This window comes from Neoarius graeffei, chromosome 2 (genome assembly GCF_027579695.1).
Source record: "Neoarius graeffei isolate fNeoGra1 chromosome 2, fNeoGra1.pri, whole genome shotgun sequence".
Lineage (NCBI taxonomy): Eukaryota > Metazoa > Chordata > Actinopteri > Siluriformes > Ariidae > Neoarius > Neoarius graeffei.
Window position 1 is genome coordinate 103,204,765 of NC_083570.1, and position 70,880 is coordinate 103,275,644.

The 70,880-nt window shown below is 41.0% G+C and overlaps 3 gene segments (V, D, J or C); all 3 read right to left on the reverse strand.

Annotated features, from left to right (window-relative positions):
• Positions 1–6,432: 6,432 nt before the first annotated feature.
• LOC132870422 (Ig kappa-b4 chain C region-like) lies at positions 6,433–19,357 on the reverse strand. The segment is given in 4 exon segments: positions 6,433–6,752; positions 7,571–7,655; positions 12,540–12,682; positions 19,318–19,357. Coding segments are annotated over 4 exon segments (588 nt in total).
• A 6,894-nt stretch (positions 19,358–26,251) lies between these two features.
• On the reverse strand, positions 26,252–38,448 carry LOC132870432 (Ig kappa-b4 chain C region-like). The segment is given in 3 exon segments: positions 26,252–26,571; positions 27,329–27,413; positions 38,275–38,448. Coding segments are annotated over 3 exon segments (579 nt in total).
• Positions 38,449–53,131: 14,683 nt separating this feature from the next.
• Positions 53,132–55,591, reverse strand: LOC132870439 (Ig kappa-b4 chain C region-like). The segment is given in 3 exon segments: positions 53,132–53,451; positions 54,216–54,300; positions 55,577–55,591. Coding segments are annotated over 3 exon segments (420 nt in total).
• Positions 55,592–70,880: the final 15,289 nt, after the last annotated feature.

A 70,880-nucleotide genomic window follows, 5' to 3' on the forward strand; every position in this document is an offset into this window, starting at 1 on the left:
GATGAGACCTCAGAGGAAGCAGGTCAGGAAGACAGTGCAGAAACAACATTTCGAAATACTGTATTTTTCACTGCCCTGGAGCAGATAATAAGTGACTCGGCCACTCAGTTCCAAACCATAGCAAATATTGTTGAAGAATTTGCAGCCACACATGAAGTTGGGCAGATAAGTGACAGTATTGTTTCTTCTCTGTGTTGGCCACTGATAATTAAGTGCGCAAGGGACCTCACACCTCAGTTTGAGAATGAAATCAGGCATCTTATTCAATATTTTCTGCTACTTTCCACTCTGACTGCACCTGTCTTTCTCTCCTAAATGCAATTTACAAATTGCAACTCCAGAGCATTTTTGGAGAGGGTTGCATTGCCCTTAGGATTTTTTGCACACTTCCATTTACTGTTGCTGGTAGAGAAAGGGTATTTAGTAAGCTGAAACTGATCAAGAGCTATCTGAGATCAACAATGGCTCAGGAGAGGCTGAATCATCTTGCAGTCTTTTCAATCAAAAGCAAGTTGGCTCTGCCACTTGACTTTAAAGACTTGATCAACGATTTTGCTACCAAGAAGGTTCAGTGTTTGTCTTTTGGAATTTGAATCCTTGGTGTTAAAAATATTCTCGCGCTTCTGTTTTCGATGCATCCATTTGCAGGCAGCATGGTATAACCAAATTGTTGATGTAAAATTTATGAGTGTGTTAAATAAATGTTCCCCTCTGTTGCACAACAAAGCACATAAGCCACTTTAAAAATGCATGTAGAGTATGTACAGTGGTTATCTAGCTCATTGTTGTTATTGTTCAAGTCTTTATTTAATAATTTATTTAATTTATATTTAATTTATTTAATCAGTTGATGAATGTTGAATTTTTCTTACTGGATTGTGGATTACTGTATTTCCATTTTTTTTTTGTTTTGTTTTTTCTATTAAATTGGAAAAGCCAAGAAAAAAAACCCCGAATCATGTAATTTTCTTCAATGAATTAAATAATTATTCATCAACCTAGAAATGTAACTGCATATAATGAGTCAGTACATGAAGGAGACATCAGGATGAATTTGGAAATCTGTTTGAGACACCAAGGCCAGCCTACACGAAGTTTATACTTATCTACGAGCTCCAGCCTGGGGAGGTCTCGAACTAAAGACTGACACTGAGGGGTGAAAAGTAATATCAGGGTATGGACCTTGTGCGTGTGACATCATGGTCACGTGATTATCTGTTTACACCGCCATATTGGGGATCACGCTTTCGCAAGTTTGATAGTGATACCCACTGTCGCGATGCCTTCTTCTCAAGTCTGCCTCTCGACTTATGCTGAATCCCTGGATATCACAGCAAAAAATTGTTATAGAGATAAGATTGCTGTCTTCGGGGTCGACCCATATATGATTAGTAAGAGTGAAACGAGATCTGCGCTTGATTGTTCAAGTAATGAGCTGCCAGACGTAAGTTACCCTGATGTATATCATTATCTAATCAACACGCCAGGGGGTTACAGTGGTCAGTCACGAAAAGCCTACAAGTCACTAGAAAATTACAGATATTTCTCCTCAGGATGGGTACAGAACGTGCTAGTTCATTATGCGGGAAAAGCGTTTTGTTATTTCTTCACAGGTGCATACCATACATTGACTTTTCAGAATAGATCTTATTTGCATATCGCTATTATCGAATCATGTAGCATGATACTGTTTTTTTAATTAGTAGTAGTACTAACCATTATGTATAGATATTACTAGATCTACTACTAGTTTTAGTAGTGGCAATGTAGAATGCCACGAGTCAAGGGTTTAGGAAACATAAAAATTGAAAATGCACAAGCGTATCATGTTTATTACAAAAATGTATATTATTTACACGTTATACTGAAACAGTTAACGTCACAGTAACTCAGACTCCTGCAGTGAGATCTGCTCTTCCAGGAGAAACAGTCACCATCAACTGTAGAACCAGTCAGGCAGTGTATTATCACAGCTCAAATGACCACTACTTACACTGGTATCAGCAGAAACCTGGAGAAGCTCCGAAACTCCTGATTAAATTTGTAAATCAGCTACAGTCAGGTTTTCCATCTCGTTTCAGTGGCAGTGGATCTGGATCTGATTTCACTCTGACCATCAGTGGAGTCCAGACTGAAGATGCAGGAGATTATTACTGTCAGAGTGTACATTCCATCTCTGGTTACTGGTTCACACAGTGTTATAGAGTCGTACAAAAACCTCCCTCAGTCAGATTGTAGAGAGACTGCACTGCTGCAGCTGGGAGAGACTGCAGGTGCTGAGTTGGAGGATGTGATACGACACAATGACCCTCTGTGGAGGAGAGGAACCACACCACACTAACTCACAACTCACATTAGAAATCTCTCAATAATCATCACACCACACTGCACACAGTCCATCACATCCACTACTGTAAGATCAATAGTTTCCCAGGTCTCTCAGTCGTGGTGTTACCTGTCACACCTGAAACATCTTTAGAAAGAAAAACACCTTTAGAGATAACAGATCCGAATCTGCACTGATGGCTGGTTGTGATATTGAATACGGGCTAAATCCAATTTTACTCCTCATCTCTGACTTGCTGTTACTATTATGAACCCATTACAGATGAGCCTTATGACACTCACTGTGTCTCATTATATAAGCATAAATAAGACATACTTATTAAAATACACAAAGACATCAAAGTTAAATCCAGTGATTAATGTCTGTAATTTTTCTTGCTGTTTGAGGAGCCATGTGTTTGATCAGTGTTCATGGTGTCCTGACATTGACTACCTCACAGGTTCCTAACCCTGGTTTACCCCTTGTCCACCCCAGGACCCCCTGTCTTGCACATTTCAGCACTTTCCCTGCTCCCAACACACCTCATTTAACATTTCCCCTAATTAAGAGTGCTTGCTGATTTGAGTGAGTCTGTTAGTGCAGGTAAAATAGTAAAATGTGCAGGACAGGGGACACTCCAGGGACAGGAAGCTGTGGACATTCAAATAAACACTAATTCCATACTGATAGGGGCGTCATTAGAGGGGGGAAGTTAGGTCTATTCTTCGGGCCAAGCACTCTCTAGGGGCCCTCAGAGGACAATGTTAATATTATTATGTGCAAGTTAATTTAATAAAAATATTTTTTTTAAATAATGTTGTCTCTTAAAATGAGCACATATAACAACCTTCTGGTTTGGTTTTCCATTTTCTGCAAAATTATTAGACTAGATAGTCTTTATATTTCACCCTGTCCATATTCATTACATGTTACAGTCTTGCGTAGGGAGAGCCAGAGCATGACACGACATTAGGTTTGTTGTTTTCAAATCAAGCACTAAAGTAAATTGCGCATGATATAAGAAGAATTGATGGTGAATCACCACTAGATTGAAACCATCATGAACATGTCGGGTTACTAGAAACCTTAAGAGAGGCAGCAAAAAGGTGAGAGAGAGAGAGAGAGAGAAATGACTGACAGTGAGACACCCAGTTTTCCTTGAAGAAAGGTAGCCGATATGTTTATTCACTCTTTTTCCTTTGGTGACTATTAACCTCACATGCTAATGTTAATGCTACAGAAGATTATTATTGTGGCTTAACCACTTTTTGGATGATCAAGCTAACAACTTAATTTCCAATGCAGTGTAGTTTTTCTTAAATATTTCATAGGTTACCTTTATTGCCACTGAAAATGAGATTGGTAATGAATGTAATTTTGTTCTGCAAAGAGCTCAGTGAATTTGACGGTCCACTATACAGCTAGTTAGACAAGACTATACATCTATACAGCTAACCCTAGACAAGATCGGTCCAGTTTTGGATGAAAAGCGGAATTCCAGACTGACCTATGTCAATGCACCCAACCCACTGAATGAAGCAACCATGAAAAAAGCTTGTGCCAATGCACAATGCATTCTCAGAGAGTCACAGAAGGAGTTCTGGGACAACGTTTGTGAAAATGTTCAGAGTTGCAATGACTGTGGTGACATCGTGGTGTCCATGCGGCCCTGAAGTTTGTTCTAGGGCCATCACCTCGACTGACTGTGCCTTTGAAAGACTCCAATGGTAACATCTTGTTGGAGAAACCTGTTCAACTCAAACGCTGGGTTGATCACTTCAGCTCTGTCTACAGCAACCCTGTACCTTTTGATGAATCCACGCTGGACTGCGTAGAACAACTCCCGGAACTGACCTAACTTGATGAAGATCCCACCTTGCAAGAAAATGGAGCACCCTAAAGGACATGAAAAGAGGCAAGGCACCTGGGAGTGATGGTATACCTCCAGATCTTCTTAAACCTGACCTCCCTGTCTTGAAAGAATACCTGCTCGACCTGCTGTTATCATGCTGGCATGAAGGCCACGTCCCACAGGATCTCAAAGACGCAAAGCTGGTGACCCTGTTTAAGAGCAAGGGGTTTAGATAAGTCTGTGACAACTATAGAGCCATTACTTTGCTCAGTCTGGTCGGTAAACTCTTTGCCCGTATAATTCTGAAGAGATTACAGGTTCTTGCAGACAGAATTTATCCTGAATCCCAGTGCAGCTTCTGAAGGCATTGATCCACCATCGACATGGTCTTCACTCTCCATCTGCTTCAGGAGAAATGCATTGAGCAAAACAAACCTTTACTTGCTGTTTTCATAGACCTAACCAAAGCCTTCGACTCGGTCAGCCGTGAAGGCCTGTATCTGGTACTACACAAGTTAGGCTGTCCACCTAAATTCCTAGCTATCATCAAAGCATTTCATGATGGAATGTCTGCTTGTGTAGATTTTGATGGTAACCTATCAGAAGCCTTCACAGTGAATTACAGAGTTAAACAGGAATGCGAGATGGCGCCAACGCTGTTTGGCATCTTCTTATCCACCCTGATACATATTGCTTTTCCAAACCCTGAAGGCATCGCCCTCAGCACCAGGAGCGATGGCAAACTTTTCAATCTTGCGTGCCTCAGGGCAAAGTCGAAAACCAGCACAGTCCCGATACGTGAACTAATGTTCGCTGACGATGCCATGTTTTGCTCTCTTATGTATAGATATTACTAGATCTAGTTTTAGTAATTGCAATGTAGAATGCCACGAGTCAAGGATTTAGGAAACATAAAAATTGAAAATGCACAAGCGTATCATGTTGATTACAAAAATGTATATTATTTACACGTTATACTGAAACAGTTAACGTTACAGGGGTAGAAGCCACTTGCCTGACACAAAATGTTGGGCACACAAGCTCGAGTGCTCGCTTGGTTCCCAGTCAACACGTTTAACGGCAGCAATCCACTTCTTCCTCCGCTCTTGATCAGCGGGGAACCGGTAAAATGATAAACCCTCCGTGCTTTTTCTGTTTGAGCACCCAACTGCCACACAACAAGCCATTCTGACTGAAAATTTTAATCAATCTCCAAAAATTTCCGCATGTGAAGTGATCTGCGGCTTGATACCCAATATGGCGGATAAACAAACTTGACCTCTGACCTATGATGTTGGTGGACAAGGTCCATAAACAAGGTCTGTGTCTTCTGTGATCAATTCAGTAGAGGTGTTCAGATCCAGTGGGTCATTACTGGTGTCTGACAAACTCAGATTTTGTTGAATGAATAACTCGCTAACAATAATAATTAATTAAAAGCACTAATAACACTTCCTCTGGATAAACTAAGGGAAGTTATTTATTTATTTATTTATTTATTTATTTTTGCAGGGGTGGGTGAGGGGGGTGTTTATTATATGTTTTAAGAGGGCCCAAAATTTCGAGCAGCGCCCCTGCATAGTAAATTGTAACATGTCTTTTAGTGTCGGAAATTCACTACAAAAGTAATACTGATGATTTTTGTAACAGAATATTGATTTGAGTTCAGTCTGAGTAACATCCAGGTTTACAGTTGTGATTAATACAGTAGGTGTAACAGCATTTCCATAACCATCACACCAGTCCCCAATTCACCAATGAGTGAAAGTAACATGAAGCATTCCACTTACTCTCTTTTAAACATTAACGCTTTATAATTTAATTCACATCCTCACTGTCGATACTTTCTCTTGAATATTATTATTATTACTATTATTATTATTATTATTATTATTATTATTTATAATGAATATATATAATATTAAGATTATATATATTACGGTCCATAACAGATACTGAGACAGGTGCTTTGGTGATTTGTTTATGATGTACATGAACAATAATGTGCAACAAAAGTGTTTCATGATTCAAAGGCTTTTATTAATAATTCAAAGCAGGACATTGCAGTGATACACACACTTAACACATATGTAAGTGATCATTAAGAAGAAGAGTTGAGTTAAACTGAGGAGTGTGTGAGCTCACATGTTAATAACACAAATGAAATGATGAAAGTGGGACATTTGAGCAGTAAAGGCCACATGTAACACACAGTGAAGCAGTAGAAGGTGAGCTGAGTAAAGTGTGTGTGAGCTCACAGCTCTGAGCACTGCTCTGTGTTCACTCTGCCCACCACAGTAGGTTGGTTGTCTTTGGAGGCCTCACAGGTCACCACCTTGTTCCTCCACTGCTCCGGGTGGAGGCTCAGCGTGCTGCTCCAGCTGTAGAGGCCGTCCGCGTGCAGAACGGCGGTGCTGCGGCTCTCCCCCGAGCTCCAGCTGCTCCCATCAACCTTCCAGCTCAGTGTCCAGTCCGAGGGGAAGCCCTTGTCGGCCACACACATGAGTGTGACCTTCTCCTGCTGCAGCTCCACACTGGAGGGAGGCAACACCGTCACACTGGGCTGAGTGACACCTACACACACACACACACACACACACACACACACACACACACACACACACAGAGTTGAGACAGGAATGGACAGCTGTCAGTCACTCAGGCTTCGTTTCAGCTCACTGTGTGTTTCACTTCCCTTTATATCTTACAGAGCAGAACTGAGTTCAGTGGAGCATCACAAACGTTTCACACTCAATTCAAACACTTTTACATCTTAGATCTATAATCATTTATATTACAGTTCTCCCTGGACAGGAAAATTTAATTATACTGAGTATTCAGGAATTAAAAACATTAAATTCATTTTATAAAATGAATAAGCCACATTTGAAATAGAGAATGTTTACCACTTAAGCAAATTCAGTTTTGGTTTCTACATTTAAATCTGTTCATAGACTCACAGTCTCTAAGATATTAAATGTCGTTAAAATCATTCAATAAAAAAAAAGTCACCTGTAATTTGCACAATGATATCGACTTTGCTTTTAGACTTAAATTATAATTAACCACAAGCGCTATAATCAAATACATTTAAACTTTAAATTATAATAAACAACCAGCAGTATAATAAAAAGACATTTTTCAAACTTCTAAAATAATGGAAATTTGAGAAACAAAAGGATGTTACAAAAAATTCACATCTCACTGAGTGGATCTGGAGGAAAACTAAATGTAAAATATATTCTTTACACATTACAACATGAATCTGAACACACTCCATTTCAGTCATTAATCTGAACACACTCCATTTCAGTCATTAATCTGAACACACTCCATTTCAGTCATTAATCTGAACACACTCCATTTCAGTAATTAGTAAACAGGTTACTTACGGCCCACAGACAGTTTGGTTCCTCCACCAAAAGTGACCCACAGTGATACAAACAGGTTTAGCGGCCGTACAAAAACCCTGCTGCTCTAAACTCACTGCTCTCTCCATCCATTTAAACCTCTTATTACAAAACAGCTACAAAACACCAACTTCTGCTCACATCAGCTGATTAATACACTAACTCTCTGACTGTTTTACTACATTTTACTGTTTTTTTCTTTTAAAACACCAAGAGTGTCAATCTAAACTGAGGATGCAATTAGTGAGTGAGAAACACAAATAAATTACACAAAATAAAAGTTGAAATTTCACAAAATGTGGAATTGCAATTGCACAGGTTTTACCCAGAATGCCTCATGGAGTAAAAATGCTGATGTACTCATGAGAAATTTACAATATATGACTGAATGTGTGGAGCTAAAGTGAGAATAATTCCTCCACTGCTTCTGTAGACTGATAGAAAGTTATGATATGATATTTAAGTCCTACAATAATCTAAATATTAATTTACAGTCAAAAATATGAGTGTGTATTTACTCACTGCCAACATTGATGCTGCTTCTTCCACCATAAATCCACTACAGTGAGAAACTCATTAACATTCAGTACAAACACCATCCAGTGAAAGTTGAAGCTTCTCTCTCTAATTCACTTATTTATGCATCTTAGACCTCAAAGTGTTTTACAGAAAATCTCCATCTGACCCCACAAGTAAAATTCACACAATAACTCTGTAGTAGTGTGAGAATTACAGTAAGATTGGGGGAATGTGGTAAAGGTGTTTCCATACTTAGAGGACACTTTGCATTGGCAGCACATGCTTCAGTGCTCTGGGAGTGTTTATAGCGCTGTGACTTTAACACTTCATGACTGAGAGCTGCTGCTACAGCAACTTCACCCACAGCTACCATGACTTTGATCCCCGTCTTCATCTGGACACTGATCCTCTGGACTCAAGGTCAGACACGGCTTTGCCTTTTATATTTTAAACAAACTCGTCAAGACAATACATTTTTTCAGGTTTGTCTCATTATAATTTTTTTTTTTTCAGAATGCAGAGGTCAAGTCACAGTAACTCAGACTCCTGCAGTGAAATCTGCTCTTCCAGGAGAAACAGTCACCATCAAGTGTAGAACTAATCCCCAGGTGTACCAAGGTTGGGGTAATCAACCCTTACACTGGTATCAGCAGAAACCTGGAGAAGCTCCTAAACTCCTGATTAAACTTGCGAATCAGCGAGAGTCAGGTTTTCCAGCTCGTTTCAGTGGCAGTGGATCTGGATCTGATTTCACTCTGACCATCAGTGGAGTCCAGACTGAAGATGCAGGAGATTATTACTGTCAGAGTTTCCATTACATCAGTAGCACCAACCTGTTCACACAGTGTTATAGAGTCGTACAAAAACCTCCCTCAGTCAGATTGTAGAGAGACTGCACTGCTGCAGCTGGGAGAGACTGCAGGTGCTGAGTTGGAGGATGTGATACGACACAATGACCCTCTGTGGAGGAGAGGAACCACACCACACTAACTCACAACTCACATTAGAAATCTCTTAATCATCATCACACCACACTGCACACAGTCCATCACATCCACTACTGTAATATCAATAGTTATGTATTTTTCGAGCTTATTTGTCAGAACTGAAAAAAAGGTGGAAAAATGTCTCTCTTTTTTCAGCCTCTATCACTAATCCTGCCCCCATTTCAGTTTCTCTTTCTGACCAGATATCAGTTACTGTTATTATTCTGCTCTATGTCTTAGTTTCTATCTGTTGTCTTTTTCTTCTCTCTTTCCGGCACTCCTTCAATATGACCTTCTCCACATGCTTTCCAACACACCACAGTTTAAACTTTCTGGACCTGGTCTTCAGCCATTCTTCCTGAGCTCTAGGTATCAGCGTTACCCCACTCTACTTTTCAGATCATTACTTTGTATCTTGCATGCTTGTTCTCCCTGCCCTACCTGCCAGTATCTATTTATACCTCTCCCTCACTACCTGAATCCTCCACACTTTCTCCTCATCACCATCGATGGCAGTTCATCAGCTGAAACTAAACCTCAGCAAGACTGAGCTGCTGCATCTCTCTGTTGCTGCATCCACATGTCAGGACTTTGTGATCTCCCTGAAGAATCCTTGGATCACAACATCTGACAAGACAGGAAACCTTGAGGTAGTTCTGGACAACCAACAACCCTTCTCTCCTCATATTCCTAACCTGATTCCGTTATGCAGGTTTTTCATTTCGATCAGGAAAATTTGGGTAGTTCTATCCAATGAGGTCATTCAAGTGCTTGTTCAGTACTTTATTATCTTGACATTAGTCTACTGCATTCTACACAAGTTGAATCCACTTGTATTTGTACTTAGGACTGAAGAACAGCTCAGACCGTGGTAGCTCTGACTGGTGTATGGTCGATCTTCAGAGTCTCCGTGGACCAGCCAGAGCTTTTAAACTACTTTGGTTTGCTGAGAGAGCTCACTTCTCTTAATATCTCAGTTAGTCCATGTGGGAAAACCTAATGGCTACCGAGCTGACAGGTATACAGCCTCCTGACTCATTCAACAATGGATCTTTTGGATGGAAACTGCAAATTACCTCCATGTTTGTCAAGTTTCGTCAAACTCAATTTACTGAACTAACAACCACTATCTATACAGGACAAAACTTTCAGCACAATGGAAAAGACATTGCTGTTGTTTTTTCTCTCTTCATGCTGTTCTCCCTCACTCTCTCCTCCACATGACCAGCTTCTTCCAATCCTGATGATACCCTTGACCTGGAAGAAAATATATATAAAATCTCAATAAATGTACATGTAAACAGGTATTGCCCTGTCATCAACAAGCACAAATAAATCATAAATATATTAACTTTTGCCATTATAGCACAAACTGAGAATATCAGAATGAACAGAAGTGAATATATTATGTTTCTTTCCCACTGGACTACACTGAGATTCCTAGCTTTATACACACTGAATAATGGAGAAGAGAAACCTTTTTTGTCACATATATATTACAGCACAGTGATAATTCTTTACTTCATGTGTCCCAGCTTGTTAGGAAGCTGGGGTCAGCCATGATACAGCGCCCCTAAAGCAGAGAGGGTTAAAGGCCTTAATCAAGGGTCACTTGGCAGTGCTGAGGCTCGATCCCCTGACCTTCTGCTCTGTTACTCAGAGCCTTCAAGTCAAGTCAAGTCAAGTCAAGTTTATTTGTATAGCACTTTTAACAATAAACATTGTCGCAAAGCAGCTTTACAGAATTTGAACGACTTAAAACATGAGCTAATTTATCCCTAATCTATCCCCAATGAGCAAGCCTATGGCGACGGTGGCAAGGAAAAACTCCCTCAGACAACATGAGGAAGAAACCTCGAGAGGAACCAGACTCAAAAGGGAACCCATCCTCATTTGGGCAACAACAGACAGCCTGACTATAATATTAACACTTTTAACATGAGGACAGTTTCATTGATGTTATAACTCTTCATTGATGGAAATTTGAGTGCAAAACTGTTCATGATAACTGCAGTCCTAAAGTGAGCAAGACAACTGTAGTCCTCAGCCATAAAAGCATGACTGTAAGAGTCCAGAGCATCCTCCAGGTGTAACCCTCAACTGTCCTCATGGGGCCGTCCTTCACAGGAGCGGTGCGATAAAACTCCGACCAGACACAGGGCACCAGGATGGATCAAGCAGGTCCGAGGGGCAGAAGAGGCCAGCATCTCAATCCCAGGACCAACATGTAACTCAGAGGGACAGATTGGGGGGGGGGGGGAGAGAAAGAAAACACATGTTGTTAGGTATGCCCTAAAAATGACAAGTATTAAATCTGTGTGGTAGGCTCGCAGCCTTAACCACTGAACCACTACTGCAACACAACAGAGAAATGAAGCAGTTTCAAAGTGCATTTCCTAACTAGATACAATAACAATGATCCCTGAAAATACAGTATAGTAAAAAAAAAATACATGTACTGAATTTAGGTAAAATTATTCACCTTTTATTTTTACACACTTGTGCACATTTATATATGGAGACATTGTAACGTTGATTAGCGACGGCCACATTCACTTCAGTAAGACGTAGCGCAATACACAGATTTCCCATCCAGTTAATTTCTTTTCTTTTTTTTTTTTTAATCCCTGAATTCTAATTTGCTGTCTTATTGCTTTTATCCAAGGAGATATACATGAAAGTGTCTAAAGCATATCTTATGTTCCAGGAAGTTTGCATGATCAGGACCTTCAGGAGAAGAGACCGATCTCTCTCTCTCTCTCTCTCTCTCTCTGTCTGTACAATTGGAAGAGATTTTAGGTCTTGAATCAGACTCAGTGACTGCCTCGATATGTCATTCCCCCCATCAATCTGTCAACATTTTGTCTTTCAGTGCCTTCACTCCTGTCATAGTTTATGACTATTTTTATGTTTTCTCAGAGATCAGATTATTCTTCAGTATATTTAAAATGTACTTGTTAGATTTTTCATGAGTTTAGGCATATTCTTCCCAGTCAGAGAAATCAGAAGTAACAGTTCATTTGCATGAACAGTTCTGAGTCCCAGAATAGATCAACACTTTCAGCAGATGTTCATGGTTCTTCAGTCGAACTCACTCAAGCACAACACACAGCGCTGCACTCGACCTGCTGTTAAAGGTGCCGATCCAAATCACTGTCAAAGACACTTCACCACTGAAAAAGGAGACATGCTTTCCACATTTAAGCTTTATTTCAGTACAGATACACCACTGACTCCACTCCAGTCTTCTAAATATGTTTTAAAGTGTACACTTCTATTCTAGTGGACTTTACAGCGGCTCTTTCAGAACGAGGTGATCTGAGTGGTGTTGTGGTGGGAGACGGTACAGCCGAACACCTCGGACTCTTCCCAGCGTTCTTTGAAGAGGGTCAGGGTGCTGAAGGGTCCTTCTGTTCTTCTGTGCTGGTCAGAACCCCCTCGTTCACCTCGACACCATCCATGGTGCAGCTCAGCAGCGCCCCCTGTGGAGAATAGGCTGAGAGCAGGCAGAGCAGCGAGGCCGATCCTTCAGAGAGCTGCAGAGAGGAGGGAGGGAGCAGAGACATGGAGGAGTTCACCACCGGACCAGCTGGAGAACACACACACACACACACACAGAGTCAATGTGGTTATATTTACAGAACACAATTGTCTGATTAAATGTTTTTTTCATTGGTTAGTTTTCTTTGTCACTCTGGTGTTTAAACTCAGTGATGATTCAGTAAACCTGTCTGACTCTGGAGCACAGTGTACTGTACACACTGCAGGAGACTGGAGGAGAAATAACACCAAATGATGGATTAGTGATGAGATTCATCTCTCCAGTCAGAAAAAACAACAACATGATCCATAAAGATAGTAAGGAATGAACTTTTTATTGCTGCTCACCTCTAAATCTCCTCTGTAGTCAGTCTGAATCCTGATGGAATTAAAGTGAAAGACTCAACTTCTGTCATTTCTCTACTACATTTATACACCTGTAATTTCCAGGAAATCTCTCATTTTGACTTTCTGATCAGTGAAAGTTTAAACTTCTCTCTCTCTCACTCACTTTTATGCATAATAGATCTACAGTGGTGCTTGAAAGTTTGTGAACCCTTTAGAATTTTCTATATTTCTGCATAAATATGACCGAAAACATCATCAGATTTTCACACAAGTCCTAAAAGTAGATAAAGAGAACCCAGTTAAACAAATGAGACAAAAATATTATACTTGTTCATTTATTTATTGAGGAAAATGATCCAAAATTACATATCTGTGAGTGGCAAAAGTATGTGAACCTCTAGGATTAGCAGTTAATTTGAAGGTGAGATTAGAGTCAGGTGTTTTCAATCAGTGGGATGATGATCAGGTGTGAGTGGGCATCCGGTTTTATTTAAAGAACAGGGATCTATCAAAGTCTGATCTTCACAACACATGTTTGTGGAAGTGTATCATGGCACAACCAAAGGAGATTTCTGAGGACCTCAGAAAAAGCGTTGTTGATGCTCATCAGGCTGAAGAAGGTTACAAAACCATCCAAACACACCTCGTTTAACGCTTCAGCTAATTAACCGTGCTTGCTGAGTTGAGTGAGTGTGTTAGTGCAGGTAAAACATTAAAATGTGTAGGACAGGGGACACTCCTTACATCTAAAGTGCTAATGGTTAATGAACTTATTACTGATCAGGAGTTTAATGTACTTTGTTTAACTGAAACATGGATGAAGCCAAATGAATATAGAGCATTAAATGAAGTTAGTCCTCCTGGATACAGTTATATACACCTGCCTCGTCTAACTGGCAGAGGACGAGGTGGCCCAGTTATCCATAATGATTATCTACAACCTCGATTCCAAGAAAGTTGGGACAAAGTACAAATTGTAAATAAAAACGGAATGCAATGATGTGGAAGTTTCAAAATTCCATATTTTATTCAGAATAGAACATAGATGACATATCAAATGTTTATACTGAGAAAATGTATCATTTAAAGAGAAAAATTACGTGATTTTAAATTTCATGACATCAACACATCTCAAAAAAGTTGGGACAAGGCCATGTTTACCACTGTGAGACATCCCCTTTTCTCTTTACAACAGTCTGTAAACGTCTGGGGACTGAGGAGACAAGTTGCTCAAGTTTAGGGATAGGAATGTTAACCCATTCTTGTCTAACGTAGGATTCTAGTTGCTCAACTGTCTTAGGTCTTTTTTGTCGTATCTTCCATTTTATGATGCGCCAAATGTTTTCTACTGTATGGGTGAAAGATCTGGACTGCAGGCTGGCCAGTTCAGTACCCGGACCCTTCTTCTACGCAGCCATGATGCTGTAATTGACGCAGTATGTGGTTTGGCATTGTCATGTTGGAAAATGCAAGGTCTTCTCTGAAAGAGACGTCGTCTGGATGGGAGCATATGTTGCTCTAGAACCTGGATATACCTTTCAGCATTGATGGTGTCTTTCCAGATGTGTAAGCTGCCCATGCCACACGCACTAATGCAACCCCATACCATCAGAGATGCAGGCTTCTGAACTGGGCGCTGATAACAACTTGGGTCGTCCTTCTCCTCTTTAGTCCGAATGACACGGCGTCCCTGATTTCCATAAAGAACTTCAAATTTTGATTCGTCTGACCACAGAACAGTTTTCCACTTTGCCACCATCCATTTTAAATGAGCCTTGGCCCAGAGAAGACGTCTGCGCTTCTGGATCATGTTTAAATACGGCTTCTTCTTTGAACTACAGAGTTTTAGCTGGCAACGGCGGATGGCACGGTGAATTGTGTTCACAGATAATATTCTCTGGAAATATTCCTGAGCCCATTTTGTGATTTCCAACACAGAAGCATGCCTGTATGTGATGCAGTGCCGTCTAAGGGCCCGAAGATCATGGGCACTCAGTATGGTTTTCCAGCCTTGATCCTTACGCACAGAGATTCTTCCAGATTCTCTGAATCTTTTGATGATATTATGCACTGTAGATAATGATATGTTCAAACTCTTTGCAATTTTACACTGTCGAACTCCTTTCTGATATTGCTCCACTATTTGTCAATGCAGAATTCGGGGGATTGGTGATCCTCTTCCCAGCTTTACTTCTGAGAGTCGTTGCCACTCCAAGATGCTCTTTTTATACCCAGTCATGTTAATGACCTATTGCCAATTGACCTAATGAGTTGCAATTTGGTCCTCCAGCTGTTCCTTTTTTGTACCTCTAACTTTTCCAGCCTCTTATTGCCCTTGTCTCAACTTTTTTGAGATGTGTTGCTGTTATGAAATTTCAAATGAGCCAATATTTGGCATGAAATTTCAAAATGTCTCACTTTCAACATTTGATATGTTGTCTATGTTCTATTGTGAATACAATATCAGTTTTTGAGATTTGTAAATTATTGCATTCCGTTTTTATTTACAATTTGTAATTTGTCCCAATTTTTTTGGAATCGGGGTTGTATTCGGCCTGCTGTGGTAGTGTGATTATCTTTGCATGAACCAAACAATGGTGCAGTCTAAGCTGATGAAGTTTTTTGGGCAGTCTTCTCTAAGCACTGAAGGTGATTTACGGGCTGAAACAGCGACGGTCGAAGCACACTCAGAGCCCCTACTGTCCCCGAGCACATTGGACAGGGTTAGTAATACAGAGGTCAGTAAAAAGCGCCAAAGTGAAAATGCTGTCAGCCGGCAAGGGACTGAAGGCAGCTACATTTTGGGAGGCATAGTGTGTTGAGTCCCCTTGCTGAACGTATGATGTAATACGCTGTCATTCTGTGTTCAGTTTGTAAATTATCGCGAAATTCGGATTCCTTCATAGTTGTTTGTTCCCAGACTCTTCTCCACGCTGTTCAATTGTAAATCAAGTTTTGTGTTGAAGTAAAGGGGTAAAGGGAATCCTAAAAGCTCTTTTGAACAATTCCATACTAAAATAAACTTAAATAAGCTCAAACTAAAGAGGTTGATTTTATCTTGATGGTGCACAGGGCGCCCAAAATCAAGAACTTTCTTATAAGAGGCTGGAGTGGAGCTTAAATTTTATATGTAATGGAGAAGCCTAGCTGTATCTGTACAAATGTTTGAATTGTGTCAGTGTGGTTGGTATAAACCTCTATTACTTCCACTTTGATAAGTCAGTAACAAAGAAAAATTACAGCCTAAGTGAAGACAAAAAAAGAAAAAGTGAAGAATACTGCTTTGACATGATTTTTCAAGGAAAAAAGTGGAGAATATTTTTCAGAACCCATGGGGAATGCTGCTAAAGCCACCAGTTATTCTCACTGAGATGTAATAAAATTGAAATCAAATTAATTGGGGAAATGAAACGAATTTAAAATGGGTACCCAACAGGTTATCAGTCAGAAGGTGCAGGCCTGTATCGACACTTCTGGGCGTAGTCACCTGAAGCGCCTGCTTCACGCAATATCTCACTCGTGTCTCCCTTTCTTCTCCCTCATGTTGTTCTCTCCCTCACGCACACCTTCCTGTTTCTTGCTGACCTCTCACCCCAACTGCTGACTCGATCCACGTTCAAGATAAGTAAATTTAAACTAACTTATTTATTATTAAATGTCAAGGATGTTACCACATTATGAAAGACATGAAATTAAAATTTTAATAATGATGCATCAATAAATAAATGAACTGATAACAAAATTTCCATTGGGCTACAACTCTGTAGTAGTGTGAGAATTACAGTAAGATTGGGGGAATGTGGTAAAGGTGTTTCCATACTTAGAGGACACTTTGCATTGGCAGCACATGCTTCAGTGTTCTGGGAGTGTTTATAGCGCTGTGACTTTAACACTTCATGACTGAGAGCTGCTGCTACAGCAACTTCACCCACAGCTACCATGACTTTGATCCCCGTCTTCATCTGGACACTGATCCTCTGGACTCAAGGTCAGACACTGCTTCATACTGTATTTTATCTCTTCAATGATCTGTTCATACAAAAACACAGTTTCAATTATGTTTAAATTTGATATTGCATTTATATATATATATATATATATATATATATATATATATATATATATATATATATATATATATATATATATATATATAAAACATTTTTTTTTCAGAATGCAGAGGTCAAGCCACAGTAACTCAGACTCCTGCAGTGAAATCTGCTCTTCCAGGAGAAACAGTCACCATCAACTGTAGAACCAGTCAGGCAGTGGCTAAGGACTCATCTGGTGACCGGTTATTCTGGTATCAGCAGAAACCTGGAGAAGCTCCTAAACTCCTGATTAAATATGTGAATCAGCGACAGTCAGGATTTCCAGCTCGTTTCAGTGGCAGTGGTTCTGGATCTGATTTCACTCTGACCATCAGTGGAGTCCAGACTGAAGATGCAGGAGATTATTACTGTCAGAGTTACCATTCCATCTCTGGCTACTGGTTCACACAGTGTTATAGAGTCGTACAAAAACCTCCCTCAGTCAGATTGTAGAGAGACTGCACTGCTGCAGCTGGGAGAGACTGCAGGTGCTGAGTTGGAGGATGTGATACGACACAATGACCCTCTGTGGAGGAGAGGAACCACACCACACTAACTCACAACTCACATTAGAAATCTCTCAATAATCATCACACCACACTGCACACAGTCCATCACATCCACTACTGTAAGATCAATAGTTTCCCAGGTCTCTCAGTCGTGGTGTTACCTGTCACACCTGAAACATCTTTAGAAAGAAGAACAGCTTTAGAGATAACAGATCCGTATCTGCACTGCTGGCTGGTTGTGATATTGAATACGGGCTAAATCCAATTTTACTCCTCATCTCTGACTTGCTGTTACTATTAGGAAGCCATTAGAGATGAGCCTTATAACACTCAATGTGACAGTGAGTCTCATTATATAAGCATAAATAAGACATACACACTCATTAAAATACACAAAGACATCAAGTTTAAATCCAGTGATTAATGTCTGTAATTTTTCTTGCTGTTTGAGGAACCATGTGTTTGATCAGTGTTCATGGTGTCCTGACATTGACTACCTCACAGGTTCCTAACCCTGGTTTACCCCTTGTCCACCCCAGGACCCCCTGTCTTGCACATTTCAGCACTTTCCCTGCTCTCAACACACCTCATTTAACGTTTCCACTAATTAACAGTGCTTGCTGACTTGAGTGAGTGTGATGGTGCAGGTAAAATAGTAAAATGTGCAGGTCAGGGGACACTCTAGGACCAGGGACAGGAAGCTGTGGACATTAAAATAAACACTAGTTCCATACTGATAGGGGTGGCATTAGGGGGGGAAGTTAGGTCTATTCTTAGGGCCAAGCACTGTCTAGGGGCCCTCAGAGGACAATATTATTATGTGCAAGTTAATTTAATAAATTTTTTTTAATAATGTTGTCTCTTAAAATGAGCACATATAACAATCTTCTGGTTTGATTTTCCATTTTCTGCAAAATTATTAGACTAGATAGTCTTTATATTTCACCCTGTCCCTATTCATTACATGGTACAGTCTTGCATAGGCAGAGCCAGAGCATGACACCACGTTAGGTTTGTTGTTTTCAAATCAAGCACTAAAGTAAATTGCCCATGATATAAGAAGAATTGATGGTGAGTCATCACTAGATTGAAACCATCATGAAGAAGTCGGGTTACCAGAAATGTAAAGAGAGGCAGCAGAAAGCTGAGAGAGAGAGAGAGAGAGAGAGAAAGGACTGACAGTTAGGCACCCAGTTTTTCTCGAAGAAAGGTAGACGATATGTTTATTCACTCTTTTTCCTTTAGTGGCTATTAACCTCACATGCTAATGTTAATGCTACAGAAGATTATTATTGTGGCTTAACCACTTTTTGGATGATCAAGCTAACAACTTAATTTCCAATGCAGTGTCGATTTTCTTAAATATTTCATAGGTTACCTTTATTGCCACTGAAAATGAGATTGGTAATGAATGTAATTTTGGTCTGCAAAGAGCTCAGTGAATTTTTCAGTCCACTGTATGGCTAGTTAGACAAGACTATACAGCTATACAGCTAACACTAGACAAGATCGGTCCAGTTTTGGATGAAAAGAGGAATTCCAGACTGACCTATGTCAATGCACCCAACCCACTGAATGAAGCAACCATGAAAAAAGCTTGTGCCAATGCACAATGCATTCTCAGAGAGACACAGAGGGAGTTCTGGGACAACGTTTGTGAAAATGTTCAGAGTTGCGATGACTGTGGTGACATTGCGGATTCCACGCGGCCCTGAAGTTTGTTCTAGGGCCATCACCTCGACTGACTGCGCCTTTGAAAGACTCCGATGGTAACATCTTGTTGGAGAAACCTGTTCAACTCAAACGCTAGGTTGAGCACTTCAGCTCTCTCTACAGCAACCCCGTACCTTTTGATGAATCCGCGCTGGACTGCATAGAACAACTCCTGGAATTGAAGTAACTTGATGAAGATCCCACCTTGCAAGAAATTGAGAGCGCCCTAAAGGACATGAAACGAGGCAAGGCACCTGGGAGTGATGGTATACCTCCAGATCTTCTTAAACTTGACATCCCTGTCTTGAAAGAATACCTGCTCAACCTGTTGTTATCATGCTGGTGTGAAGGACACGTCCCACAGGATCTCAAAGACGCAAAGCTGGTGACCCTCTTCAAGAACAAGGGGTCTAGACAAGTCTGTGACAACTATAGAGCCATTGCTTTGCTCAGTCTGGTCGGTAAACTCTTCGTCAGTATAATTCTGAAGAGATTACAGGTTCTTGCAGACAGAATTTATCCTGAATCCCAGTGTGGCTTCCGAAGGCATCGATCCACCATCGACATGGTCTTCACTCTCCATCTGCTTCAGGAGAAATGCATTGAGCAAAACAAACCTTTACTTGCTGTTTTCATAGACCTAGCCAAAGCCTTTGACTTGGTCAGCTGTGAAGGCCTGTATCTGGTACTATACAAGTTAGGCTGTCCACCTAAATTCCTAGCTATCATCAAAGCACTTCATGACGGAATGTCTGCTTGCATAGATTTTGATGGTGACCTCTCAGAAGCCTTCACAGTGAATTGTGGAGTTAAACAGGGATGCGTGATGGCTCCAACTCTGTTTGGCATCTTCTTATCCACCCTGCTACATATCACTTTTCCAAACCCTGAAGGCATCGCCCTCAGCACCCAGAGCGATGGCAAACTTTTCAATCTTGCGTGCCTCAGGGCAAAGTCGAAAACCAGCACAGTCCTGATATACGAACTAATTTTCGCTGATGATGCCATGTTTTGCTCTCATAGTGTAGCCAAGCTACAAGGTACATGTGACGCATTCAGCAATACCTGTGACAAATCTGGCCAAATAATTAGTGTGAAGAAGACGGTTGCCTTCTCAATAAATGCACCCCCTCCTCACATCACCATCAATGAGAGCCCTCTTGACACGGTTGAAGACTTCCGTTACCTAGGTTCCATGGTCTCATCTTCTGGAAATCTAAACTGTTAAGTTAACTCATACATTGGCCAGACTGCCTATCTGTTTGGGAAACTGGAAAGTTATGTTTGGGACAACAAGTGTCTTACAGTCCATACCAAAGTGCACATATACCAAACTTGCGTACTGTCCGCTCTGCTCTACGGTAGTGAGACATGGGCTTCTCATGCCCACATTGAAAGGAAACTTAACAGTTTCCAACTTAGATGCCTCAGAAAGATCTGTGGGGTTACATGGATGGATAAAGTTCCAAACTTGGAGATCCACAAAAGATGTGGCACCACAAGCCTGTATCCAATCCTGAAACAACATAGGCTGGATTGGTTGGGCCATGTGTCCCGCATGGCCCACTCTCGTCTCCCCCACCAAATTTTGTACGGTCAGCTTGCAGGTGGCAAATGTGACAGGGGGCATCCAAAGCTTTGCTTCATTGACGTTTGCAAGCGTGACCTGAAATTATTCGACATCAGAGCTGATTGGGAGAAGCTTGTCCAAGATCATATTTCTTGGCGGCACAAGCTCCACCAAGGTGCCAAAAAACTTGAAAATGATCTGGTGACAAAGGAGTCTGACAGAAGACATAAGAGACATGAACCTTGTCAAACAACGGAATTCATCTGTGAAACCTGTGGCAAGCTCTGTAAGAGTCGAGCTGGGCTAGTTGCCCACAGTCATGACCATCGGTGCTGAGCAGACCATCCAACAGGACGTAAAAGACTTTGATGATACACCTAGTGCGCCACCTAAGTTAAGATGCATGCTAATAACTAGCTTGTTCACTAATGACATCTGCACTCAACATGCACAGATGCAGCCTCAGGATTAGGGAACCCTGCCTTAACCCCCCTCCCAGTTGAAGCAGAAGGAGGTGAGCAGTGTATTATTGATAATGTATTTACAGAGAAATCTATGAATAATGGATGGCATGGTGGTGTAGTGGTTAGCATTGTTGCCTCACAGCAAGAAGGTCCTGGGTTTGAGCCCATTAGCCAACAAGGGCCTTTCTGTATGGAGTTTGCATGTTCTTCCCACATGTGCATGGGGTTCCTCCAGGTGCTCTGGTTTCCCCCACAGTCTAAAGACATACAGGTTAGGCTAATCGGTGGCTCTAAATTGACCATATATGTGGGTGTGAATGGTTGTTTGTCTCTATGTGTCAGCCCTGCGATGACCTGGTGACTTGTCTCGGGTGTACCCTGCCTCTTGCCCGTAGTCAGCTGGGATAGGCTCCTGCGACCCTGTACAGGATAAGCTGCTACAGAGAATGGATGGATCAATGGATCTGTGAATAAAGTGCTTTGGGGTTAAGGCTCATGCAGACTGATTTTTAGTATTTTATGCTGCATTTACCAAGTGAGCAGCTAGCTATATCAAGCAAGTACAATTTTAGCTGAGAACGTTCATATAGAAATTCCAGTAATGAAATGGACAACTGGCATATGACATGAACAAAATCTGGCTAAAAAGACTGTTAGATAGCTTGACTTACGATGTAAAGGGAATAATGCCATTGTCACTTTTAAGATCATAAATTTGTTTCCCTTTTTGATCAACTAATGTTACTAACCAAGCATGCAGCTCATTCCATCCAAATGTTCGTAATGCATACATATGGTCCTCAAAACATGCTGTGTTAGTACAATTATATGACAGATTCAGAATTATGTACCTTATGGATAGTTTGGAGCCAAGGCCCTCTTCAAGCCATGATGCAGCCCGAGAGGAGGCCAGAGATATTCAAAAAGAAGAAGAGGATAAGAATGACAGTGCAAGTAGTGACAGCAACACAGATGAGGAGGAGGAAGCAGTGAAGAGCAAAGAACAAAGTGAGGCTGAGATCAGGGACATTTCAGTCACTGAGTCACATACACTGGTTTCAGAACTAGATGATCTGCTGTCAGTTGAGCCAGGCTTGTGGCCAGCAAAATTAAGCGACAGTGACAGGGCAACTATTGTTAGAAAATTGGCAACAAGGGAAGACAAAGAAATACCCAAAGATTCAGAGGGAAAGCCATTTCCAGACTACTTGAAATACCTCAAGGCATCAAACAGCAGAGAAAAGGTTAAAAGGGACTGGTTAGTTCATAGTGACAGTGCAAATGCTCTTTTTTGCATTCCTTGTGCTCTTTGTTCACATGGATTAAAAAGGCCTTCTCATAGCGCTCTGAATAGTGACCACGGGTACAAGATGTGTGATGTTAAGTGGTGCTGCATGTACATTGCTGGAGTGCACAGATTGATGCTGATTAACATGTAGCAAAACCTGATGTCATTGAGGCCCTTGGTTCCATCCTCAGCTCATGCAGTCTCACAAGTGAGGCTAGACCTGAAGCTGTTGGTCTAAGGAAGTACTTTATGTTGTTTGATGTCATTGTACTTCTGACCATTTGGATGAAAGTATTGCAATGTATTGATGACAGAAATGTGATGCTCTAGGCAAGAAAAATATCACTTGAGGTGGAGGCAGCCAGTGTAAATGCACTCTAAGATGTGATGCAGGCTCTTAGAAATGGATGGGATTCTCTCCTCTCTGAGGCATCATTGATTGCTAATCAAATGGGGGTTCCACCTCAGTTTAGAAAAGAACTCAGCCATGAGAAGAAGAGAAAGAGGTTCCAGGATGAGACCTCAGAGGAAGCAGGTCAGGAAGACAGAGCAGAAACATTTCGAAATACTGTATTTTTCACTGCCCTGGAGCAGATAATAAGTGACTTGGACACTTGGTTCCAAACCACAGCAAATATTCTCGAAGAATTTGCAGCCACACATAAAGTTGGGCAGATAAGTGACAGTACTGTTTCTTCTCTGTGTTGGCCACTGATAATTAAGTACACAAGGGACCTCACACCTCAGTTTGAGAATGAAATCAGGCATCTTATTCAATATTTTCTGCTACTTTCCACTCTGACTGCACCTGTCTTTCTCTCCTAAATGCAATTTACAAATTGCAACTCCAGAGCATTTTTGGAGAGGGTTGCATTGCCCTTAGGATTTTTTGCACACTCCCATTTACTGTTGCTGGTAGAGAAAGGGTATTTAGTAAGCTGAAACTGATCAAGAGCTATCTGAGATCAACAATGGCTCAGGAGAGGCTGAATAATCTTGCAGTCCTTTCAATCAAAAGCAAGTTGGCTCTGCCACTTGACTTTAAAGACTTGATCAACGATTTTGCTACCAAGGAGGTTCAGTGTTTGTCTTTTGGAATTTGAATCCTTGGTGTTAAAAATATTCTCGCGCTTCTGTTGTCGATGCACCCATTTGCAGGCAGCATGGTATGACCAAATTGTTGATGTAAAATTTATGAGCGTGTTAAATAAATGTTCCCCTCTGTTGCACAACAAAGCACATAAGCCACTTTAAAAATGTATGTAGAGTATGTACAGTGGTTATCTAGCTCATTGTTGTTATTGTTCAAGTCTTTATTTAATAATTTATTTAATGTATAATTTAATTTATTTAATCACTTGATGAATGTTGAGTTTTTCTCACTGGATTGTGGATTACTGTATTTCCAGTTTTTTTTTTTTTTTTTTTATTAAATTGGAACAGCCAAGAAAAAAAAAAACGAATCATGTAATTTTCTTCTCTGAATTAAATAATTATTCATCAACCTAGAAATGTAACTGCATATAATGGGTCAGTACATGAAGGAGACATCAGGATAAATTTGGAAATCTGTTTGAGACACCAAGGCCAGCCTACACGAAGTTTATACTTATCTACGAGCTCCAGCCTGGGGAGGTCTCGAACTAAAGACTGACACTGAGGGGTGAAAAGTAATATCAGGGTATGGACCTTGTGCGTGTGACGTCATGGTCACGTGATTATCTGTTTACACCACCATATTGGGGATCATGCTTTCGCAAGTTTGATCGTGATACCCGCTGTCGCGATGTCTTCTTCTCAAGTCTGCCTCTCGACTTATGCTGAATCCCTGGATATCACAGCAAAAAATCATTATAGAGATAAGATTGCTGCCTTAGGGGTCGACCCATATATGATTAGTAAGGGTGAAACCAAATCTGCACTTGATTGTTCAAGTAATGAGCTGCCAGACGTAAGTTACCCCGATGTATATCATTACCTAATCAACACACCAGGGGGTTACAGTGGTCAGTCACTAAAAGCCTACAAGTCACTAGAAGCTTACAGATATTTCTCCTCAGGATGGGTACGGAACGTGCTAGTTCATATGCGTGAAAAGCGTTTTGTTATTTCTTCACAGGTGCGTACCATACATTGACTTTTCAGAATAGATCTTATTTGCATATCGCTATTATCGAATCATGTAGCATGATACTGTTTTTGAATTAGTAGTAGTACTAACTATTGTGTATAGATATTACTACATCTACTACTAGTTTTAGTAATGGCAATGTAGAATGCCACGAGTCAGGGACTTAGGAAACATGAAAATTGAAAATGCACAAGTGTATCATGTTTATTACAAAAATGTATATTATTTATGCGTTATACTGAAACAGTTAATGTTACAGGGGTAGAAGCCACTTGCCTGACACGAAATGTTGGGCACACAATCTCGAGTGTTCGCTTGGTTCCCAGTCAACACGTTTAAAGGCAGCAATCCACTTCTTCCTCCGCTCTTGATCAGCGGGGAACCGGTAAAATGATAAACCCGCCGTGCTTTTTCTGTTTGAGCACCCTACTGCCACACAACAAGCCATTCTGACTGAAAATTTTAATCAATCTCCAAAAATTTCCACGTGTGAAGTGAACTGCGGCTTGATACCCAATATGGCGGATAAACAAACTTGACCTCTGACCTATGATGTTGGTGCACAAGGTCCATAAACAAGGTCTGTGTCTTCTGTGATCAATTCAGTAGAGGTGTTCAGATCCAGTGGGGCATTACTGGTGTCTGACAAGCTCAGATATTGTTGAATGAATAACTCGCTAACACTAATAATTAATTAAAAGCACTAATAACACTTCCCCTGGATAAACTAAGGGAAGTGATTTATTTATTTATTTATTTTTGCAGGGGTGAGTGAGGGGAGTGTTTATTATATTTTTTTAGAGGGCCCAAAATTTCTAGCAGCGCCCCTGCATAGTAAATTGTAACATGTCTTTTAGTGTCGGAAATTCACTACAAAAGTAATACTGATGATTTTTGTAACAGACTATTGATTTGAGTTCAGTCTGAGTAACATCCAGGTTTACAGTTGTGATTAATACAGTAGGTGTAACAGCATTTCCTCAACCATCACACCAGTCCCCAATTCACCAATGAGTGAAAGTAACAAGAAGCATTCCACTTACTCTCTTTTAAACATCAGTGCTTTATAATTTCATTCCCGCTCAACCACATCCTCACTGTCGATACTTTATCTTGAATATTATTATTATTATTAGTAGTAGTCTTTATAATAAATATATATAATATTAATATTATATATACCGTATTACGGTCCAAAACAGATACTGAGACAGGTGCTTTGGTGATTTGTTTATGATGTACATGAACAATAATGTGCAACAAAAGTGTTTTATGATTCAAAGGCTTTTATTAATAATTCAAAGCAGGACACTGCAGTGATACACACACTTAACACATATGTAAGTGATCATTAAGAAGAAGAATTGAGTTAAACTGAGGAGTGTGTGAGCTCACATGTTAATAACACAAATGAAATGATGAAAGTGGGACATTTGAGCAGTAAAGGCCACATGTAACACACAGTGAAGCAGTAGAAGGTGAGCTGAGTAAAGTGTGTGTGAGCTCACAGCTCTGAGCACTGCTCTGTGTTCACTCTGCCCACCACAGTAGGTTGGTTGTCTTTGGAGGCCTCACAGGTCACCACCTTGTTCCTCCACTGCTCCGGGTGGAGGCTCAGCGTGCTGCTCCAGCTGTAGAGGCCGTCCGCGTGCAGAACGGCGGTGCTGCGGCTCTCCCCCGAGCTCCAGCTGCTCCCATCAACCTTCCAGCTCAGTGTCCAGTCCGAGGGGAAGCCCTTGTCGGCCACACACATGAGTGTGACCTTCTCCTGCTGCAGCTCCACACTGGAGGGAGGCAACACCGTCACACTGGGCTGAGTGACACCTACACACACACACACACACACACACACACACACACACACACACACACACACACACACAGAGTTGAGACAGGAATGGACAGCTGTCAGTCACTCAGGCTTCGTTTCAGCTCACTATGTGTTTCACTTCCCTTTATATCTTACAGAGCAGAACTGAGTTCAGTGGAGCATCACAAACGTTTCACACTCAGTTCAAACACTTTTACATCTTAGATCTATCATCATTTACGTATATTGCAGTTATCCCTGGACAGGAAAATTGAATTAGACCAAGTATTCAGTCATTAAAAATATGAAGCTCATTTTATAACATGAATAAGCCACATTTAAAATACAGAATATTTACCACTTAAGCAAATTCAGTTTTGGTTTCTACATTTAAATCCGTTTTTGGACTCACAGTCTCTAAGATATTAAATGTCATTAAAATCATTCAACAAAAATGTCATCTGTAATTTGCACAATGATATCTACTTTCCTTTTAGATTTAAATTATAATTAACTACCAGCAGTAGAATCAAATACAATTAAGCTTTAAATTATAATTAACAACCTGCAATATAATCAAAGACATTTTTCAAACTTCTAAAATAAGGGAAATTTGAGAAACAGAAGTACTTGACACAAAAATCACATCTGATCTGAATTTGGAGGAAAAATAAATCTAATTACACATTACAACATGAATCTGAACACACTCCATTTCAGTCATTAATCTGAACACACTCCATTTCAGTAATTAGTAAACAGGTTACTTACGGCCCACAGACAGTTTGGTTCCTCCACCAAAAGTCCACCACAGTGATACAAACAGGTTTAGCGGCCGTACAAAAACCCTGCTGCTCTAAACTCACTGCTCTCTCCATCCATTTAAACCTCTTATTACAAAACAGCTACAAAACACCAACTTCTGCTCACATCAGCTGATTAATACACTAACTCTCTGACTGTTTTACTACATTTTACTGATTTATTTTTTCTTTTATATACCAAGAGTGTCAATCTAAACTAAGGATGCAATTAGTGCGTAAGAAACACAAATAAATTACACAAAATAAAAGTTGAAATTTCACAAAATGTGGAATTGCAATTGTTCAGGATTTACCCAGAATGCCTCATGGAGTAAAAATGCTGATGTTCTCATGAGAAATTTACAATATATGACTGAATGTGTGGCGCTAAAGTGAGAATAATTCCTCCACTGCTTCTGTAGACTGATAGAAAGTTATGATATGATATTTAAGTCCTACAATAAACTAAAGATTAATTTACAGTCAAAAATATGAGTGTGTATTTACTCACTGCCAACATTGATGCTGCTTCTTCCACCATAAATCCACTACAGTGAGAAACTCATTAACATTCAGTACAAACACCATCCAGTGAAAGTTGAAGCTTCTCTCTCTAATTCACTTATTTATGCATCTTAGACCTCAAAGTGTTTTACAGAAAATCTCCATCTGACCCCACAAGTAAAATTCACACAATAACTCTGTAGTAGTGTGAGAATTACAGTAAGATTGGGGGAATGTGGTAAAGGTGTTTCCATACTTAGAGGACACTTTGCATTGGCAGCACATGCTTCAGTGCTCTGGGAGTGTTTATAGCGCTGTGACTTTAACACTTCATGACTGAGAGCTGCTGCTACAGCAACTTCACCCACAGCTACCATGACTTTGATCCCCGTCTTCATCTGGACACTGATCCTCTGGACTCAAGGTCAGACACGGCTTTGCCTTTTATATTTTAAACAAACTGGTTAAGACAATACATTTTTCAGGTTTGTCTCATGATTATTCTTTCAACAATTTTCTATCTCATATATTTTTTTTTTCAGAATGCAGAGGTCAAGCCACAGTAACTCAGACTCCTGCAGTGAAATCTGCTCTTCCAGGAGAAACAGTCACCATCAACTGTAGAACCAGTCAGGCTGTGTACAAGGACTCATCTGGTGATAACTTACACTGGTATCAGCAGAAACCTGGAGAAGCTCCTAAACTCCTGATTAAATTTGCAAATCAGCGAGAGCCAGGTTTTCCAGCTCGTTTCAGTGGCAGTGGATCTGGATCTGATTTCACTCTGACGATCAGTGGAGTCCAGACTGAAGATGCAGGAGATTATTACTGTCAGAGTTTCCATTACATCAGTAGCAACTACCTGTTCACACAGTGTTATAGAGTCGTACAAAAACCTCCCTCAGTCAGATTGTAGAGAGACTGCACTGCTGCAGCTGGGAGACACTGCAGGTGCTGAGTTGGAGGATGTCATACGACACAATGACCCTCTGTGGAGGAGAGGAACCACACCACACTAACTCACAACTCACATTAGAAATCTCTCAATAATCATCACACCACACTGCTCACAGTCCATCACATCCGCTACTGTAAGATCAATAGTTTTGTATTTTTCGAGCTTATTTGTCAGAACTGAAAAAAAGTTGGAAAAATGTCTCTCTTTTTTCAGCCTCTATCACTAATCCTGCCCCCATTACAGTTTCTCTTTCTGACCAGATATCAGTTACTGTTATTATTCTGCTCTATGCCTTAGTTTCTATCTGTTGTCTTTTTCTTCTCTCTTTCCGGCACTCCTTCAATATGACCTTCTCCACATGCTTTCCAACACACCCCAGTTTAAACATTCTGGACCTGGTCTTCAGCCATTCTTCCTGAGCTCTAGGTATCAGCGTTACCCCACTCTACTCTTCAGATCATTACTTTGTATCTTGCATGCTTGTTCTCCCTGCCCTACCTGCCAGTATCTATTTATACCTCTCCCTCACTACCTGAATCCTCCACACTTTCTCCTCATCACCATCGATGGCAGTTCATCAGCTGAAACTAAACCTCAGCAAGACTGAGCTGCTGCATATCTCTGTTGCTGCATCCACATGTCAGGACTTTGTGATCTCCCTGAAGAATCCTTGGATCACAACATACTATGACAAGACAGGAAACCTTGAGGTAGTTCTGGACAACCAACAACCCTTCTCTCCTCATATTCCTAACCTGATTCTGTTATGCAGGTTTTTCATTTCGATCAGGAAAATTTGGGTAGTTCTGTCCAATGAGGTCATTCAAGTGCTTGTTCAGTACTTTATTATCTTGACATTAGTCTACTGCATTCTACACAAGTTGAATCCACTTGTATTTGTACTTAGGACTGAAGAACAGCTCAGACTGTGGTAGCTCTGACTGGTGTATGGTCGATCTTCAGAGTCTCCGTGGACCAGCCAGAGCTTTTAAACTACTTTGGTTTGCTGAGAGAGCTCACTTCTCTTAATATCTCAGTTAGTCCATGTGGGAAAACCTAATGGCGACTGAGCTGACAGGTATACAGCCTCCTGACTCATTCAACAATGGATGTTTTGGATGGAAACTGCAAATTACCTCCATGTTTGTCAAGTTTCGTCAAACTCAATTTACTGAACTAACAACCACTATCTATACAGGACAAAACTTTCAGCACAATGGAAAAGACATTGCTGTTGTTTTTTCTCTCTTCATGCTGTTCTCCCTTACTCTCTCCTCCACATGACCAGCTTCTTCCAATCCTGATGATACCCTTGACCTGGAAGAAAATATATATAAAATCTCAATAAATGTACATGTAAACAGGTATTGCCCTGTCATCAACAAGCACAAATAAATCATAAATATATTAACTTTTGCCATTATAGCACAAACTGAGAATATCAGAATGAACAGAAGTGAATATATTATGTTTCTTTCCCATTGGATTCCACTGAGATTCCTAGCTTTATACACACTGAATAATGGAGAAGAGAAACCTTTTTTGTCACATATATATTACAGCGGGCGGCACGGTGGTGTAGTGGTTAGCACTGTCGCCTCACAGCAAGAAGATCCTGGGTTCGAGCCCCGGGGCCGGCGAGGGCCTTTCTGTGTGGAGTTTGCATGTTCTCCCCGTGTCCGCGTGGGTTTCCTCCGGGTGCTCCGGTTTCCCCCACAGTCCAAAGACATGCAGGTTAGGTTAACTGGTGACTCTAAATTGACCGTAGGTGTGAATGCGAGTGTGAATGGTTGTCTGTGTCTATGTGTCAGCCCTGTGATGACCTGGCGACTTGTCCAGGGTGTACCCCGCCTTTCGCCCATAGTCAGCTGGGATAGGCTCCAGCTTGCCTGCGACCCTGTAGAAGGATAAAGCGGCTAGAGATAATGAGATGAGATGAGATATATTACAGCACAGTGATAATTCTTTACTTCATGTGTCCCAGCTTGTTAGGAAGCTGGGGTCAGCCATGATACAGCGCCCCTAAAGCAGAGAGGGTTAAAGGCCTTAATCAAGGGTCACTTGGCAGTGTTGAGGCTCGATCCCCTGACCTTCTGCTCTGTTACTCAGAGCCTTCAAGTCAAGTCAAGTTTATTTGTATAGCGCTTTTAACAATAAACATTGTCGCAAAGCAGCTTTACAGAATTTGAACGACTTAAAACATGAGCTAATTTATCCCTAATCTATCCCCAATGAGCAAGCCTATGGCGACGGTGGCAAGGAAAAACTCCCTCAGACAACATGAGGAAGAAACCTCGAGAGGAACCAGACTCAAAAGGGAACCCATCCTCATTTGGGCAACAACAGACAGCCTGACTATAATATTAACACTTTTAACATGAGGACAGTTTCGTTGATGTTATAACTCTTCATTGATGGAAACTTGAGTGCAAAACTGTTCATAACTGTGCATAACTGCAGTCCTAAAGTGAGCAAGACAACTGTAGTCCTCAGCCATAAAAGCATGACTGTAAGAGTCCAGAGCATCCTCCAGGTGTAACCCTCAACTGTCCTCATGGGGCCGTCCTTCACAGGAGCGGTGCGATAAAACTCCGACCAGACACAGGGCACCAGGATGGATCAAGCAGGTCCGAGGGGCAGAAGAGGCCAGCATCTCAATCCCAGGACCAACATGTAACTCAGAGGGACAGATTGGGGGGGGGGGAGAGAGAGAGAGAGAAAGAAAACACATGTTGTTAGGTATGCCCTAAAAATGACAAGTATTAAATCTGTGTGGTAGGCTCGCAGCCTTAACCACTGAACCACTACTGCAACACAACAGAGAAATGAAGCAGTTTCAAAGTGCATTTCCTAACTAGATACAATAACAGTGATCCCTGAAAATACAGTATAGTAAAAAAAAAATACATGTACTGAATTTAGGTAAAATTATTCACCTTTTATTTTTACACACTTGTGCACATTTATATATGGAGACATTGTAACGTTGATTAGCGACGGCCACGTTCACTTCAGTAAGACGTAGCGCAATACACAGATTTCCCATCCAGTTAATTTCTTTTCTTTTTTTTTTTTAATCCCTGAATTCTAATTTGCTGTCTTATTGCTTTTATCCAAGGAGATATACATGAAAGTGTCTAAAGCACATCTTATGTTCCAGTAAGTTTGCATGATCAGGACCTTCAGGAGAAGAGACTGATCTCTCTCTCTCTCTCTCTCTCTCTCTCTGTCTGTACAATTGGAAGAGATTTTAGGTCTTGAATCAGACTCAGTGACTGCCTCGATATGTCATTCCCCCCATCAATCTGTCAACATTTTGTCTTTTAGTGTCTTCACTCCTGTCATGGTTTATGACTATTTTTATGTTTTCTCAGAGATCAGATTATTCTTCAGTATATTTAAAATGTACTTGTTAGATTTTTCATGAGTTTAGGCAGATTCTTCCCAGTCAGAGAAATAAGCAGTAACAGTTCATTTGCATGAACAGCTCTGAGTCCCAGAATAGATCAACACTTTCAGCAGATGTTCATGGTTCTTCAGTTGAACTCACTCAAGCACAACACACAGCGCTGCCCTCGACCTGCTGTTAAAGGTGCTGATCCAAATCACTGTCAAAGACACTTCACGACTGAAAAAGGAGACATGCTTTCCACATTTAAGCTTTATTTCAGTACAGATACACCACTGACTCCACTCCAGTCTTCTAAATATGTTTTAAAGTGTACACTTCTATTCTAGTGGACTTTACAGCGGCTCTTTCAGAACGAGGTGATCTGAGTGGTGTTGTGGTGGGAGACGGTACAGCCGAACACCTCGGACTCTTCCCAGCGTTCTTTGAAGAGGGTCAGGGTGCTGAAGGGTCATTCTGTTCTTCTGTGCTGGTCAGAACCCCCTCATTCACCTCAACACCATCTATGGTGCAGCTCAGCAGCGCCCCCTGTGGAGAATAGGCTGAGAGCAGGCAGAGCAGCGAGGCCGATCCCTCAGAGAGCTGCAGAGAGGAGGGAGGGAGCAGAGACACGGAGGAGTTCACCACCGGACCACCTGGAGAACACACACACACACACACAGTCATTGTGGTTATATTTACAGAACACAATTGTCTGATTAAATGTTTTTTTCATTGGTTAGTTTTCTTTGTCACTCTGGTGTTTAAATTCAGTGATGATTCAGTAAACCTGTCTGACTCTGGAGCACAGTGTACTGTACACACTGCAGGAGACTGGAGGAGAAATAACACCAAATGATGGATTAGTGATGAGATTCATCTCTACAGTCAGAAAAAACAACAACATGATACATAAAGATAGTAAGGAAATAACTTTTTATTGCTGCTCACCTCTAAATCTCCTCTGTAGTCAGTCTGAATCCTGATGGAATTAAAGTGAAAGACTCAACTTCTGTCATTTCTCTACTACATTTATACACCTGTAATTCCCAGGAAATCTCTCATTTTGACTTTCTGATCAGTGAAAGTTTAAACTTCTCTCTCTCTCACTCACTTTTATGCATATTAGATCTACAGTGGTGCTTGAATGTTTGTGAACCCTTTAGAATTTTCTATATTTCTGCATAAATATGACCTGAAACATCATCAGATTTTCACACAAGTCCTAAAAGTAGATAAAGAGAACCCAGTTAAACAAATGAAACAAAAATATTATACTTGTTCATTTATTTATTGAGGAAAATGATCCAATATTACATATCTGTGAGTGGCAAAAGTATGTGAACCTCTAGGATTAGCAGTTAATTTGAAGGTGAGATTAGAGTCAGGTGTTTTCAATCAGTGGGATGACGATCAGGTGTGAGTGGGCACCCGGTTTTATTTAAAGTACAGGGATCTATCAAAGTCTGATCTTCACAACACATTTGTGGAAGTGTATCATGGCACGAACAAAGGAGATTTCTGAGGACGTCATAAAAAGCATTGTTGATGCTCATCAGGCTGAAGAAGGTTACAAAACCATCCAAACACACCTCGTTTAACGCTTCAGCTAATTAACGGTGCTTGCTGAGTTGAGTGCAGGTAAAACATTAAAATGTGTAGGACAGGAGACACTCCTTACATCTAAAGTGCTAATGGTTAATGAACTTATTACTGATCAGGAGTTTAATGTACTGTGTTTAACTGAAACATGGATGAAGCCAAATGAATATAGAGCATTAAATGAAGCTAGTCCTCCTGGATACAGTTATATACACCAGCCTCGTCTAACTGGCAGAGGACGAGGTGGCGCAGTTATTTATAATGATTATCTAGGTGTAGCACACAAACCTGGTGATAAATATAATACATTTGAAGTTCTTCATACTAATATAATGTATCCAAAATAAGTCTACCCAGTTAATTCCGTTACTTATTATTTACAGGCCCCTGTGGCCATATTCTGAGTTTCTTTCTGAATTTGCAGATTTTATGTCAGACCTGGTTATTTCCTTAGACAAAGCTTTAGCTGTCGGAGATTTTAATATTCACTTCAATAACCCAGAAGACCCTTTGAAAACAGCGTTTGTGTCCATTTTATATTCAGTAGGGGTTAATCAGAGTGTCATAGGACCGACCCATAAAGGTGGTCACACCCTCGAGCTAATACTAACATTCGGGCTAAACATAGAAAATATAGTCATACTTCCACAGTCTGAAGTTCTCAAATCATTATCTCATTCATATTATGTCTGAGTAATAATATATGCACCTCACCACGCTACTGTATTAAACGTACATTCACGTCAACTACTGCACAGAGCTTTATAAATGATCTCCCAGAGTTATCAACTTTGATTGGGTCACTGTCAGGCCCTGCAGAACTTGATCAGGCAACTGAATAACGTTCCGCTATACTTTAGATAATGTAGGTCCTCTTAAAAGGAAAATGATCAGAGAGAAAAAATTAGCACCCGGGTGTAATGATGACACTCTTTAAAACAGACCACTCAAAAATTGGAACGTAAATGGTGTCAAATAAAATTGGTAGCGTTCAAATTAGCTTGGAAGAAGAGCCTCCTGAAGTATAGAAAAGCTCTTAGTGCTGCTAGATCAACATATCTCTCCTCCCAAATAGAAGATAACAAAAATAATCCTAGATTCCTATTTAATACTGTAGCAAAATTAACCAGGAATAAGTCCACTATAGAGACATGCACACCTGTAGTATGTAGTCGCAACGACTTCATGATTTTTTTTATGAGAAAATTGAAAATATCCGACAAAAAATTCAAACTACTAATTTAAGGTCAGACCCTGTAGTTAACAATATAACTGTATCAGATCAGCAATTAGAGTGTTTTACTCCCCTGAGAGAAATTGAATTACTTTCATTAATCTCCGCATCAAAATCCTCAACTTGTGTACTTGACCCCTTACCTCCACTTCTATTCAAACAGGTAATACCTGAAGTAATTGAACCACTTCTAAAAAGAATAAATTCTTCTCTTAGGATCAGTTATGTACCCAAATCCTTTAAACTAGCAGTTATCAAACCCCTGATTAAAAAACCTGACCTTGATCCCTGTCAGCTGTCCAATTATCAGCCAATATCAAACCTCCCCTTTATCTCCAAGATCCTTGAAAAAGCTGTGGCACAGCAGTTATGCTCATATTTGCATAGGAATAATATTCATGAAATGTATCAGTCAGGATTTAGACCTCATCATAGCACAGAGACAGCTCTGATTAAAGTAATAAATGACCTACTGTTGGCGTCTGATCAGGGATGTGCCTTGCTGCTTGTGTTGCTTGACCTTAGTGCAGCATTTGATACCATTGATCATTCCATTCTTCTGGATAGACTAGAAAATGTTGTGGGAGTTAAGGGAACGGCCCTCTCCTGGCTCAGGTCTTATTTAACTGATCGCTATCAGTATGTTGATGTAAATGGTGATTTTTCTAGACATACTGAGGTAAAGTTTAGTGTTCCACAAGGTTCTGTCTTGGGTCCACTGCTTTTTTCTTTATATGTGTTACCTCTGGGTGATATTATTCTTAAAGATTGTATTAGTGTCCACTGTTATGCTGATGACACACAGTTGTATGTTTCTGCAAAACCAGATGAGAGACACCAGCTTCATAGAATTGAGGAATGTGTAAAAGACATTAGACACTGGATGCTTACGTATTAACTTCCTTCTGCTTAACTCTGACAAGACTGAAGTACTTGTACTAGGACCACATGCAGCTAGAAGTAAGTTTTCTGATTACCCAGTAACTCTGGATGGCCTTTCTGTTTCTTCACGTGCAGCAGTAAAAGACCTCAGGTGATTATTGACCCCAGTCTTTCATTCGAAACTCACATCTATAACATTACCCAGATAGTTTTCTTTCATCTCAGAAATATTGCTAAGATAAGAAATTTAATGTCACTACACGACACAGAAAAACTAGTTCATGCTTTTTTTACCTACAGGTTGGATTACTGTAATGCCTTACTGTCTGGATGTTCCAACAAGTGCATAAACAAGTTCCAGTAGGTTCAAAATGCAGCAGCAAGAGTCCTTCCAAGAACTAGAAAATATGCCCACATCACCCCTGTCTTATCCACACTGCATTGGCTCCCAATCAAATTTCATATTGATTATAAAATACTACTATTGACCTTCAAAGCACTGAATGGTCTCGCACCACAGTACCTGAGCGAACTTCTGGTCCTTTATGACCCGCCACGCCTACTTAGATCAAAAGGTGCAGGCTATCTGCTGGTACCTCGTATAGTGAAGGCTACATCAGGGGGCAGAGACATTTCTTACAAAGCCCCACGGTTATGGAACAGCTTTCCAAGTAGTGTTCGGGACTCAGACACAGTCTCAGTGTTTAAGTCTAGGCTGAAAACATATCTGTTTAGTCAAGCCTTTTGTTAATGGTGTTTATGAGGTAAAGGTGTAGATCAGGAGGGTCCTCAGCCATAGAGTGTTTTGGTAAACTGGGATGTATGGATGCTGTCAGTCCCCCACTCGCTTGCTCACTCGAGTTTGTTGATGATATAGTGGCTGGCTGCTTTATGTCCTGGGGCGCCCTCATGCCTGTGTTACCTTCTGGCTCTCCCCTTTTAGTTATGCTGTCATATTTAGTTTTGCCAGAGTCCCTGCTTGTACTCAGTGCAAAATGTATACTGTTCCTACTTATTCAGGTGACATTGGGTATACCTAACAACCTGTGTTTTCTCTCTTTTCCTCCCCCACCCCCAATCTGTCCCTCTGAGTTACATGTCAGTCCTGAGATTGAGATGCTGACCTCTTCTGCTCCTCGGACCTGCCTGATCCATCCTGATGCCCTGTGTCTGGTTGGAGTCTCATCACATCGCTCCTGTGGAGGACGGCCCCATATGGACAGTTGGACTTGGAAGACATTCTGGAGAGTTACAGTAATGCTTTTATGGCTGAGGACTACAGTTGACTTGCTAACTTTAGGACTGCAGTTGTCACTCAAGGTTGCATCAATGAAGAGTTATAACAATCAACAAAACTGACTTCATGTTAAAACTGTTAATGTTATAGTCATATTGTCTGTTCTTGCCCAAATGAGGATGGGTTCCCTTTTGAGTCTGGTTCCTCTTGAGGTTTCTTCCTCATGTCGTCTGAGGGAATTTTTCCTTGCCACTGCCACCACAGGCTTGCTCATTGGGGATAGATTAGGAATAAAATTATCTCATGTTTTAAGTCATTCAAATTCTGTAAAGCTGCTTTGCAACAATGTTTATTGTTAAAAGCGCAATACAAATAAACTTGACTTGACTTGATCTGCGTCAGCTTATTGCTTTAAGACATCAAATGTACAAACAAGCCAACAGCTCAGGTTGTCAGAGTGACATGAATGATGACATGACAATGAAAAATAGAGGAAACTACCTATGCCAACAAGCAAAAAAAAAAACAACAACAACATGTTGTTCAAACAGTAGTCCAAGGGGCTGAAGAGGAACAGCCTGGGATATGGAAGACCATAAGAAAGTTAATACCAAACAAAACATCAAACACTGTTACTTACCTTGAGCATGAGGGACAGACCATTAATGATGAGGAGGGGATAGTGAACACTTTCAACCAGTTTTTCCACAAAGTCATAGAAGACCTGTACAGGTCATTGTCTGTAGCTGTTTCTCCCTTTACTCCTGTTCAGTTTGTTCAGAAAGCCACCAGTATGTTCACCTTTACTCCAATCACAGTCGAATTTGTAACGGACCAACTGACAAAACTTAAAGCTAAGAAGGCGATGGGGTTTGATAACATTGACAACAAGCTGCTGAAAGTGGGAGTCCAAATTCTTGTGCCACTCCTTGCTAAGCTGCTAAACAAATCTTTGAGTTCATGAATATTCCCGACTAAGTGGAAGTCTGCCAAAATCATCCCCATATACAAAAAGGACGGCAAATCAAACCCCGGAAACTCCTGTCCTGTGACTACCAGGCATGTCCAAAATATTAGAAAGAGTGGTTCATAATCAGCTATACGAATACCTGGACCAAAACCAGCTCCTTACACAATTCCAGTCCGGTTTCAGGAAGCTTCATTCCTGTGAATCTGCTCTTCACTTGGTAGTAGAAGACTGGATTCAGTCCATTGACATACAACAACAAACTGTTGGTTTTCTGTGATTTATCGAGAGCTTTCGATATGCTCGACCATGACATAATATTGCTTAAACTCAGAGCCTATGGTGTGAATGACTTACCCTGTAAATGTCTTGCCTGACTGAAAGATTACAATCCACATGCGTTAACTCTGTTCTATCTACAACATCAACTGTAACTTGTGGTGTACCACAGGGATTGATTCTTGGTCCACTTCTTTTCATTTTATATATCAATGATTTACCAAACTGTATCCAGGCATGCAAGGTGGCAACGTATGCAGGTGATACCATTATTTACTTTTCAGATCGCAACATTCAGACAATCAAACAGACCATTCAGCGAGACTCCATTAGACTTGTGCAGTGGTTCACTGCAAACAAGCTTTCATTGAATCCGTCTAAGTGGACACTTTTAAGTATTTAGGAGTTGTTCTGGACAGTGGTCTACGGTGGACTTATCACTATCTCCATGTTACCAAGAAAGAAACTGTCACAGGCCATTGGTATCATGAAATGTATAAAGCCATACCTGAACAGACAGTCATTGCTCGCAATCTACACAGCACTGTTCCTCCCTCACATTCAGTACTGCAATACAGTATGGGACCAGGGAGGTAAGGGGTACCTTGAGAAACTGCAGAAACTTCAAAACAGAGCTGGCAGAGTAATACTAGGATGTGATTACTACACCCTCTCTGCCACTGTCCTCGGCATTTTAGGCTGGGCATCGGTAGCTGATATACAAAAAAGAAATAAGGCAACACTAGGCCCTAAACAGTTTGTCCCCTCCACACATTTCAGATCTGTTCACCCAGCTAGCTAACATACATACACACAACACTCGCCTCAGAACACAAGGACGTCTTCAATTGCCCAAAGCTCGCCTACAGCAGACACAGAGAGCTTTCTCTTTCTCTGGGGTGGCACTGTGGAACACACTGCCATCCCAGTTAACATCCGCCAGCTCTCTTTCAGCCTTTAAACACATCTATAAACAAGAGTTCTGATGTAAATATAGTAAATAACAATATGCAAACTCCTTCAAGCTTTGTTTGTATTCTTTGGAATAGCTTCACTTTGTGTTGTTTACCTGTTTAGTTATTTATGATTTACTTATTGTAAAATTATATTATGTTATTATCAGTTGCCATTTATTTTATGTATGCAGTATGTTTCATGTTATGACTTCATATTTTTATTTACTATTGTATATTTTCTTATTTCTTATTGGTCGTCCCCCCCCCCCCCGCCTTTTCTGCCTGAGGAGACCAGCCATAAGATCCACCTGTCCCTTTGGTGAGGTCTGACATGGGTGCTGCCACAGAACTGAAGTTCCTGATGAACTTGCGGTAGAAGTTAGCGAATCCTAAGAACCGCTGAACCTCCTTAACGGACTTGGGAGTAGGCCAGTCCCGGACGGCCAGGGTCTTGGCAGGGTCCATTTGGAGTTGGCCTGTTCGGACAATAAATCCCAGAAAGGAGACCTCGGGAACATGAAATTCGCATTTCTGGGCCTTGGCGAACAGATTATTCTGTAGCAGCCTCTGGAGAACCTGGCGGACATGGTGGCGGTGCTCCTGCACGGTCTTGGAAAAGATAAGGATGTCATCGAGGTAGACAAAGACGTACAGGTTAATCATGTCCCTTAAGACGTCGTTGATTAGGGCCTGAAAAACAGCTGGTGCATTGGTAAGTCCAAAGGGCATCACCTGGTATTCGTAGTGCCCAGACGGGGTGTTAAAGGCAGTCTTCCACTCGTCTCCCTGTCGGATACGGATGAGGTGGTATGCGTTCCGTAGGTCCAACTTGCTGAAGACGGTGGCGCCTTGGAGCAGGTCGAAAGCAGTGGACATCAGCAGAAGGGGATATCGGTTGCGCACAGTGATCTTGTTCAGGCCCCTGTAGTCAATACATGGTCGAAGCCCCCCATCCTTCTTGCCGACAAAGAAGAAGCCGGCACCAGCAGGTGAGGTGGAGGGTCGAATGAACCCAGAGACCAGGGCGTCTTTGAGGTATTCCTCCATGGCCTTGCGTTCTGGCTGAGAGAGGGAAAACAGTCTGCCACGAGGAGGGGTAGTCCCAGGGAGCAAGTCGATGGCACAGTCGTAGGCCTGGTGCGGAGGAAGAACGGCGGCCCTGCTCTTGCTGAATACCTCCTTGAGATCCCAGTACTCTGTGGGAACTTGAGATAACTCGGTGAGATCAGGGGGCTCGGCAGGAGACACAGGAGAGCTAGAGAGCAGACAAGAGGCATGGCATGCAGGGCCCCATTCCACAACCTGGCTTGTTACCCAGTCTATGCGAGGGTTGTGGCGAGTAAGCCAAGGAAGGCCTAGAATAACTGGGAACTCAGGTGAAGGAATCAGGAGCAGGGATATTTCTTCCTTGTGACTTTGAGACTGGAGGAAGACTGGAGAAGTAACTTGGGTGACTCTTCCATCACCTAACGCTTGGCCATCGAGGGCAGACACAGACAGTGGGACTTCAAGAGGTGCAGTCGGAATATTGATGCTTTGGGCGAAGTGAATATCCATAAAATTCCCAGCCGCCCCTGAGTCTATCAAAGCTTGACAAGAGTGGACAGACTCACCCCAGGAGATGGAGACCGGGATGTAGATTCCTTGGCCAGGGAGTCCGGGAGAGAGGGTAGGCCCCGTCACAACCCTCCCTCGGCTGGACGGGGCGGTCCTTTTCCCAAGAGTTCGGGACATGATGCTCGGAAGTGACCAGGCTTGCCACAGTAGATGCAGCACTTGTCCCTCCGTCTGCGCTCCCTCTCAGATGCGGAGAGGCGAGTACGACCCACTTGCATGGGTTCTGGACAGTCACTGAAGGAGGTAGACGGTCTCCAGGTAGAGGTAGGGAGGCTGGGGGGGCTCAAGGCTTGGTGGCGTTCTCTCATCCTGTTGTCCAGACGAATAGCATGTGAGATGAGGGTTTCGAGGTCACTTGGGCATCCAATAGAGGCCAGACCGTCCTTGATGGGGTCAGACAGACCATGGTGGAAGGCTGACACCAGGGCAGTCTCGTTCCATCCACTTACTGCTGCGAGTGTTCGGAACGAGATGGCGTAATCTGCGACGCTTCCTCCTTGCCGGATGGACATGAGCTTTCGGGCTGCGTCGGTACTGATGTCTGCCTGATCGAAGACCCGAAGCATCTCTTCAGAAAACAGCTGGAAATCAAAGCACTCAGGTCCCTGTCTTTGCCAGATAGCAGTAGCCCAGGCTCGCGCCTTACCAGCTAATAAGGTGATCACAAAGGCAATCTTGCGGCGATCCATAGTGTAGGTGGTAGGCTGAAGCTCAAAGGTGAGTTGACACTGGGTAAGGAACTCTCGGCACTCACTGTGCTTGCCGTCATACCTCTGTGGTGCAGGAAGGCTGGGTTCGCGAGGTGAAGAAGGCAGCATGGCAGGAGGCACTGGAGCAGGAGTGGGAGCTGGATCAGGAGCAGGAACTGGATCAGGAGCAGGAGATGCAGGCAGAGATGTCAGCTGTGCCAGGGTTTTCCCAATTTGCTGAAGCAGTTCCTCGTGGCGAGCAAGGGCCTCACGTTGGCTGGTGAGCGTACATCCATGAGCGTCCATGGTCGCTCCGAAGTGTGTCAAAGCTGCCGTAATTCCCTGAAGGTTGGCCGGGTAGACAGTTGAAGCAGCCTCTGCTGAGTCAGTCATGACGGAGTCTTTCTGTTAGGGTTTTGCTGGGATTCGAACCTGGTTCGTTGGTGTGATGATCCAGCAAACCCCCACTAGGCCACCAGGGGAATGACTCAAATGCAGAGGCGTGAGGCAGAAGTAGAAAAAGTAACAAAAGGTTTATTTATACTATGTACACTATATACAATCCAGGGCAAAACAAAAAAAACAAAAACAAAGAGTATAATACAAAAAGAAAAAGGCAAAAATGCAAAAGCTCAGAAGATCCACAAAACACAGTACAAAGGAAACTGGAGATAAACATAACAGCACAAAGACTCCGTGACAAGAGGACTGAACTCAGGGGTATAAATACACAAACTAATTAAGGACACAGGTGAAGATAATTAGGACTAACAGGCAATTAACAAAAACACAAAACACAGGAACAGTGGCGGCCTCTAGAGGCCAAAATAAACAAGACACGAAAAGGAAATAACAGCGGCCTCTAGAGGCCAAAACAGTCCAAGTCCTAACAGTTTCAGATGTAGGCCACTACAAATTCATTTCTAAAATAGAGCTTTTAAAAATTAATAGACCAATTAATGGATATTTTTAAGTAACTTAATGCAAAATAACAAACAATTCTAATATGATTGTCTCATTTTTCTCTTTTAAACTTTGGCCAAATAATTCATCAGGCCATATTTATGAAAGCAATGTTATAAACTGAAAAATGATTTGCTGTAGCTGTAAAACCATGATATTTGCTTAATTGTCCATTTGAAAACCCTAAGAACCTTCTGCAATGCTTCATAGCAGAAGAAGAAGAGAGAAAGACATCACAAAGGCAGGAGTGAGGCAGAAAAGCTCCCCTACTATAGGCTGAGGTCTATCCTGTTTTGGAAGGTTTTTTTTAAGCTATCTGCTATGCTTATCGAACAGTTAGGCTGTATCCACTGGCTGCACCATCTGCTCTAGTTTAATTTGATGCCTATTTTGTCAGTATAGCTTAAAAATTCAGGATATGGCAACAGTGAATGATTTTAAATCGCAGATGACCGCGACTCGCGGTAATAGCGCTTCTCATGGCAATTACGCGATTTACACCACAGCATTGGAGTGAGGGGCAGGATCTGTCCCTGACGGGACAAATTAAAATTACCCAAAAAACGGGATGTCCCGCCCAATACGGGACGGTTGGCAACCCTAGACGTTCGTGAACATCAAAGCTGCCACTTCGGGTCATTTTGAAAGTGAGTGCAATGTAGACTATAGAAAACTGTGTCACAACATGCCTGTCATGTCAACTTTTTTTTTGGTTTGTTTGTTTTATTGATGGGGTTGTCCCCGAGGATTTTTTTTCAGCAGAGATAAAAACTAGAGGGGGGATGATCCCCACCATCTCCCCCAGCAAATCGCACCCAGCTTCTACCATATAGTTCCACTTCATTGTCGGTCCACACAAAAGACTCTCCTCTTCCTCTCAGAGTTGTGCTGGCCATGATCATACTCTTCTCGTGTTATGAGCTTGTTTGTAAACAGCGCGTGACCTTTATACGCATGCTCCATGGCTTCTCTTCCGGTTTTAGTGTCTTGGTGTGGTGGCGTCACAGCGCCACATACAGACCTGGCATATGTACTACAGCATTTTGGGTCGTTTCCAGAGAATCCGTATGGATGCAGACATTTCTGGAAACGACGCCGTGTTTACGGAGATTTTTTTCAAAACGACAGCGTATTGGGTGAGGCCGCGTACTCGTGTGGACGGGCCCTTAAAGGGTTGAGGTTTCTGGTTGAAATAAAAACAGTGAACACCTTCCACACAGAGAAGTGGTTATTATTATCTCAACAGATTTGTTGCAGAGAGTAAGCAGTTAATATGAAGTTACTCGGATGAAGATGAAGCATATAGTGTTGTACGTCGCTTTAAAATGCTTGACAAGGAAAGCACCAAAAAAAAAAAAACAACATTCTGAGATTTTTTTTTTGTCCGACTGGCTGTTTTCAGTACTTGATGTCCATAGTGAAAATGTGTGTGTGTGTGTGTTTTTTTTTTGTGTGTGTGCATTTGAATCCCATGCTTCAGTGCTCTGGGAGTGTTTATAGCGCTGTGACTTTAACGCTTCATGACTGAGAGCTGCTGCTACAGCAACTTCACCCACAGCTACCATGACTTTGATCCCCGTCTTCATCTGGACACTGATCCTCTGGACTCAAGGTCAGACACGGCTTTGCCTTTTATATTTTAAACAAACTTGTCAAGACAATACATTTTTCAGGTTTGTCTCATGATTATTCTTTCAACAGTTTCTGTATCATACTTTTTTTTTCCAGAATGCAGAGGTCAAGCCACAGTAACTCAGACTCCTGCAGTGAAATCTGCTCTTCCAGGAGAAACAGTCACCATCAACTGTAGAACCAGTCAGGCAGTGTACACAGACTCATCTGGTGACCGGTTATTCTGGTATCAGCAGAAACCTGGAGAAGCTCCTAAACTCCTGATTAAACTTGTGAATCAGCTACAGTCAGGTTTTCCAGCTCGTTTCAGTGGCAGTGGATCTGGATCTGATTTCACTCTGACCATCAGTGGAGTCCAGACTGAAGATGCAGGAGATTATTACTGTCAGAGTTACCATTCCATCTCTGGCTACTGGTTCACACAGTGTTATAGAGTCGTACAAAAACCTCCCTCAGTCAGATTGTAGAGAGACTGCACTGCTGCAGCTGGGAGAGACTGCAGGTGCTGAGTTGGAGGATGTGATACGGCACAATGACCCTCTGTGGAGGAGAGGAACCACACCACAATAACTCACAACTCACATTAGAAATCTCTCAATAATCATCAACCACACTGCACACAGTCCATCACATCCACTACTGTAAGATCAATAGTTTCCCAGGTCTCTCAGTCGTGGTGTTACCTGTCACACCGGAAACATCTTTAGAAAGAAGAACAGCTTTAGAGATAACAGATCCGTATCTGCACTGATGGCTGGTTGTGATATTGAATACGAGCTAAATCCAATTTTACTCCTCATCTCTGACTTGCTGTTACTATTATGAAGCCATTAGAGATGAGTCTTATGACACTCACTGTGACACTCAGTGAGTCTCATTATATAAGCATAAATAAGACATACACACTCATTAAAATACAAAAAGACATCAAGTTTAAATCAAGTGATTAATGTCTGTAATATTTCTTGCTGTTTGAGGAGCCATGTGTTTGATCAGTGTTCATGGTGTCCTGACATTGACTTCCTCACAGGTTCCTAACCCTGGTTTACCCCTTGTCCACCCCAGGACCCCCTGTCCTGCACATTTCAGCATTTTCCCTGCACTCAACACACTTCATTTAATGTTTACACTAATTAACAGTGCTTGTTGATTTGAGTGAGTGTGTTAGTGCAGGTAAAATATTAATGTGCAGGACAGGGGACACTCTAGGACCAGGGACAGGAAGCTGTGGACATTCAAATAAACTCTCATTCCATACTGACAGGGGTGGTGTTGGGGGGGGGTATGTCTATTCTTAGGGCCAAACACTGTCTGGGGCCCTCAGGACACAATACTAATATTATCATGTGTAAGTTAATTTAATAAAAATATTTCTTTAAGAATGTTATCTCTTAAAATGAGCAAATTTTCTTCTTGTTTGGTTTTCCATTTTCCGCAAAATTATTAGTCTAGATAGTCTTTATATTTCACCCTGTCCCTATTCATTACATGGTACAGTCTTGGGTAGGCAGAGCCAGAGCATGACACCATGTTAGGTTTGTTGTTTTCAAATCAAGCACTAAAGTAAGTTGCGCACAATACAGGTAGAATTGATGGTGAGTCATCACTATATTGAAACCATCATGAAGAAGTCGGGTTACCAGAAATGTAAAGAGAGGCAGTCAAAAGATGAGAGAGAGAGAAAAATGACTGACAGTTAGTCACCCAGTTTTTCTCGAAGAAAGGTAGCTGATACGTTTATTCACTCTTTTCCCTTTGATGGCTATTAACCTTGCATGCTAATGTTAATGCTACAGAAGATTATTATTGTGGCTTAACCACTTTTTGGATGACCAAGCTAACAACTTAATTTCCAATGCAGTGTCATTTTTCTTAAATATTTCATAGGTTACCTTTATTGCCACTGAAAATGAGATGAGTAATGAATGTAATTTTGGTCTGCAAAGAGCTCAGTGAATTTGTTGGCCCACTATAAAGCCTGGGCTGCCAACTCTCACGCAATGAGCATGAGACACTCGCATTTGACTGTCTTCACACGCTCACACGCCATACCTCCGATTTCTCACGCTAGAAAAAAATCTAGTTTATCTATCTGATCTCGGCTACCCATTGCGTCGCGCCAAGCACTTGCGATCGATCAATTACGCCTTACGCACGGCTAAACAGACAGAGAGGTGTTCCCTTCTGTACACACTCCCCTATGGTAGGTGACGCATCTAATGATGCTGCACTCGCCCGAAGCCTACCGTCAATTTAGAGGAAGAGGAGGGAGAAGAAGGTATCCGAGTTGAAGACGGGTGTCTCAGACAGGTTTGTACATATGTACGCCGATGTGTGGCGTTACTGGCGTAATTATGAATTTGTATAAAGTTTCTTAATTGTTTTAGCCTATAAGTGTTGTGAGAATATTTAATGCCATATCGAGAGCTGTGTACTAGGCATGCTAAATCATTATAGGCCTACTGCCGTGCCACAGCCTCTATCTTCCCCAACAAGCAGCACAGGAGAGCACCTCCTTAGCACACGTTTATTAAGGTGGATTTTTAGTTTGTTTACTGTATGTTATCATACTTTATGAGTTTATTTGAAGCCATACTGGAAATGTAAAATAAAGCAAGTAAGAGATAATATTACAAATGCAAGAAGAGCCATTAGCCACCATACCTATTGTTTATTTACAGGGTATTTATTTTTAATTATTTATGATGTATGTAATTGCTCAGTTAAAGTAAATAAAGCATGGTCACCTGTAATATCAAATAACTTGAACTTGTGAATAATAATTAAAAAAAAAGACAGAGAACAATATACTGAGGAGACAGGGTTTCAAAGAGGGCAAGACAGGTAGAGAATATTTGTCAGATAACACACCCTGACGAATGCTCTATTACTAATAAGAAACATAGATAAGAAATAAATTAATAAGAAATATATTAATATAGCTTATTTAAGTATGACCAACATTTTTAAGCCCAACTTTGTGTGCACATTCCCACCTATGGCCAAGGTTCAGCTTTTTGTTTCAATACTTTTCAAACTTAATCATTTTAATGTTTCTTGTAGCACATGCACATTTTGCTTACTGTTTAAGCATTTTATTTGTTCTTTTGCTGTTGATATTTTTCCCCATGCCAATCTTCTGCTGAATCCAGTGGTGGGGAAAGCCCTTAAATGCATAATGAATAGTCAGTGAGGGACAATCTTATTTTTGCAACAGTTATTAAAAACTTAACATTTAGTTTCAATTCAGAAGGTGTTTAGGCTTAGCTGATGAAATATTTTCAAACATGAACTTGCCTTTAAATCTGAAACACAGGTCTATAGGGCTACAGGAACATTGGCAGTCATCTGTAGTTTTCTAGTGTGGGGGCTTTTAAGCCAAAACTTGGTGCTTTTGTTGGCCACAAGCTGAAGGCCTGGCAAGTCAGGGTGTGTAAGAATGTAGGTATGGCACAGCAGGCCACTCCAAAAATCCACCAGAATGCAGGAACATCTACTAAATCCAAAATCTCACCCCCACCCCCACCCTTCATTGTCCATCTCCAGGTGGACGACCCACAAACAAAACACCATAATGCAGGGGGACAAGTGAATATCAAACTGAATACAAAATTCCCACTTACTGCGTGGTGTGCAGAAAAATTTTGCCGTCGACCCCCCCCCCCCCCCCCCCAAAAAAAAAAAAAAAAAAAAAATCTCACTCCAAGGAATTTTGAAAAGTTGGCAGCCCTGATACAGCTAGTGCGCCACATAAGTTAAAATGCATGCTAATAACTAGCTTGTTCACAAATGACGTCTTCACTCAACATGCACGGATGCAGCCTCAGGATTAGGGAACCCTGCCTCAACCCCCCTCCCAGTTGAAGCAGAAGCAGTATTTTGTTGATAATGTATTTACAGATAAATCTATGAATAATGGGTGGCACGGTGGTTTAGTGGTTAGCACTGTTGCCTCACAGCAAGAAGGTCTTGGGTTCGAGCCCAGTAGCCGACAAGGGCCTTTCAGTATGGAGTTTGCATGTTCTTCCAATGTGTGTGTGGGTTTCCTCCAGGTGCTCTGGTTTCCCCCACAGTCTAAAGACATGCATGTTAGGCTAATTGGTGGCTCTAAATTGACCGTAGATGTGAGTGTGAATGGTTGTCTCTATGTGTCAGCCCTGCGATGACCTGGTGACTTGTCCTCTTGCCCATGTGAGCTGGAATAGGCTCCTGCGACCCTGTACAGGATAAGCGGTTATAGATAATGGATGGATGGATCTGTGAATAAAGGGCTTTGGGGTTAAGGCTCATGCAGACTGATTTTTCGAATTTATGCTGCATTAACCAAGTGAGCAGCTACTGTAGCTATAGCAAGCAAGTACAATTTTAGCTGATAACATTCATATAGACATTCCAATAATGAAATGGACAACTGGCATATGAAATGAACAAAAACTAGCTAAAAAGACTGTTAGATAGCTTGACTTCAGATGTAAAGGGAATAACGCCATTGCCACTTTTAAGATAACCCTTGAAAAAAAATTGTTTCCCTTTTTGATCAACTAATCTTACTAACGAGGCATGCAGCTCATTCCATCCAATTGTTCATAATACATACATATAGTTCTCAAAACATACTGTGTTAGTACAATTATATGACTAGATTCAAAATTATGTGCCTTATGGATACTTTGGAGCCAAGGCCCTCTTCAAGCCATGATGCAGCCCGAGAGGAGCCCAGAGATATTCACAAAGAAAAAGAGGCTAAGAATGACAGTGCAAGTAGTGACAGCAGCACAGATGAGGAGGAGGAAGCAGTGAAGAGCAAAAAACAAAGTGAGGCTGAGATCAGGGACATTTCAGTCACTGAGTCACATACACTGGTTTCAGAACTAGATGATCTGCTGTCAGTTGAGCCAGGCTTGTGACCAGCAAAATTAAGCGACAGTGACAGGGCAACTATTGTTAGAAAATTGGCAACAAGGGAAGACAAAGAAATACCGAAAGATTCAGAGGGAAAGCCATTTCCAGACAATTTGAAATACACCAAGGCACCAAACAGCAGAGAAAAGGTTAAAAGGGACTGGTTAGTTCATAGTGACAGTGCAAATGCTCTTTTTTGCATTCCTTGTGCTCTTTTTTCACATGGATTAAAAAGGCCTTCTCATAGCGCTCTGAATAGTGACCACGGGTACAAGATGTGTGATGTTAAGCGGTGCTGCATGTACATTGCTGGAGTGCACAGATTGATGCTGTTTAACATGTAGCAAAACCTGATGTCATTGAGGCCCTTGGCTCCATACTCAGCTCATGCAGTCTCACAAGTGAGGCTAGACCTGAAGCTGTTGGTCTAAGGAAGTACTTTATGTTGTTTGATGCCATTGTACTTCTGACCATTTGGATGAAAGTATTGCAATGTATTGATGACAGAAATGTGATACTCCAGTCAGGGAAAATATCACTTGAGGTGGAGGCAGCCAGTGTAAATGCACTCTAAGATGAGATGCAGGCTCTTAGAAATGGATGGGATTCTCTCCTCTCTGAGGCATCATTGATTGCTAATCAAATGGGGGTTCCACCTCAGTTTAGAAAAGAACTCAGCCGTGAGAAGAAGAGGAAGAGGTTCCAGGATGAGACCTCAGAGGAAGCAGGTCAGGAAGACAGTGCAGAAACAACATTTCGAAATACTGTATTTTTCACTGCCCTGGAGCAGATAATAAGTGACTTGGACACTCGGTTCCAAACCATAGCAAATATTGTCGAAGAATTTGCAGCCACACATAAAGTTGGGCAGATAAGTGACAGTACTATTTCTTCTCTGTGTTGGCCACTGATAATTAAGTACGCAAGGGACCTCTCACCTCAGTTTGAGAATGAAATCAGGCATCTTATTCAATATTTTCTGCTACTTTCCACTCTGACTGCACCTGTCTTTCTCTCCTAAATGCAATTTACAAATTGCAACTCCAGAGCGTTTTTGGAGAGGGTTGCATTGCCCTTAGGATTTTTTGCACACTCCCATTTACTGTTGCTGGTAGAGAAAGGGTATTTAGTAAGCTGAAACTGATCAAGAGCTATCTGAGATCAACAATGGCTCAGGAGAGGCTGAATAATCTTGCAGACGTTTCAATCAAAAGCAAGTTGGCTCTGTCACTTGAATTTAAAGACTTGATCAACGATTTTGCAATCAAGAAGGTTCAGTGTTTGTCTTTTGGAATTTGAATCCTTGGTGTTAAAAATATTCTCGCGCTTCTGTTTTCGATGCATCCATTTGCAGGCAGCATGGTATGACCAAATTGTTGATGTAAAATTTATGAGCGTGTTAAATAAATGTTCCCCTCTGTTGCACAACAAAGCACATAAGCCACTTTAAAAATGCATGTAGAGTATGTACAGTGGTTATCTAGCTCATTGTTGTTATTGCTCAAGTCTTTATCTCTCACCTCATCTCATTATCTCTAGCTGCTTTATCCTGTTCTACAGGGTCGCAGGCAAGCTGGAGCCTATCCCAGCTGACTATGGGCGAAAGGCGGGGTACACCCTGGACAAGTCGCCAGGTCATCACAGATAATTTATTTAATGTATAATTACTTTATTTAATCACTTGATGAATGTTGAGTTTTTCTCACTGGATTGTGGATTACTGTATTTCCAGGGTTTTTTTTTTTTGTTTGTTTGTTTGTTTTGTTTTGTTTTTTCTATTAAATTGGCACAGCCAAAAAAAAAAAAAACACAAATCATGTAATTTTCTTCAATGAATTACATAATTATTCATCAACCTAGAAATGTAACTGCATATAATGAGTCAGTACATGAAGGAGACATCAGGATGAATTTGGAAATCTGTTTGAGACACCAAGGCCAGACTACATGAAGTTTATACTTATCTACGAGCTCCAGCCTGGGGAGGTCTCGAACTAAAGACTGACACTGAGGGGTGAAAAGTCATATCAGGGTATGGACCTTGTGCGCGTGACGTCACGGTCACGTGATCATCTGTTTACACCGCCATATTGGGGATAACGCTTTCACAAGTTTGATAGTGATACCCGCTGTCGCGATGTCTTCTTCTCAAGTCTGCCTCTCGACTTATGCTGAATCCCTGGATATCACAGCAAAAAATCGTTATAGAGATAAGATTGCTGTCTTAGGGGTCGACCCATATATGATTAGTAAGAGTGAAACCAAATCTGCGCTTGATTGTTCAAGTAATGAGCTGCCAGACGTAAGTTACCCTGATGTATATCATTACCTAATCAACACGCCAGGGGGTTACAGTGGTCAGTCACTAAAAGCCTACAAGTCACTAGAAGCTTACAGATATTTCTCCTCAGGATGGGTATGGAACGTGCTCGTTCATATGCGTGAAAACGTTTTGTTATTTCTTCACAGGTGCGTACCATACATTGACTTTTCAGAATAGATCTTATTTGCATATCGCTATTATCGAATCATGTAGCATGATACTGTTTTTTAATTAGTAGTAGTACTAACTATTATGTATAGATATTACTAGATCTAGTTTTAGTAATGGCAATGTAGAATGCCACGAGTCAAGGATTAAGGAAACATAAAAATTGAAAATGCACAAGTGTATCATGTTTATTACAAAAATGTATATTATTTACACGTTATACTGAAACAGTTAATGTTACAGGGGTAGAAGCCACTTGCCTGACACAAAATGTTGGGCACACAATCTCGAGTGTTCGCTTGGTTCCCAGTCAACACGTTTAACAGCAGCAATCCACTTCTTCCTCCGCTCTTGATCAGCGGGGAACCGGTAAAATGATAAACCCTCCGTGCTTTTTCTGTTTGAGCACCCTACTGCCACACAACAAGCCATTCTGACTGAAAATTTTAATCAATCTCCAAAAATTTCCGCATGTGAAGTGAGCTGCGGCTTGATACCCAATATGGCGGATAAACAGACTTGACCTCTGACCTATGATGTTGGTGCACAAGGTCCATAAACAAGGTCTGTGTCTTCTGTGATCAATTCAGTAGAGGTGTTCAGATCCAGTGGGTCATTACTGGTGTCTGACGAACTCAGATTTTGTTGAATGAATAACTCGCTAACACTAATAATTAATTAAAAGCACTGATAACACTTCCTCTGGATAAACTAAGGGAAGAGATTTATTTATTTATTTATTTTTTTTTTCCATTGGTGGGTGAGGGGGGGTGTTTATTATATTTTTTTAGAGGGCCCAAAATTTCTATCAGCGCCCCTGCATAGTAAATTGTAACATGTCTTTTAGTGTCGGAAATTCACTACAAAAGTAATACTGATGATTTTTGTAACAGAATATTGATTTGAGTTCAGTCTGAGTAACATCCAGGTTTACAGTTGTGATTAATACAGTAGGTGTAACAGCATTTCCATAACCATCACACCAGTCCCCAATTCACCAATGAGTGAAAGTAACATGAAGCATTCCACTTACTCTCTTTTAAACATAAACGCTTTATAATTTAATTCACATCCTCACTGTCGATACTTTCTCTTGATTATTATTATTATTATTCTTTATAATGAATATATATAATATTAATATTATATATATTACGGTCCATAACAGATACTGAGACAGATGCTTTGGTGATTTGTTTATGATGAACATGAACAATAATGTGCAACAAAAGTTTTTCATGATTCAAAGGCTTTTATTAATAATTCAAAGCAGGACATTGCAGTGATACACACACTTAACACATATGTAAGTGATCATTAAGAAGAAGAGTTGAGTTAAACTGAGGAGTGTGTGAGCTCACATGTTAATAACTCAAATGAAATGATGAAAGTGGGACATTTGAGCAGTAAAGGCCACATGTAACACACAGTGAAGCAGTAGAAGGTGAGCTGAGTAAAGTGTGTGTGAGCTCACAGCTCTGAGCACTGCTCTGTGTTCACTCTGCCCACCACAGTAGGTTGGTTGTCTTTGGAGGCCTCACAGGTCACCACCTTGTTCCTCCACTGCTCCGGGTGGAGGCTCAGCGTGCTGCTCCAGCTGTAGAGGCCGTCCGCGTGCAGAACGGCGGTGCTGCGGCTCTCCCCCGAGCTCCAGCTGCTCCCATCAACCTTCCAGCTCAGTGTCCAGTCCGAGGGGAAGCCCTTGTCGGCCACACACATGAGTGTGACCTTCTCCTGCTGCAGCTCCACACTGGAGGGAGGCAACACCGTCACACTGGGCTGAGTGACACCTACACACACACACACACACACACACACACAGAGTTGAGAGAGGAATGGACAGCTGTCAGTCACTCAGGCTTCGTTTCAGCTCACTGTGTGTTTCACTTCCCTTTATATCTTACAGAGCAGAACTGAGTTCAGTGGAGCATCACAAACGTTTCACTCTCAATTCAAACACTTTTACATCTTAGATCTATAATCATTTATATTACAGTTCTCCCTGGACAGTAAAATTGAATTATACTGAGTATTCAGGAATTAAAAACATTAAACTCATTTTATAACATGAATAAGCCACATTTAAAATACAGAATATTTACCACTTAAGCAAATTCAGTTTTGATTTCTACATTTAAATCTGTTTCAGGACTCACAGTCTCTAAGATATTAACTGGTGTTAAAATCATTCAACAAAAACATCACCTGTAATTTGCACAATGATATCTACTTTGCTTTTAGATTTAAAATACAATTAACCACCAGCACTATAGTCAAATACATTTAGATTTAAATTATAATAAACAACCAGCAGTATAATCAAAGACATTTTTCAAACTTCTAAAATAATGGAAATTTGAGAAACAAAAGGATGTTACACAAAAATCACATCTCACTGAGTGGATTTGGAGGAAAAATACATGTAAATATGTTCTTTACACATTACAACATGAATCTGAACACACTCCATTTCAGTCATTAATCTGAACACACTCCATTTCAGTCATTAATCTGAACACACTCCATTTCAGTAATTAGTAAACAGGTTACTTACGGCCCACAGACAGTTTGGTTCCTCCACCAAAAGTGTACCACAGTGATACAAACAGGTTTAGCAGCCGTACAAAAACCCTGCTGCTCTAAACTCACTGCTCTCTCCATCCATTTAAACCTCTTATTACAAAACAGCTACAAAACACCAACTTCTGCTCACATCAGCTGATTAATACACTAACTCTCTGACTGTTTTACTACATTTTACTGTTTTTTTTTCTTTTTATACACCAAGAATGTCAATCTAAACTGAGGATGCAATTAGTGAGTGAGAAACACAAATAAATTACACAAAATAAAAGTTGAAATTTCACAAAATGTAGAACTGCAATTGCACAGGATTTACCCAGAATGCCTCATGGAGTAAAAATGCTGATGTTCTCATGAGAAATTTACAATATATGACTGAATGTGTGGAGCTAAAGTGAGAATAATTCCTCCACTGCTTCTGTAGACTGATAGAAAGTTATGATATGATATTTAAGTCCTACAATAATCTAAATATTAATTTACAGTCAAAATATGAGTGTGTATTTACTCACTGCCAACATTGATGCTGCTTCTTCCACCATAAATCCACTACAGTGAGAAACTCATTAACATTCAGTACAAACACCATCCAGTGTAAGTTGAAGCTTCTCTCTCTAATTCACTTATTTATGCATCTTAGACCTCAAAGTGTTTTACAGAAAATCTCCATCTGACCCCACAAGTAAAATTCACACAATAACTCTGTAGTAGTGTGAGAATGACAGTAAGATTGGGGGAATGTGGTAAAGGTGTTTCCATACTTAGAGGACACTTTGCATTGGCAGCACATGCTTCAGTGCTCTGGGAGTGTTTATAGCGCTGTGACTTTAACACTTCATGACTGAGAGCTGCTGCTACAGCAACTTCACCCACAGCTACCATGACTTTGATCCCCGTCTTCATCTGGACACTGATCCTCTGGACTCAAGGTCAGACACGGCTTTGCCTTTTATATTTTTAACAAACTGGTCAAGACAATACATTTTTCAGGTTTGTCTCATGATTATTCTTTCAACAGTTTCTGTATAATACGTTTTTTTTTCAGAATGCAGAGGTCAAGTCACAGTAACTCAGACTCCTGCAGTGAGATCTGCTCTTCCAGGAGAAACAGTCACCATCAACTGTAGAACCAGTCAGGCCGTGTACAAGAACTCAAATGGCCACTACTTATTCTGGTATCAGCAGAAACCTGGAGAAGCTCCTAAATTCCTGATTAAATTTGCAAATCAGCTACAGTCAGGTTTTCCAGCTCGTTTCAGTGGCAGTGGATCTGGATCTGATTTCACTCTGACCATCAGTGGAGTCCAGACTGAAGATGCAGGAGATTATTACTGTCAGAGTTACCATGATATCTCTGGCTACTGGTTCACACAGTGTTATAGAGTCGTACAAAAACCTCCCTCAGTCAGATTGTAGAGAGACTGCACTGCTGCAGCTGGGAGAGACTGCAGGTGCTGAGTTGGAGGATGTGATACGACACAATGACCCTCTGTGGAGGAGAGGAACCACACCACACTAACTCACAACTCACATTAGAAATCTCTCAATAATCATCACACCACACTGCACACAGTCCATCACATCCACTACTGTAAGATCAATAGTTTTGTATTTTTCGAGCTTATTTATCAGAACTGAAAAAATAGGTGGAAAAATGTCTCTCTTTTTTCAGCCTCTATCACTAATCCTGCCCCCATTACAGTTTCTCTTTCTGACCAGATATCAGTTACTGTTATTATTCTGCTCTATGTCTTAGTTTCTATTTTCTTCTCTCTTTCCGGCAGTCCTTCAATATGACCTTCTCCACATGCTTTCCAAGACACCATAGTTTAAACATTCTGGACCTGGTCTTCAGCCATTCTTCCTGAGCTCTAGGTATCAGCGTTACCCCACTCTACTTTTCAGATCATTACTTTGTATCTTGCATGCTTGTTCTCCCTGCCCTACCTGCCAGTATCTATTTATACCTCTCCCTCACTACCTGAATCCTCCACACTTTCTCCTCATCACCATCGATGGCAGTTCATCAGCTGAAACTAAACACAGCAAGCAGAGCATTTTTAAGGATTTTCCACTAGGAGACCAACTGGTCTGGGCAATACAATCACAGGCCCCAGAGTCCATGTGGCTGCACCGCTGCGGCATATTCTGTGATGCAAATTGCCGCATTACGAATCCTCGTTTCAGCCAGCATAATATCAACATAGTTAATGCAGTGCCAAGTTACGGTACCATAACTTCATCATAAGTATGGTAAAATACTAAAATTACACTATGAGTTTAAGTTATTGTTTTATCAACTTTCATAATATTATGTATTTTAAGAAACAGTGAAAAATAAGAAATAAGAAAATCTTCAATTTTATTGCTCAATGTGAAACATAGTATCAAATAACTATATATTTAGTCTATAATTTGGAAATTGGAACAGTCTTGAAAACCCAACTTCAATATTTCTTAAACATTCCAATCCAAATAAAACAGTCTTATGAATTTGAACCAGCAATTCAAACATCTCCCATAATCCCATTTCAGTTTTACCTTTCTGCATCAATCTAACATAACTTGGTTTAAAATTTGGTCTCCCAGTGACGCTGGTTTGGCATTGACTAGGAGACTAAATCTGGCCACTGGGAGACCATTTGGGATCTATCAAAGTCTGATCTTCACAACACATTTGTGGAAGTGTATCATGGCACGAACAAAGGAGATTTCTGAGGACATCATAAAAAGCGTTGTTGATGCTCATCAGGCTGAAGAAGGTTACAAAACCATCCAAACACACCTCGTTTAATGCTTCAGCTAATTAACCGTGCTTGCTGAGTTGAGTGCAGGTAAAACATTAAAATGTGTAGGACAGGAGACACTCCTTACATCTAAAGTGCTAATGGTTAATGAACTTATTACTGATCAGGAGTTTAATGTACTGTGTTTAACTGAAACATGGATGAAGCCAAATGAATATAGAGCATTAAATGAAGCGAGTCCTCCTGGATACAGTTATATACACCTGCCTCATCTAACTGGCAGAGGACGAGGTGGCGCAGTTATTTATAATGATTATCTAGGTGTAGCACAGAAACCTGGTGATAAATTTAATACATTTGAAGTTCTTCATACTAATATAATGTATGCAAAATAAGTCTACCCAGTTAATTCCGTTACTTATTATTTACAGACCCCCGGGGCCATATTCTGAGTTTCTTTCTGAATTTGCAGATTTTATGTCAGACCTGGTTATTTCCTTAGACAAAGCTTTAGCTGTCGGAGATTTTAATATTCACTTCAATAACCCAGAAGACCCTTTGAAAACAGCGTTTGTGTCCATTTTATATTCAGTAGGGGTTAATCAGAGTGTCATAGGACCGACCCATAACGGTGGTCACACCCTTGATCTAATACTAACATTCGGGCTAAACATAGAAAATATAGTCATACTTCCACAGTCTGAAGTTCTCAGATCATTATCTCATCTCATTCATATTATGTCTGAGTAATAATATATGCACCTCACCACGCTACTGTATTAAACGTACATTCACGTCAACTACTGCACAGAGCTTTATAAATGATCTCCCAGAGTTATCAACTTTGATTGGGTCACTGTCAGCCCCTGCAGAACTTGATCAGGCAACTGAATGCTTAAAGTCAACGTTCCGCTATACTTTAGATAATGTAGGTCCTCTTAAAAGGAAAATGATCAGAGAGGAAAAAATTAGCACCCCGGTATAATGATGACGCACTTTAAAACAGACCACTCAAAAATTGGAACGTAAATGGTGTCAAACAAAATTGGTAGCCTTCAAATTAGCTTGGAAGCAGAGCCTCCTGAAGTATAGAAAATCTCTTAGTGCTGCTAGATCAACATATCTCTCCTCCCAAATAGAAGATAACAAAAATAATCATAGATTCCTATTTAATACTGTAGCAAAATTAACCAGGAATAAGTCCACTATAGACACATGCACACCTGCAGTATGTAGTCGCAACGACTTCATGATTTTTTTTTTATGAGAAAATTGAAAATATCCGACAAAAAAATTCAAACTACTAATTTAAGGTCAGACCCTGTAGTTAACAATATAAGTGTATCAGATCAGCAATTAGAATGTTTTACTCCCCTGAGAGAAATTGAATTACTTTCATTAATCTCCGCATCAAAATCCTCAACTTGTGTACTTGACCCCTTACCTCCACGTCTATTCAAACAGGTAATACCTGAAGTAATTGAACCACTTCGAAAAAGAATAAATTCTTCTCTTAGGATCAGTTATGTACCCAAATCCTTTAAACTAGCAGTTATCAAACCCCTGATTAAAAAACCTGACCTTGATCCCTGTCAGCTGTCCAATTATCGGCCAATATCAAACCTCCCCTTTATCTCCAAGATCCTTGAAAAAGCTGTGGCACAGCAGTTATGCTCATATTTACATAGGAATAATATTCATGAAATGTATCAGTCAGGATTTAGACCTCATCATAGCACAGAGACAGCTCTGATTAAAGTAATAAATGACCTACTGTTGGCGTCTGATCAGGGCTGTGTCTTGCTGCTTGTGTTGCTTGACCTTAGTGCATCATTTGATACCATTGATCATTCCATTCTTCTGGATAGACTAGAAAACATTGTGGGAGTTAAGGGAACGGCCCTCTCCTGGCTCAGGTCTTATTTAACTGATCGCTATCAGTATGTTGATGTAAATGGTGATTTTTCTAGACATACTGAGGTAAAGTTTAGTGTTCCACAAGGTTCTGTCTTGGGTCCACTGCTTTTTTCTTTATATATGTTACCTCTGGGTGATATTATTCGTAAACATTGTATTAGTGTCCACTGTTATGCTGATGACACACAGTTGTATGTTTCTGCAAAACCAGATGAGAGACACCAGCTTCATAGAATTGAGGAATGTGTAAAAGACATTAGACACTGGATGCTTATGTATTAACTTCCTTCTGCTTAACTCTGACAAGACTGAAGTACTTGTACTAGGACCACATGCAGCTAGAAGTAAGTTTTCTGATTACACAGTAACTCTGGATGGCCCTTCTGTTTCTTCACGTGCAGCAGTAAAAGACCTCAGGTGATTATTGACCCCAGTCTTTCATTCGAAACTCACATCTATAACATTACCCAGATAGTTTTCTTTCACCTCAGAAATATTGCTAAGATAAGAAATTTAATGTCACTACCAGACGCAGAAAAACTAGTTCATGCTTTTTTTTTACCTCCAGGTTGGATTACTGTAATGCCTTACTGTCTGGATGTTCAAACAAGTGCATAAACAAGTTCCAGTAGGTTCAAAATGCAGCAGCAAGAGTCCTTCCAAGAACTAGAAAATATGACCACATCAGCCCTGTCTTATCCACACTGCATTGGCTCCCAATCAAATTTCATATTGATTTATAAAATACTACTATTGACCTTCAACGCACTGAATGGTCTTGCACCACAGTACCTGAGCGAACTTCTGGTCCTTTATGACCCGCCACGCCTACTTAGATCAAAAGGTGCAGGCTATCTGCTGGTACCTCGTATAGTGAAGGCTACATCAGGGGGCAGAGACATTTCTTACAAAGCCCCACAGTTATGGAACAGCTTTCCAAGTAGTGTTCGGGACTCAGACACAGTCTCAGTGTTTAAGTCTAGGCTGAAAACATATCTGTTTAGTCAAGCCTTTTGTTAATGGTGTTTATGAGGTAAAGGTGTAGATCAGGAGGGTCCTCAGCCATAGAGTGTTTTGGTAAACTGGGATGTATGGATGCTGTCAGTCCCCCACTCGTTTGCTCACTCGAGTTTGTTGATGGTATAGTGGCTGGCTGCTTTATGTCCTGGGGCTCCCTCATGCCTGTGTTACCTTCTGGCTCTCCCCTTTTAGTTATGCTGTCATATTTAGTTTTGCCAGAGTCCCTGCTTGTACTCAGTGCAAAATGTATACTGTTCTTACTTATTCAGGTGACATTGGGTATACCTAACAACCTGTGTTTTCTCTCTTTTCCTCCCCCACCCCCAATCTGTCCCTCTGAGTTACATGTCAGTCCTGAGATTGAGATGCTGACCTCTTCTGCTCCTCGGACCTGCCTGATCCATCCTGATGCCCTGTGTCTGGTTGGAGTCTCATCACATCGCTCCTGTGGAGGACGGCACCATATGGACAGTTGAAAGTCATACTTGGAAGACATTCTGGAGACTTACAGTAATGCTTTTATGGCTGAGGACTACAGTTGATTTGCTAACTTTAGGACTGCAGTTGTCACTCAAGGTTGCATCAGTGAAGAGTTATAACAATCAACAAAACTGACTTCATGTTAAAACTGTTAATGTTATAGTCATGTTGTCTGTTGTTGCCCAAATGAGAATGGGTTCCCTTTTGAGTCTGGTTCCTCTCGAGGTTTCTTCCTCATGTCGTCTGAGGGAGTTTTTCCTTGCCACTGTTGCCACAGGCTTGCTCATTGGGGATAGATTAGGAATAAAATTAGCTTATGTTTTAAGTCATTCAAATTCTGTAAAGCTGCTTTGCAACAATGTTTATTGTTAAAAGCGCAATACAAATAAACTTGACTTGACTTGATCTGCGTCAGCTTATTGCTTTAAGACATCAAATGTACAAACAAGCCAAAAGCTCAGGTCGTCAGAGTGACATGAATGACGACATGACAATGAAAAATAGAGGAAACTACCTATGCCAACAAGCAAAAAAAAAAAAAAAAACAACATGCTGTTCAAACAGTAGTCCAAGGGGCTGAAGAGGGACAGCCTGGGATATGGAAGACCATAAGGAAGTTAATACCAAACAAAACATCAAACACTGTTACTTACCTTGAGCATAAGGAACAGACCATTAATGATAAGGAGGGGATAGTGAACACTTTCAACCAGTTTTTCCACAAAGTCATAGAAGACCTGTACAGGTCATTGTCTGTAGCTTTTTCTCCCTTTACTCCTGTTCAGTTTGTTCAGAAAGCCACCAGTATGTTCACCTTTACTCCAATCACAGTTGAATTTGTAACGGACCAACTGACAAAACTTAAAGCTAAGAAGGCGATGGGGTTTGATAACATTGACAACAAGTTGCTGAAAGTGGGAGCGCAAATTCTTGCTCCACTCCTTGCTAAGCTGCTAAACAAATCTTTGGGTTCAGGGATATTCCCGACTAAGTGGGAGTCTGCCAAAATCATCCCCATATACAAAAAGGATGACAAATCAAACCCCGGAAACCACCATCCTGTGTCTATACTGCCAGGGGTGTCCAAAATATTAGAAAGAGTGGTTCATAATCAGCTATACAAATACCTGGACCAAAACCAGCTCCTTACACAATTCCAGTCCAGTTTCAGGAAGCTTCATTCCTGTGAATCTGCTCTTCACTTGGTAGTAGAAGACTGGATTCAGTCCACTGACATACAACAACAAACTGTTGGTATTCTGTGATTTATCGAGAGCTTTCGATATGCTTGACCATGACATAATATTGCTTAAACTCAGAGCCTATGGTGTGAATGACTTAGCCTGTAAATGGTTAAAGTCTTACCTGACTGAAAGATTACAATCCACATGCCTTAACTCTGTTGTATCTACAACATCAACTGTAACTTGCGGTGTACCACAGGGATTGATTCTTGGTCCACTTCTTTTCATTTTATATATCAATGATTTAGCAAACTGTATCCAGGCATGCAAGGTGGCAATGTATGCAGATGATACCATTATTTACTTTTCAGATTGCAACATTCAGACAATCAAACAGACCATTCAGCGAGACTCCATTAGACTTGTGCAGTGGTTCACTGCAAACAAGCTTTCAGTGAATCCGTCTAAGTGGACACTTTTAAGTATTTAGGAATTGTTCTGGACAGTGGTCTATGGTGGACTTATCACTATCTCCATGTTACCAAGAAACTGTCACAGGCCATCGGTATCATGAAATGTATAAAGCCATACCCAAACAGACAGACATTGCTCGCAATCTACACAGCACTGTTCCTCCCTCACATTCAGTACTGCAATACAGTATGGGACCAGGGAGGTAAGGGGTACCTTGAGAAACTGCAGAAACTTCAAAACAGAGCTGGCAGAGTAATACTAGGATGCGATTACTACACCCTCTCTGCCACTGTCCTCAGCATTTTAGGCTGGGCATCGGTAGCTGATATACAAAAAAGAAATAAGGCAACACTAGTATACAAGGCCCTAAACAGTTTGTCCCCTCCACACATTTCAGATCTGTTCACCCAGCGAGCGAACATACATACACACAACACTCGCCTCAGAACACAAGGACGTCTTCAATTGCCCAAAGCTCGCCTGCAGCAGACACAGAGAGCTTTCTCTTTCTCTGGGGTGGCACTGTGGAACACACTGCCATCCCAGTTAACATCCGCCACCTCTCTTTCAGCCTTTAAATGCATATATAAACAAGAGTTCTGATGTAAATATAGTAAATAACAATATGCAAACTCCTTCAAGCTTTGTTTGTATTCTTTGGAATAGCTTCACTTTGTGTTGTTTACCTGTTTAGTTATTTATGATTTACTTATTGTAACGTTATATTATGTTATTATCAGTTGCCATTTATTTTATGTATGCAGTATGTTTCATGTTATGACTTCATATTTTTATTTACTATAGTATATTTTCTTATTTCTTTTTGTCCCCCCCCCCAGGACTCATTGAAAAACGCCTTGGGCGATATGTACCCCCTGGTAAAATAAATAAACTGAAACACAATTTACTGGACTAACAATCACTATCTATACAGGACACAACTTTTAGCACAATTGCTAAAAATTTTTTACAGGGTCTTTTTTACAGCCATTGCTGTTGTTTTTTCTGTTTTCATGTTGTTCTCCCTCACTCTCTCCTCCACATGACCAACTTCTTCCAATCCTGATCATGACCTTTACCTGGAAGAAAATATGTATAAAATCGAAATCAAATAAACATGTAAACAGGTATTGCCCTCATAAAGAAACACAAATAAATAATAAATATATTAACATTTGCCATTATAGCACAAACTGAGAAAATCAGAGTGAACAAACATGAATATATTATTTTTCCCACTGGACTACACTGAGATTCTGAGCTTTATTTGTGAAAAGTAGCTGGATATCATTCAGCTTCTGATGAATGAAGATGTCAGAAAAGGTATGCACATTAACCTGCGCCTTATCCAACCATAACCACTCATTTTTATGACATTGTTGAGACCACACTGACAAAAAGGAGAACAGAAGCTTTTGTCACATATGTATTACAGCACAGTGATAATTCTTTACTTCATGTACAGTGTCTTGCAAAAGTATTCATCCCCCTTGGTATTTGTCCTGTTTTGTCACATTACAAGCTGTCATAAGCATGGATTTTTGGGGGGTTAGCATCATTTGATTTACACAACATGCCTACCTCTTTAAAGGTGCAAATTATTATTATTTTTTTTATTGTGACACAAACAATAATTAAGATGAAAAAACAGAAATCTGGAGTGTGCATAGGTATTCACCCCCTTTCGTATGAAACCCCTAAAAAAGAGCTGGTTTAACCAATTCACTTCATAAGTCACATAATTAGTTGATTAAGATCCACCTGTGTGCAATCAAAGTGTCACATGATTTGTCACATGATCTCTGTATAAATCAACCTGTTCTGGAAGGACCCTGACTCTGCAACACGACTAAGCAAGCAACATGAGAACCAAGCAGCACTCCAAACAGGTCAGAGACAAAATTGTGAAGAAGTATAGATCAGGGTTGAGTTATAAAAAATATCCCAAACTTTGATTATCCCACGGAGCACCATTTAATCCATTACAGCAAAATGGAAAGAATATGGCACCACTACAAACCTGACAAGAGAAGGCTGCCCATCAAAACTCACAGACCGGGCAAAGAGGGCATTAATCAGAGATGCAACAAAGACACCAAAGATAACACTGAAGGAACTGCAAAGATCTACAGTGGAGATGGGAGTATGTGTCCATAGGACCGCTTTAAGCCATACACTCCACAGAGAAGGACTTTATGGAAGAGTGGCCAGAAAAAAATCCATTGCTTCAAGAAAAACATGAAAAGAATAAGAAACCACATTTTGAGTTTGCCCAACAGCATGTGGCAGACTCCCCAAACACACAGAAGAAGATTCTCTGGTCAGATGAGACTAAAATTTAACATTTTGTCTATCATGGGAAACGCCATGTGTGCCGCACACCCAACACTTCCCTTCACCCTGAGAACACAATTCCTACAGTAAAGCATGGTGGTGGCAGCATCATGCTGTGGGGATATTTTTCATCTGCAGGGACAGGAAAGCTGGTCAGGATTGAAGAAAATATGGATGTCACTAAATACAGGGTAATTCTGGAGGAAACCCTGTTTGAGTCAGTCAGAGGTTTGAGACTGGGAGGAAGGTTCACATTCCAGCAGGACAATGCCCCTAAACTTACTGCTAAAGCTACACTGGAGTGGTTTAAAGGGGGGCATTTAAATGTCTTGGAATGGCTGAGTCAAAGCCCAGACCTCAATCCAAGTGAGAATCTGTGGCAGAACTTGAAGATTGCTGTAAATCAATGCAACCCATCTAACTTGAAGAAGTTGAAGCAGTTTCACCTTGAAGAATGGGCAAAAATCCCAGTGGATAGATGTGCTATGCAAATAGAGACATACCACAAGAGACTTTCGGATGTAATTGCAGCAAAAGGTGGCTTGACACAGTATTGGCTTTGTGAATACCTATGCACACTCCAGATTCCTGTTGTTTCATCTTAATTATTGTTTGTGTCACAATATAAAAATAAATAAATAGCAATTTGCATCTTTAAAGTGGAATTCAAATGGTGCTAGCCCCCAATAATCCATTTTAAATCCAGCTTGTAATGCATCAAAACATGACAAACACCAAGGGGGATGAATACTTTTGCAAGACACTGTTCAAACGCATGTTTCACAACCATGTTATAACAGTTAATAAGCATGTGAGCCATCTTTGGAGCTCTGTCACTGGTTAAAATAACATGTCAGGTGTTGTGAGTGAGCTCATTGTTTCAATCAAACATTTCCCCCATTATTTATTCAGTTAAATTTTTGGGAGAATGTACAAATTTACTTCTTTCGAAGACACGCCGTTTACAATATTAAAACTCTGTTCATAGCAGCTTTTGATTTAGTTTTAAACAGAAATGTGCATTGTTGATTCTGAAATTCAAAATGGAGTCTTTTCAGTCCAAAGTATTCTTCATTAAAATTTAGTTCAAAATATTCAGAGAATCAAATTAAATTGAATCATGAAGCCAGCATTGTGAATGGAATTTTGTAAAATATAATTACACACCAACCTTCCTCCTGTTGTTTTTGAAGACAACAGATAGGAAATAGTGAGATTCTTAGGGCCCGTCCACACGAGTACATTTTTGTCGAATCCGCATAAATACTTTATCGTTTCGGCCTCACGTCCAGACGGATCTGGCTTTTTCGAGGTGTGAAACCAGTATTTTTTGAAAACGGGTCCCAGAGTGGGAAAATCCTAAAACGCCGGATAGCCCGGAGTCGTCTGGATGGCGAATGCGGATTTTTTCAGAAACGATGACGTATAAGCCCCGCCTCTCTAACCTTTAACCTCAGCCTCCGCCGCGAGACACATCATAACAACAACAATGGCAGACTACAGGCTTCTACCCAGGGTGCGATTTGTCAAAAAACCAGAAGGGGGGATGGGTTTTTTTTAATCATGAAACGTCACAAAATTAAGGTAACAATAGGCTAACAGCTCAATAACATCCGATGATATCAAATGAATAACACTAAATGAAAACGAACACTAAACCAGAGATAGTAAATTCATCTTCCTATCTCTCTGACTAAATACACGAACACTAACACACAGCAAAGTTCGCATTGCTTGTCGCGTTGCTGTGATGTTTCTCTCCCTCCAGATTAAATGGACAGTGACTCGAAAATCACTGAAATACATGAATACTAAATGAACAGTTTGCTCTGATGGCGCAGTTCACGTGGCCTTTTCTGCTTTCCCGTCGGTGCGCTATCCGCCGCGTTTCGCCCTTCTTTAATCCACATTTCTGCGAATTTCTCAGCAGGGAAGGAACGCACGTCTGGCCCATTGACAGCGAGGAAAAGAAGGCTGTCAGTGTGGATACATTCATTCTGTTGCGCTCATCAGTAAGGATGTGATTCATGGCACTAAATCCACGTTCACACTCTGATTATCTACAATGTATCTATTTGCTGGGGATGTTCGTAGGGTTGCCAACTTTCTCATATCCAAATGAGGGACACTTTGTTCCGGGTGCAGACAAGTACCGGTACAGGCCCTGTACACGCACCCCAGCGCCCCAAAATAGTTACAGTACCGAATCGCCTTTAGGTGAGGGTTTCAAATGTAGGCCACTACAAATTCATTTCTAAAATAGAGCTTTTAAAAATTAATAGACCAATTAATGGATATTTTTAAGTAACTTAATGCAAAATAACAAACAATTCTAATATTATTGTCTCATTTTTCTCTTTTAAACTTTGGCCAAATAATTCATCAGGCCATATTTATGAAGGCAATGTCATAAACTGAAAAATGATTTGCTGTAGCTGTAAAACCATGATATTTGCTTAATTGTCCATTTGAAAACCCTAAGAACCTTCTGCAATGATTCATAGCAGAAGAAGAAGAGAGAAAGACATCACAAAGGCAGGAGTGAGGCAGAAAAGCTCCCCTACTATAGGCTGAGGTCTATCCTGTTTCGGAAGGGTTTTTTTTAAGCTATCTGCTATCCTTATCGAACAGTTAGGCTGTATCCACTGGCTGCACCATCTGCTCTAGTTTAATTTGATGCCTATTTTGTCAGTATAGCTTAAAAATTCAGGATATGGCAACAGTGAATGATTTTAAATCGCAGATGACCACAACTCGCGGTAATAGCGCTTCTCACGGCAATTACGCGATTTACACCACAGCATTGGAGTGAGGAGCAGGATCTGTCCCTGACGGGACAAATTAAAATTACCCAAAAAACGGGATGTCCCGCCCAATACGGGACGGTTGGCAACCCTAGACGTTCGTGAACATCAAAGCTGCCACTTCGGGTCATTTTGAAAGTGAGTGCAATGTAGACCATAGAAAACTGTGTCACAACATGCCTGTCATGTCAACTTTTTTTTTGGTTTGTTTGTTTTATTGACGGGGTTGTCCCCGAGGATTTTTTTTCAGCAGAGATAAAAACTAGAGGGGGGGATGATCCCCACCATCTCCCCCAGCAAATCGCACCCAGCTTCTACCATATAGTTCCACTTCATTGTCGGTCCACACAAAAGACTCTCCTCTTCCTCTCAGAGTTGCGCTGGCCATGATCATACTCTTCTCGTGTTTTGAGCTTGTTTGTAAACATCGCGTGACCTTTATACGCATGCTCCATGGCTTCTCTTCCGGTTTTAGTGTCTTGGTGTGGTGGCGTCACAGCGCCACATACAGACCTGGCATATGTATTACAGCATTTTGGGTCGTTTCCAGAGAATCCGTGTGGATGCAGACATTTCTGGAAACGACGCCGTGTTTACGGAGATTTTTTTCAAAACGACAGCGTATTGGGTGAGGCCGCGTACTCGTGTGGACGGGCCCTTAAAGGGTTGAGGTTTCTGGTTGAAATAAAAACAGTGAACACCTTCCACACAGAGAAGAGGTTATTATTATCTCAACAGATTTGTTGCAGAGAGTAAGCAGTTAATATGAAGTTACTCGGATGAAGATGAAGCATATAGTGTTGTACGTCGCTTTAAAATGCTTGACAAGGAAAGCACCAAAAAAAAAAAAAACCAACATTCTGAGATTTTTTGTCCGACTGGCTGTTTTCAGTACTTGATGTCCATAGTGAAAATGTGTGTGTGTGTGGTTTTTTTTTTTGTGTGTGTGCATTTGAATCCCATGCTTCAGTGCTCTGGGAGTGTTTATAGCGCTGTGACTTTAACACTTCATGACTGAGAGCTGCTGCTACAGCAACTTCACCCACAGCTACCATGACTTTGATCCCCGTCTTCATCTGGACACTGATCCTCTGGACTCAAGGTCAGACACGGCTTTGCCTTTTATATTTTCTACAAACTCGTCAAGACAATACATTTTTCAGGTTTGTCTCATGATTATTCTTTCAACAGTTTCTGTATCATACTTTTTTTTCAGAATGCAGAGGTCAAGCTACAGTAACTCAGACTCCTGCAGTGAAATCTGCTCTTCCAGGAGAAACAGTCACCATCAACTGTAGAACCAGTCAGGCAGTGTACACAGACTCATCTGGTGACCGGTTATTCTGGTATCAGCAGAAACCTGGAGAAGCTCCTAAACTCCTGATTAAATTTGTAAATCAGCTACAGTCAGGTTTTCCAGCTCGTTTCAGTGGCAGTGGATCTGGATCTGATTTCACTCTGACCATCAGTGGAGTCCAGACTGAAGATGCAGGAGATTATTACTGTCTGAGTTACCATTCCATCTCTGGCTACTGGTTCACACAGTGTTATAGAGTCGTACAAAAACCTCCCTCAGTCAGATTGTAGAGAGACTGCACTGCTGCAGCTGGGAGAGACTGCAGGTGCTGAGTTGGAGGATGTGATATGGCACAATGACCCTCTGTGGAGGAGAGGAACCACACCACACTAACTACACAACTCACATTAACCACACCACACTGCACACAGTCCATCACATCCACTACTGTAAGATCAATAGTTTCCCAGTTCTCTCAGTCGTGGTGTTACCTGTCACACCGGAAACATCTTTAGAAAGAAGAACAGCTTTAGAGATAACAGATCCGAATCTGCACTGATGGCTGGTTGTGATATTGAATACGGGCTATATCCAATTTTACTCCTCATCTCTGACTTGCTGTTACTATTATGAAGCCATTAGAGATGAGCCTTATGACACTCACTGTGACACTCAGTGAGTCTCATTATATAAGCATAAATAAGACACACACACTCATTAAAATACAAAAAGGCATCAAGTTTAAATCAAGTGATTAATGTCTGTAATTTTTCTTGCTGTTTGAGGAGTCATGTGTTTGATCAGTGTTCATGGTGTCCTGACATTGACTACCTCACAGGTTCCTAACCCTGGTTTACCCCTTGTCCACCCCAGGACCCCCTGTCCTGCACATTTCAGCACTTTCCCTGCACTCAACACACCTCATTTAATGTTTACACTAATTAACAGTGTTTGTTGGTTTGAGTGAGTGTGTTAGTGCAGGTAAAATATTAATGTGCAGGACAGGGGACACTCTAGGACCAGGGACAGGAAGCTGTGGACATTCAAATAAACTCTCATTCCATACTGACAGGGGTGGTGTTGGGGGGGGGGGGGGGTATGTCTATTCTTAGGGCCAAACACTGTCTGGGGCCCTCAGGGGACAATATTAATATTATCATGTGTAAGTTAATTTAATAAAAATATTTCTTTAAGAATGTTATCTCTTAAAATGAGCAAATTTTCTTCTGGTTTGATTTTCCATTTTCTGCAAAATTATTAGACTAGATAGTCTTTATATTTCACCCTGTCCCTATTCATTACATGGTACAGTCTTGCGTAGGCAGAGCCAGAGCATGACACCATGTTAGGTTTGTTGTTTTCAAATCAAGCACTAAAGTCAGTTGCGCACAATACAGGTAGAATTGATGGTGAGTCATCACTATACTGAAACCATCATGAAGAAGTCGGGTTACCAGAAATGTAAAGAGAGGCAGTCGAAAGATGAGAGAGAGAGAAAAATGACTGACAGTTAGTCACCCAGTTTTTCTCGAAGAAAGGTAGCCGATACGTTTATTCACTCTTTTCCCTTTGATGGCTATTAACCTTGCATGCTAATGTTAATGCTACAGAAGATTATTATTGTGGCTTAACCACTTTTTGGATGACCAAGCTAACAACTTAATTTCCAATGCAGTGTCATTTTTCTTAAATATTTCATAGGTTACCTTTATTGCCACTGAAAATGAGATGAGTAATGAATGTAATTTTGGTCTGCAAAGAGCTCAGTGAATTTGTTGGCCCACTATAAAGCCTGGGCTGCCAACTCTCACGCAATGAGTGTGAGACACTCGCATTTGACTGTCTTCACACGCTCACACGCCATACCTCCGATTTCTCACGCTAGAAAAAAATCTAGTTTATCTATCTGATCTCGGCTACCCATTGCGTCGCGCCAAGCACTTGCAATCGATCAATTACGCCTTACGCACGGCTAAACAGACAGAGAGGTGTTCCTTTCTGTACACACTCCCCTATGGTAGGTGACGCATCTAATGATGCTGCACTCGCCCGAAGCTGGATAATTGCCTACCGTCAATTTAGAGGAAGAGGAGGGAGAAGAAGGTATCCGAGTTGAAGACGGGTGTCTCAGACAGGTTTGTACATATGTACGCCGATGTGTGGCGTTACTGGCGTAATTATGAATTTGTATAAAGTTTCTTAATTGTTTTAGCCTATAAGTGTTGTGAGAATATTTAATGCCATATTGAGAGCTGTGTACTAGGCATGCTAAATCATTATAGGCCTACTGCCGTGCCACAGCCTCTATCTTCCCCAACAAGCAGCACGGGAGAGCACCTCCTTAGCACATGTTTATTAAGGTGCATTTTTAGTTTGTTT